The following is a 70,246-nucleotide window of genomic DNA, read 5'->3' as shown; positions in this document are numbered from 1 at the left end:
CCGGGCGTCGCGCCTGCAGTCAATGCACCTTAGCGACTTACACCTTCGGAGATGCAAGGATTGTCAGTGTAGCTTCAGGAGCTATTAGAGAAGGAAGTTAACAGACCAAGTTTCTCGTTTTGGGAAACTCCAGTTTTGCTCGTCAAGAAGAAGGACGATAGCTCTCGTACGTGCAACAACTACCAGGAGCGTAGGTTGGAACTCGTTAAAGGATATCGCTTAGGAAACCACGTCTATTAACCCAGGAAAACCCTATCACTGCGTCGTGTAAGTTGTTTTAGTTAACCAAACGGGTAAAGTACTCGAATTTCTTTCATTAAAATGCCCACTTTTGCTTCTAGCGAGTAGATTCTTGCGTCTCTACTCCTCTTAATGGTAGTTGCATCCCGACAATTTTCTTCATTAAAGCAAACACTCCTTTATCTTGATACATAATCATTGCCTCATTTTAGCGAATACTTATTGTTTCATTCCTTGGAAATTCATATGTTACGCATGCACCATCTGTTATGCATGTGGTTTCGTTTCGAATGAGCGTCTCATCCAAGTTCAAATGTTATTTTGATAAAAGCTAATTGTTGATTTATAATTCGAATGGCCTACATTATTGAAATTGTTGGCTCCTTTGCTTTCAAGTCAACACACTTTCTTGAAACTTCTTTTCTTTCAAGTTATATACATGGTTTATCCTTGTAACCATGCCGAAATTCCCTTGTCGATACATGTATTTATTGTCAAATTTTGCTAAACCCAAGTTCAATTGCTTGAACTTGTCCATTTCGCGTCTTCCATTCAAGATATCATATAATGTATTGAGGGCATCATATTCAAGTTCATTTTTGCAAGTGCTTCTTTTTGTTTCGAATCGTAGTAGACTTGTTTGGTCTACGGCTCCATTAAATCGTTTGATGTTTTCGACACCTTGCAGTGATGTTTTCGCTAGATTGAAGCTTGCGCTAATCCCGTTTACACATCTCATACTCGGATTTAATTGATTATTTATTGATTTGCTCTGAGTCCGTTCTGTTTCATCATGATTAAAGTAGTCTTAACACAGTTGTGTGTCAAGACAATAGTACATAAGATTCATTTTATATTCCAGTGTACCTCCTAACGATTCTTTCATTAGCGATCGGATGCTTGTAGTGTTTATCACTTTTTCATCTTCAATCAAAGCCGGTAGTCCTTTGATGTTCCGTATTCAATTGAAAACTCTATGACATTGTGTAAATCAAATCTTCAGATTGCTTCATTATACTTTCATTTGATTTCAAACACGGTGAACTTGTTCGGTCACCGCTATTATTGAATTATGTTGATTACGACACCTTGTGGTATCGTTAAAAACTTGTAGCTTGTGCTAGTCATGATCAACCGTTTCACACGCATCTACCCATATTTTTACTCAACTTGTCTTTTAAACATTCTTAGTGCAACTATGAATTAAGACATTGATACGTCAGATTCAATTATATTCCATTTCGACGTCTTTCCGCAATTCAATAATGTCAACATCCTAATTTCATTCGTTTATTTGTTCGAAAGTTGACAGATCATTTTCATGTTACTATCATTTTCGAGTTATTGATTTTGAGTTCATCTAGTGGATGGTATTGTTTCTAAAATTCGTTTGCATATTGTAAACAATCTGTTGAAATTCTATTGGTCAGAACCCCTCTTTTATTGGATCCCTGTGTTGTAAGTGACGCCAGATGTTACATCTATACAGCTCGTATCCCTTGATGTCCATTTCTAAGATACATACCTTTTAACCATTGGATTCTTAGGTAGCGTTTGGTATGAAGGAATGGAAGGTGGAATGGAATGGATCATTCTGATGGAATAAAAAGAAGCATGTTTGGTTATCATGTGGTAATGGAATGGAGCATTCCAAAGGAATGTAACTCCTTCCAAATATAATAATTTCCATTCCTTGGTATGTAGGGGTCTGTTTGGTATGGGGTAATGGAATGGACGAAGGAATGGAATGAACGAGGTAATGGAATGGACGAGGGAATGCAAAGGTTCATTACCATTCCATATCTTGTTTGGTTACCATGTGAATGGAATGAATTATTATTGTGTATTGTTCGGTAGGCAAAAAAAACGGAGTAATAAAATTAGCGGTGAGTGGTGGTGGTGGTCGGTGGTAGTGATTGTGGGTGGTTATAGGTGGCGGTAGTGGGTGCCGGTGGCGGCAATGGGTGGTGGTGGTGGCGGCGAGTGGCGGTGTGGCGGTGACGACGAGTGGTGGTGGCGACAAGGTGGCCATTGGTGGTGGGTGGCAGCAAAGGTGGCGGTTGGTGGCAGCGGCGGTTGGTGGTGGCGTCAACGATGGGGGTGGGTGGCGACAGCGAGTGGCGTTGGCGGTTAGTCGCAGCTGTGGGTGATAACGGTGGCGGGTGGGTGGCGGCGGCAGTGGTTGTCGAGGTGAGGTGGTGGCGGGTGGCGGCGATGGCATCGGTGGTGGGTGGTGGTGGGTTGTGGCGAAGGTTGTGGGTTGTGGTGTTGTTGATGAATGGTGTAAGAGGGGATGGAATGGGAAAAAAACATGGGGGGTGGAAGGAATGATTTTGAGGGAATGGAATGCCTTTTGGAATGGGTGATTCCATTCCATTGACCAACCAAACACTCTTTTCTTCATTCCCTTGTAATCACTTATTCCATTCCACCTCTCATTCCTGCGTACCAAACACTACCTAGGTGTTTTTTTCTATTCCTTCAAGGAATGGAAAGAAATATGTTATTATTATTATTATTATTATTATTAGTAGAGTTAATTGCTCGGATGGTCCCTGTGGTTTCACGTTTTTTCACGTTTAGTCCCCATCTTTTGAAAATAGCATGTATGCTCCCTATGGTTTGTCATTTTGTTACTCGGATAGTCCCCCAACATTTACTCTGGGGACTATCCGAGTAACAAAATGACAAACCATAGGGAGCATAGCTGCTATTTTCAAACTAACTGACATCTACTCAGGGACCATCCGAGTAACAAAATGACAAACCATAGGGAGCATACCTGCTATTTTTAAAAAGTGGGGACTAAACGTGAAAAAACTTGAAACCACAGGGACCATCCGAGCAATTAACTCTTATTAGTATTATTATTATTGTACTTATACTTATACTTTTATTTGTATTTATATTTATATTTATATTTATTAATATTCATACTAATATTAATATATATCAAAAATCTATTATTAATTTTTTATCATTAATATATTATTATTATTATTATTATTATTATTATTATTATTATTATTATTATTATTATTATTATTATTATTGAGGCAATTATATTTTTGCCGTTTTTAATACAGTTGTGTTTCCTTACTTCATCTTTTTTTGTTTATCAAATTGTACAAAGTAATGATTCATTCTATTCACATATGATTAACCAAACATCACAATGGAATGGAATGATCCATTTCATTCCGTTGTCCATTCCATTACCTCGTCCATTCCATTCTCTCATCTATTCCATTACCTCATACCAAACAGACCCTTAGTATAGAAAGATGTCCTTAGATTCACCTGATTCAATAGGTCTTGATTCGGTATTGTGGTTATTTACTGTGGTGTTATCCATATCTATACATGCATGACGTAACTCTAAGGAGTTAAGGTATTATAAATTTCGAGAACGAAATTTTCTTAACAGGGGGAGAATGTGACAACTGTCAAAAATTCAGGTATCCGTACAATTAATTAATCATGATTAGTGCGTAATGACTGTGCTGAATTTCAATTTAACTGCTTTCTGATTATTGCCATATGCATGCATGTGTATCATACATTGTTTAATGTCATATCATTACTGCATGAAAGCTATATTGCCTTAAATGATGCATTAAGTACGGTTAGCATAGTTATCTGGTAAATCAGGAAAATGCTGACAGAACCCAGCACATAGACAGACAATGCATTTAGACACAGGATGAGCTAGAAATTAAGTATTACACTAGTATAGTGTGTAGGAAAGTAAGGATCATAAAACTGCCTTGATAGTGATAAGTTTAAGTGACGGAACGTGCCTAAAACTCACCCAAAGTGTTGAATTCAACAAAAATCAGCATTTTAACATACTAATATAATGCAGAAAAATGATTAAATGGTCCTGAATGCTTTCCTAAATGTCGGGAATCAATAGTGTCACAAAAGGTAACATAAAGCACCATAAACTGTGTAGTTTAGCACCTTGATGAACCAGTAACCAACCGAACAACCGGACACTACCCGAAACATCAAATTTACACTAGAAGCACTGTTTTAACATTTCCAAGCTAGTTATGGTTCCCGAAACATCATAACACCTCCTAAAAATATCTAGTAACTAAAACACGTAATTAGAAAATTGGATTCCAACCATGATCTAACCATAACATTACAACCTAGCCTAAGACCCCCCCCCACCTAGTTCACGGCCCAAGTGGCCCCCACCATCTTGATTTGTTTTAATTATATATTAGATCTTGTTTATACTTTTTGTGACATAAAAACCAAGGGTTAGAATGATGAGATGGATTATAAAAGAACATGAAGGGTTCTAGTTTCATTTCTCACACACACTAAACACACACAACTCTCTTCCTCTCCCTCCCTTGGCTTCGGCCGTGAACAACAACCCGAACACCAACACCAACACCAACACCAACACCACCACCATCCAACCTTCTTCCACCCATTCTATTACTACTCAAAGGTGCTAGAAGACGTATGATGAAGCTAGGAGCTTTCGGAAGTTGAAGAACCTCTCTTGTTTGCTTTTATCCACTTTTTTCTACTCTTGAATCATCCCTAGCCTTGTGCTAGTGGTAAGAGTCTTGATCTATCTATTTTACTTCCATTTTTAGTGGTTAAAGAAGAATCATAATAAAAAACATGAAGAACACTAAAGAACATAAGAAGTAAACATGATCATAAGCTTGTTTAATGAAGTAATCTTGATGAATATGAGTTGTTATGCTTATTGATCATTGATTGTTTGTAGGAATGATGTTGATCATCATGAGATCTTGCTAGATCATGATTAAAAACATAATCTAGCAAGATGAGAAAGTAGAAATGTTGTAGGATGATAGATCATCCACACATGAATCATGAACTTGAAAGAATACTTTGATTTCTTGGAAAATAATGATCAAAGTAAGTTATTAATCACATAGATCTAAAGATTTATGAATGGTTTTCCAAAGAAACCAAGTTAAAAATATAAGTTTTGTTAAAACTTGGTTCTTACATAAACAAACTCTATTTTTAGTGGTTAAACAAGTGTAGAAACACTTGTGTAACAAGAAGAATACATAAAGAAATATTTTTGGAAAATATGATTTGAAGTTGTAAACATCTAACTTCTTTAAAAATGAAGTTTTTAAAGAACTAATCACACTTTAAAGGATAACTACGCTTACTAATAACATTGGTAAGTTACTACAAATTTTTACAAATATTCAAGTTCATGAAGTAGTAGAAAATGCATGATTTGGCAAAATTGGTAAGTAAAGGTTGTTAGTTGATGATTGTGATGATTTTTACAAAAGAAAATGATATGCTTGAAAGCATGGAAACCTCCATTTTTAGGAGAAACTATGGCAAAATTTTCTAAAAATCCAAATACTTAGAAAAATATTTTTAAACAAATATTTACAAGAGTAGTTTAAACCATGAGTTTCCTACAAAAACTTTGCCATAACTTTTGTTACAAAAATATAAATATTGGAGGTTGGTTTTCATAAATAAAAGTGACTAAATATGTATTTAGGAAAGTATATATTTAGAAGTCACATGTGTGTGATTATTTGTATATTTTGTGTATTAGTTATATTATTTTAGGACTTGAAATAATATAACTCATCAAAATGCCAAGAATTACCATCCAAAATATTACCAAAATTCCAACAAATGAATATACACATTTACACAAAATATTGGTGGAACTGAACTATGGAATAAGACTTACAAAAATATTCCGAAAATTTTTTCACAAAGTATATTTTGGACACCAAGGAAAAAAAAATGATTTTTACAATTACTACAAAATATATCATTTTTTTACAAGGAAAAATATATATTTTTTTGACAAGTATGACATATATATTTTTCTTGAAATTTCAGAAGAGATATTATTTTATATATTTTCTTACACAAAAATACAATATTTTTGGAAGAAGAATATATTTTCTCAAATAAATATGAAACATATCATTTTTGGAAGAAAAATGAGTTTATATATATTCTCTAAATCGGACTTGAAAATATATTAAATTTTGAAACTTATGAGGGATTACAAATATTTTTGCCCAAGGAAAAATTATAAATAACTATTCTAAGTAATATTCTTTAGAATATATATTTTGGAAATATATATTGGATCTTTATTAAAGATAATATTCCGGAATAATTAATATGAAATTAAGTATAAAGAATACTTAATGAATACCATTAAAATACGTATTCTCGTACGTATAAATACACACCGGAATACGACCCCGATATAAGGCAAAAATATACAAGTGAAAGATACCCCCATCCTTGGGAAGGATATACATGTGTAAATACCCGAAGAATATCAAGCCAAAAATATATTATCATTCCAAAAATTTAATAAATATAATTTAAGTTAAAATATTAATTATTTTAACAAATAATTATAAAACTCGGAATAATATCGAAGACACCAAAAGAATCGTAACTCAAAGATATTAATACTAAGTCAAGGCACGGCCCGTTGGTCTAATAGACATTAGTACATTGTAGGTAGTCGTGTGTATCCGAAGAGCTTGAGTTACGGTGATTGAAGACGCAAACTTGTGAGTTCATGACCCCCTTTTCCTTTTAACTATTTTTGGTTTTATAACTTCGGGGGTGAAATACATGTTACAACTGTTTACAAACATTTTTATTTGGTATAGTTAGCTAAGGAAGGGTACTGCTTGATCATGTGAGTGGTGGGTATAACACTTAAGGCCATTAATCCTCGTTGTAGGACCGAGGGACATGAGTGATAGATCTATTTGGGTGTAGCGAGCCCACACCCATGCGGTCCAGGGTGGCCTATGTGGTGACTATGTCTTATTCCCGGAGACAAATCTGCTAGGTTTGAGTTTTCCCGCATCACTTCACACATATCAATGGCCTTGCAAACCATTGGTGATCTGTTTTCCTTGTTGCTTTCATACCAGGAGTTTACAAACATACACTCATATTTTCAATGATTATAAAGGTTTATTTGTGCACACAAACACACACATGAACTCGCTCAACTTTTGTTGATGTTTTTCAAACTGTATGTATTTCAGGAAATTAAGTATGGATCTGGCGGGCGTTTGAATGTTTCAAGTAAAGTTGAGAATAAAAGGTGTCGTCCTATGTCTGAGGATTTGGATTTTGTGTCTTATTCTAAATAAGACACAACCTTCAAAGCCTAGTTTTAATTAATGTCTTTTGTCGAGTCTTTGTGAACTTTAAAAACAAGTTGCATGGTTTGTATTCAAATTTGATGTCTGTGTTTTAAACAATGTTGTCATGTACTAAACTAAGTTAATGGATGAACACCTTCGGTTTTATCATATAGTTGTGTTATGATTGAATACAATGATATTAAGCAAGTCACACCATAATCACGCTTCCGCAAAAGTCAGGGTGTGACAACATGTTTGCAAAGTACATAATAGGCTGGAAGCTGCCCGACAATTGCTTAGTGGAATTTGCAACTCCATGCAAGAAGCCTAGTAGTCTCTTATTATTTGTTACTCGAATTGCCTGTGGATCTTTTAGTACACTTTCGTTTGTATATTATTTTGAACTTTCGGACATTGTACTTTGTAAAAATTATTTTATACTCCCAATACTTTCGTTGTGTTAATGTGAATATCTATATCAATTTGTCACACATAAACCCCAAGTTCGGGCCCACCGGGAAATCAGGGTGTGACAGTACGTTTCTCGTTAATGATATTTTTGCAAGAGTTCTGTTTGACTCTGGAGCCGACAAAAGTTTCGTAGATCATAAGTTCTATAAAGTGTTAAACATACCCTTAAGAGCCTTAGATCGTACATACGAGGTTGAAATGGCTGACAGGAACATAGAAATAGTTTCTAAGATCCTAGAAGGATGTGTCATATCCATTAAGAATCACTGTATCCCGATCAATCTCCTACCCGTGACATTTTTCGAATTCGATATAGTTTTAGGCATGGACTGGTTATCCCATAACCAGGCCTATATTGTTTGTAATAACAAACTTGTCGAAATTAAATTCCCATTTGGTGATATGCTCACCATCTAAGGAGATCGTCACTATGGATTGCCAGAAAAAATTCCATGCTTAAGGCATCCAAGTGCTTGCAAAGAGGATGTATCATCTACATGGCATAAGTAACCATAGACTATGCAAAACCATAGATTGAAGACATCCCAGTCATATATGGGTTTCCTGACGTATTTCTAGAAGATTTACCTGGTTTACCCCCGGACAGACAGGTCGAGTTTTAGATCGACATTCTGCATGGGTCGGCACCCATAGCTAAGTCTCCATATCGCTTAATTCCTACAGAGATGAAGGAGTTGAAGACGCAGTTAGAAGAGCTATTGGAAAAAAAGGATTCATTCAGCCGAGTTCCTCACCTTTGGGAGCTCCTATCCTCTTTGTAAAGAAGAAGGATGGGTCAATGCAGATGTGCATTGACTACCGAGAGCTAAATAAGATAACCATTAATAGAGATTAAGTAATGCACCTGTTTTGTCCTAGGACTAACCGGCTATCACCGAAGAATCTTTCGAAATTCTAAAATAGAGATTAAGTAATGCACCTGTTTTGTCCTTACCTTAAGGAGTAGAAGATTTTGTAGTATACTGTGATGCCTCGCACACATGCCTAGGTTGCATTTTGATGTAAATAGGTAAAGTAATCGCCTACGCATCACACCAAGTAAAGGTTCATGAAAAGAATTACACAACTCACGATTTGGAGTAAGGTGCGGTCGGGTTTGCCCTAAAGCTTTGGATGCACTATCTTTATGGCGCAAAGTGTATCATATACACTGACCACAAAAGCCTGCAACATATACTTAATCAAAAGGAATTGTATATGCGGAAACGCCGATGGATGGAGACTCTTAATGATTATGAGTGTGAAATCCGTTATCATCCCGACAAGGCTAACATCATAGCTGACGCTCTTATCCGAAAGGAAAAAGTTAAACCAGCTAGGGTTCACACTAAAAGACTCGAGCTATGGAATAACTTGACTGATCAAGTTTTAAAAGCTCAAGAGAAAGCTTTAATGGAGGAGAAAGCTCTAACCGAAGGTTTATGTGGTACTGTGGATCAGTTAGCACCTGGAAAAGATGGAATTTTAAGATTAAATGATAAAATTTGGATCCTGTTTTCTGAGGACTCAGAGATCTGATTCTTGAGGAATCCCATATTTCTAAGTATTCTATGCATCCTGGTGGTGATAAGATGTATCAAGATTAGAAAAAGAATTATTGGTGGATACTGAATTGGTATGAAGAAATCAATAGCCACCTACGTGGCAAAGTGTCTGACGTGTTTGTAAGTTAAAGTTGCTACAACAATTAGAAATACCCAAATGGGAATGAAATTTTGTAACAATGGACCTTATCACTAAGCTACCTAAGACCAGTTGTAGCAATGATACCATTCGGGTCATAGTCGATAGATAGACTAAGAAGGCTCCCTTTTTGCCAATGAGGGAAACTTTTAATTCAGATAAACTGGCTAAGTTCTATGTTGATAACATTGTATTTATTCATGGAGTACCATCTTCAATAATATCGAACAGAGATAGCCAATGCCCATCCCATTTCTAGAAAATCTTTCGGCAAGCTTTAGGCACACACTTAAATTTTAGTACGCTTTACCATCCTCAGACTGATGGTCAAAGTGAACGTACAATCCAAACATTGGAAGACATGCTTAGAGCATGCGTCATTGATTTAGGTGGTAGTTAGGATGACCATCTACGATTAATTGAATTCTCCTATAACAATAGCTACCACACTAGAATAAAAGCGCTCCATTTGTGGCTTTTATACGGGAGAAAGTGGACTCCCATATGTTGGGCAGAAGTAGGAGAAAATCAATTGTCTGGGCCTGAGATTGTTCTAGAGACCAATGATAAGATTATTCAAATTCGTGACAGACTCAAAGCTGCCTGAGATAGACAAAAGAGCTATGCTTATAAGATGAGGAAACCTTTTAAAAATGCATCACTTTTAACTATGAGTTTAGTTAAAATAATGATTCGGTTTAGAGTTTACATTATAATATCATTTTTCATTGTTTAGAATATAATTTTTCTATGAATTTGATAGTGAAAAATCACTAAAGATATTGCTTAGATATATTGTTGAGCCAACAAATATGGTAAGTTATTTATTTTATAGTGTGAAAAACGGGCTTGAAGGAAACCGTTTATGCATAGGTTGTCGATCTCTCTTTGGTTCAACCATAGATACCCAGACATGTTGTATGTTTTGTATTTTTATTCTTTCTTTTACCTTTTCAGCCATTTCCCTTCGCACAATTGCTCCTTTTTGAATGGCATTCACACAATTTAGAATGGCATTCACATCTAGAAGCTACCAAAGCACCACATGTGCCCGTGCCATGCGTACGTGTGTGAGACGGTGTTTTTAAGGCTTCCCACTTGTTAAGACCATATGTAGTGGTTAAACAAAATAATACCCCTATCATGGAGCATTATTCGACACGTGGCAGTCCAGTCAGCATGGGGCATTATTGAAAAAGACCGTAGTGCGAATAATGCCCAATAACGCCCCTTCCAATCATTAAAAAGGATTAAAAAAAAAATGAAACTTACACTTGGAATGCCCCCATTGGCTAGTCAAACATGTCATACTCATGCAAGTTGTATGTTGAGCGTTTTATTAAAAACGGCGGTTACCTTTTTTTTCAAAAAATTTGCCAAATAACGCCGGGGGTGTGAGAGACGTTTTTGGGCGTTATTTTTCAATTTTTTTAAAAATACCGCCTCACTACGGGTGATCTAATTTGACTAAGGGAATTAGAGAACCCCCACTTGTATATCACTCCATGATTTCACCTATTTCACCATTCCAATAACTTCCTTCCAATTTAATAATTTTTAACGTTTTAAATAAAAACCTTTCAATATTGATATCTTATTCATGTGAGTTCTATTTTGTATACGATTTTTTCATCGTAAAGCTCTTACATAATAAACAATCAACTTAGACTCAATTGATATCATATTATCATCTACTTACAACTAATATAAAAAAAAATTCTACAAAATTTTTTATACAATTTAGGGTATGTTTAACATAGAGCTTTTAGGAGCTTCTAGCTTTAAACTTTTAAGAAAAAGCTCCTATTTAATAAAATGATTTTTTTTTTATTGAAGGAGCTTGAAGCTTTTATGTTAGGAGCTTGAAACTTTTGGTTGAACGCTCCTACTAGTAACGTTTAGAAGGAGCTACAAGCTTTTAGGGAAAAAATAACTATTTTAACCTCTAAAAATATTGAACTTTTTAATGAACAAACTTTTTAAATTTTTAGTTATGTCCAATTTAGGGTATGTTTGATCATTTTATACATTTATTTAAAAGCTCCAGCTACTCTGACAAACACTAAATATATCTAAAAAGCTACAGCTACTAACTACCAGCTTCTAATCAATAATCATCAGCTACCAGCTTACGGCCAGCCAGTGAGCAAGCCAAAACTATTTTTGTCGAACATACCTTACTTTGATTCAAGTAAAGTAGATAGAAACATCTATTTACGAGTGACGGAGTAGCAAGACACGTAGATATAAACGGATGCAAACCTATTTATATTCCCCCCCTTTATTCCCTTTTCTGTTCCCAATCTGCACTCACTCCACCTTCATCTCCAAACCCTAAAACCTTCTATTTCTCAATCTCTAAATCAGGCTTTCCATATGTCTACCTCCACCACCAGCACCGTCTATATCAACGTCATCGAAGACGTCATCAACAAAGTCCGCGAAGAATTCATCAACAATGGAGGTCCCGGTGAAGGCGTTCTCAACGAACTTCAAGGAGTCAGTTTCTTTTGCCCTAATTTTCACCTGATTTCTCTCTATTTATCTCTAATTGCTGTTTTGATTGTATCCGGTGATGTGTTGTTTAGTGTAGATCTGGTTTTGTTAGGTTTTGGTAGCGTTGTTTGTTTTCGTTGACGTGAATTTTAACGAACTTCAAGGAGTCAGTTTCTTTTGACTTAATTTTTCACCTGATTTGTCTCTATTTATCTCTGATTTATCCCTAATTTCAGTTTTGATTATATCCGGTGATGTGTGGTTTAGTGCAGATCTGGTTTTCTTAGGTTTTGATAGCCTTGTGCGATTTAGTTGAGGTGAATTTTCCCGAACTTTAAGGAGTCAGCTTATTTTGACCTAGTTTTTCACAAATTTTTCATCAATTATTCGCTAATTTCAGTTTTGATTGTATCCGGTGATGCGTTGTTTAGTGTAGATCTAGCTTTATTAGGTTTTGGTAGCGTTGTTTGTTTTCGTTGCCGTGAATTTCAACTAACTTCAAGGAGTCAGTTTGTTATGACCTAATTTTTCTGTAATTATTCTCTAGTTTCAGTTTTGATAGTTTTGATTGTATCCGGTGATGTGTTGCTTAGTGTAGATCTGGTTTTGTTAGATTTTGCTATCGTTGTTTGATTTCATTGATGTCAATTTCAGCGAACTTCAAGGAGCCAGTCTGTTATGACCTGTTTTTTCTCTAATTTTTCATTAATTATTCTCCAATTTCGGTTTTGATTGTATTTGGTGATGTGTTGTCTAGTGTAGATCTGGTTTTGTTAGGTTTGGTAGCGTTGTTTGATTTCGTTGACGTGAATTTCAACAAACTTCAAGGAGTCAGTTTGTTTTGACTTAATTTTTCTCTAGTTTTGTCTCAATTATAATTTTTTATAGTTTTGAATCTTTTGATTCTATCTGGTCATGTGTTGTTTAGTGTAGATCTAGTTTCGTTAGGTTTTGGTAGCGTTGTTTGATTTCGTTGACGTGAATTTTGTGGAGTTTTGTTTGGATATGTGAGTGTGAAATTGATAAATCAGTGTTGATTGGTTGCTGTTTTTGGTGGTTTGGTTAGTTGTGGGAGTTGAAGATGATGCAAGCTGGTGCTATAGTTGGTCCGATCGATAGATCTGCTGTTGCGAAATCGATGGCGCCTGGTGCTGTTGCGAACACTGTTCATGATCTGAATGTGCCGTATGAAGGTCCAGACGAGTACGAGACTCCTACGGCTGATTTGCTTTTTCCTCCAGTGAGTAATCTGTTGTTGTAAACACTCTTGTGGTTATGTGAAATATTGTTTGTTTGTAAACTAGTTCAATTGGAATTTGGAATATTCGATGCTTAAGTTTTTCAACTTTGCAACTGAACCCGAATGTCCCTGCGATTGTTATCTGCAGACTCCGTTGCAGACTCCAATGCAAACACCCTTGCCTGGTCAAACACCATTACCGGGAACAGCTCCAACGCCTTTACCAGGGACCATGGAGAATTCATACAATATACCTACTGGAGGCACTCCCATCACCCCAAGTGATTATTCTTCTATAAATGAGAATGGAGCTTCAGACAGAGTTGGAAGACCTAGCGCGTACATGGCAAGTGGTTTTTCTTTTATCCTTTTTATTGGTTTTGCAATATGTATTTTTAGCCAAAGTTATTCCATCCGTTATGTATATTTGTTATTACATTGGTTCCATAGTTATTAACTATAGCAGCAAGCTACCTATACGCCACGTAGCGATAGCGATCAAATAGCGGGCACTATCTTATGTTTAGCGACACACTAGGAAAAAATTTTAGAAATATTAAAAAATGTATATTATATCCAAATAAGCTTTTTTTTGTATGCTTAACAAAAAACCTAGAATCCTGCTATTTTATACCTATAAAATCCCGCTATTTATATCAAAGCAGAAAACAAAAACAAAAAAAACCCTAAAATCCCGCTATTACCAGCTATGGAGGCGCCAAAATCAAATAGCGACACACGAGTGCTACGCTATGCTATTCGCTATAGTGCTTGCTATGAACGCTATTAATAACTATGATTGGTTCTTTTGTCTGTCGATGATTGTAAGGGACTAAGGGTACTCTAAATATCCAATTATAAGAAAAATCTGTTTGATCTAGTTTGTTTTGTGATTGAAGTTTAGACTTTATAAAAATTCATTTTTCTGTACAGCAAGCACCATCTCCTTGGATGAACCAAAGGCCCCCTCTAGACGTGAATGTTGGTAAGATATCTCTGAATGGTGGTATTAAACATGCAGATACATTTAAATATATGTAATTATGTATGCATCATATATATTTATGCTATTTTATGATTTTATTATATGTATATTGTTTCAGCTTACGTGGAAGGCCGTGAAGACGTGGACAGAGGAGCAGCCAATCAACCACAAACTCAGGTTACCATAGCAATTTTATTATCATTATTATGGAATAATGAGCTCTATTTTTATAGTTTTATGTTTAGAGGTAAAGATAAATTGTGCTGACGTACTTTTCTCCTTATCTTAATTATGACATTATTGTAATGTGATTGTAATATATAACCTCGATCGCTATAGCGCTATGTAGCGTATAGGTATAGTGTCGCTATTAGGCTTGTAGCGATGAATAGCGAGAATAGCGACACTCTATTTTTTTTAATATAAATAGCAATTAAATATAGCTACAAAATAGCTGGAATTTAGGTTTTTGTTAAATATACATGTAAAATAGCATATATACCAGAGTATTTTGAGATGATATACATATAAAATTAATTTTTTTCCCAGTGTAACGCTATTTATAAAATAGCGGCCCGCTATTTATCGCTATTCGCTATGTAGCATATAGGTACCTTATTGCTATTTGCCGCTATTCGCCATTAACAACTATGAGGTAAAGACAAATTGTGCTGACGTACGTTTCTCCTTATCTCAGTTATGACATTATTGTAATGTGATTGTAATTTATAACCTCAACCACAAGTTTACTTTTAATTGAAAGCCACATCATTTACTTAAACGTGTTTGTATCAGGAAAGGCAAAAAGGTCAAACAACTTGTACATAAATTCATTTATCTTCATTAAAGTTGTCATTATAAAGAATACCATTTCTCCAATTTATAAAGAATACCATTTCTTTATAAAGGTCAAACAACATGTTTCTTTGTTTTTAACCATATATAAAGAATACCATTTCTCTAATTTAGCTTAGTTGTTGGCTACAGGAAAAAAACTGTTAGTTGTGTTATTTCTTTGTTAGCTAATCTATTAATTTGTTACAAAAGAAAGTTATAAGCTCATAAGCCATGTTCATATTCTTTTTTTATGTTCTATGTTTAATGCTTCATACCGTGCATTTAAAAGTTTATTTTTAGCTTGCAAAACCATAAGCTTGAGAGTAACCGTGTGCTACTCCTGGACTGTTGATATTGTATGGTATAAGTTGGTTCTTATACCACCCTTTGGAAGGCTGGGTTAGTTTGTTTACATTTGTATTAATTTATAAAATTATTTTGTTTGCATTTATACTAATTTTTAGGGCCACTTTCTTTCTAATGTGAATAAAAAATACCTCCCGTGGGCATCTTGTATAAAGGTTGATATTTTATAGGAGTGTTTGTTATTGATTATAATCTTTTAATTGTAGGATTTCTTTCATTTAACCGCTGGAAAACGTAAGCGGGATGAGTTACCTCCTCAATATCGTCCAGGTGGATATATTCCTCAGCAAGATGGAGCTGCAGATGTGTTAACTGATAAACTTGAGGTAAACACTACTTTTTGGTGACTAAGTATATATTATAAGTTTTAGACAAAATTGCACAAAACAACCTTTATGTATTATCAAAACTGCACATTAAAATTCGCCAAAAACAACCTTTAACTTCATATTTTGACATAGGGATCAACCTTTCACACAAACGATGTTTGTTTTTCTCGTTAACACCCCTCACATGCAATGCATGTTAGGGTATTAATGTCATTTCACCCCTCATTGCTGCACATATGATCTTCACATTTCACAACCTAGTAAATCAAACAAACCCATCTTCTCTTCCACCCCACGGCCACACACCTGCACCTCCTTCACCTGAAAATTCCCCCGGTTAATAATTGTCAACGGATAGATATAGAGAGAGATTTAGAGAGAAAGTCGGAAGGAAGAAGGATGAGAGAGAGAGTGATGTCAGAGATAGAGTGGAGATCAGTGTTGCGGAGGTGGTTACCGGTGACAGTGATGACCGGTGGTGTTGTTGGGGGTTTCCGGTGTTAAGCGATGGTTTTGATTTTGAAATCACCTTGTATCGATTAATAAACTTATATGGAACCATTCTTTCAGATTTTGAAGTACGTATTTAATAAAAAAATGTTACCATATTTGTGTGGTGCCTACTGTATGGAGGGTTTTTCGATGTTTCTTTGTGTAATCTTTTTCTCATTGTTTCTGTTACATTATTCAAAGTTGAAGGTTTATGTTACATGCTTTAACAAATCACAATTTAGTTGGGAAGTGTTTTGCTGAACAAACAAGTGAACCAAGATTCAGTTCTGTTGACAAACAACTCCACCACCAACCACCGCTGTTCACCGTCATCCACCACCGTAAACAACCAACCTGTTCGCTGCACCACTCTAACACCACCTTCCACGCGTTAAATCCACCACCTCCGACTTCACCAATATACCATCTGCAAACCACCCAAACAACCACCCACGACCAAACCAACCATAACCACCCAACACCGCCGCACCATTGTTGTTGCTATTGTGTATATATAAGAAAGCAGTAGCTGGTGTGGCTGCTGTTGTTTTCTCAACAAGATAAGTTAGAGAGAGGGAATAGAAAGAGCGGTTGTGTTATTTCGAATAGATAGGGCTTGTGTTGAGTTGCAGAGAGAGAGGTTTTTAACAAAAAGAATAAATAAAGGGTTTTAAAATGACTAAAATATTCTCACATGCAAATCATGTGAGGTGACTTAACCAAGAAATTTAATGGTGTTAGTCTAAAAGGTCGACCCTTGTATCAAAATATGAAGTTAAAGATTGTTTTTGGCGAAATTTAAACTGAAAGGTATAATGTGCAGTTTTGATAATACATAAAGGTTGTTTTATTTATACAATTTTGTCTAATTTTTAATTAATTAAAAACATGTTTTGAAGACGTGGTGAACATTGAAATGAATTACTGACATAAGTTTTAAGGGACATGAATGATGTGATTTCTTTCTTATCTATTTCATCCTCTGTAGGTTGTTATTTTTATATGACCTGTCTTTTGGTTTCAGGTTGGTCAAGGAAGCAATCCTCAACCTGGTCATGGACTTAAGTTGACTTCTATGATTCCTCAAGTAGATGGGCCAATTCCCGATGTCTATGATGATGCACTTTCTACACCGAATGTAAGCATGCCCTTTTCAATGTTATTTTTACTATTTAGTTCTCTTCCATAATCTATATATGTTCTAGGGTTGCTTATTCTGAAGCTGTGCTTGGGTGGTTCTGCTCTTAATATCAGCATTAATGCATGAATTTAGTTTTAAAATAACAAAGTTCCAAAATTTAGCATGGGACTTCGAAGTATTAGAGTATGAATTTGAAATATCATAGTTAGAACATTTAATTATGATTCGTAATCTCGAATAAATAAGCAAACCTCTGTGAGTGTTAGCGTTCATGACTGTTAACTGATTGATTGCTTTCTTGTGACTGAAGATTTACAACTATCAAGGAGTAGTAAATGAAGACTACAATGTAGCAAACACACCTGCTCCACCAGGTAAATACATTTTATTTTTTACTGTGTTCTTATTGGGTCTGAATCTGGTATTTTGTGTTGTTTAAATCCGTTCAGAGCTACAAGCACCGACTCCTGCTTTGATCAATCAAAATGATGCTTTAGATGATGATGAAGACGAGCCTTTGAATGAAAATGACGATGATGATGATCTTGATGACGTGGACCAAGGCGAGGAACTAAATACTCAGCATTTGGTTCTTGCTCAGTTCGACAAGGTATGTTATCTGTGGCCACGTGCGCACACACTTATGTCTGTATACAGCATACGTATCCTTCATATGTTTGTGTGTGGTGCTTAAATGTGTGTTTTTGGAACTCAGATTGAAGGGAATTGATGAATGGTAATTTATTAGATCTAGGGTTTTAAACTAAGGAATATATTCGTTAGAACGTTATAATTTTTATTTTGTTTGATTTTAGGATATAATCTCAACAATGATTTTGATGTTAATTTGTATTTTTTAGAACATTTAAGTTTATGTTATTGAGTTTATGAATTTGGGTTAAAAATAAATACAAATTCATGAGGAAATTCATAGGTGAAGGAGATTAGGGTTAATTTTGTCATTTCACAGAACACTGTGACCAAAGTTGTTATGGAACAAGGAAATTAAGGACATCTGCTACTCTACTTTGTGCAACATTATCTTATTATTTTCATGCATGCATTTTCTTTTATTATTTTCAGCAATTAAAAAGATATATATTTCAATTGAGCAGGTGACCAGAGCCAAGAGCAGGTGGAGGTGCACTCTCAAGGATGGCATCATGCATATAAACAACAAAGATGTTTTGTTCAATAAGGTTTGTTTTCTTTTTATTTCACAACATAATTTTTCTCTGATATTAGTTTTCTGTGTAAAAGTTAAATACTCACCATCTGCTCTGTCTCAGGCAACGGGAGAATTCGACTTCTGATTATGCACAATAAAATTGAATATTGCAACTTAGGGTGGGCCAGGCTAAAAAACAAGTAGAGAAGTGAAGGTCTCTTTTTAAGTGAAAAAACGAAGTCGGTTGAGGTAATTGATGTTTATGAGATGGAAGGGTTGGTTACCTGATGTATATAAAGTTGGAGAGCTTTTGGTTTGGTCCTAGTATTATTAATGGGCTTTATGTTTTTAGTCCCATGAAAAAAACCACGTGTCTTTCATGGGACAAGTAATTACGGTTATACCCTTTGGATTTTGCCACTTTTATATTAAACTGCATTATTTATTTAAAATGTTACATGCTTTAAATGTGATTAGAATACACATTTAGTAGCCCAGGCATAGGGAAACATGTTTAGTCGGGGTAAACAGTTTTGTTTTTGTTTTCTGGGTTGAATTGGGCATTAACTTAATTGAACGAGTTGAAACGGGCATCCCAAAGATTTTGAATTCACAATGCGTCCAAACGGATCAGTAGTCGATGAGAAAATAGTCCAAATTTTTTTTATTACCTTTCAAACAGACCACCTCCCACTGACCACTGCTGCCATCATGTACCACTATCATCTAAAGCATACCGGCCAGCACCACCATAATGCAAACACGGTCAGCCATTGTCAATGTTGTCAACATTGGAGCTGATGAGACGCATACCTTCTAATCAGGGCCACTGCCAGCCATTGTCATCGCCTCTACCAAAATATAAATAGAAAACCTGAGGGTAATGCATAACGCGAGAAAACGACCAAACAATAGATTTGTGATGGAGCTTGCAACAGTTAACTGCATAAAAGAAGGAAGTTTAGAATCGACGGTGGTACATAGAGTAGTGATGCATCTGTCCGATGGTAAATAGGGTGGTGATGCATTTGTCTCTTATGTAACTAAGAAGAGGGGCAACATATGGAGGCTTTATAGTCTACATTCTAAAGTTGTATCAAAAGAAACTGATGGTGAATACGTGAAGGAACGTGGCATTTGATGCTTACTAGTTTTGTTATATCATGGGTTCATTAGAGTGACATTCACTTTAGACCAGTGGGGTATGAGACACGCCAGAAGAACTTCTGGCACAGATCTTTAGTTAACTGTAGACGCCAGAGGATGTAATAAGGAACTCACACATTAAAGTACATTTTTTAAGATATACGATCTTTAAAACATTTGATCCATCGCATTCTCCTATGAACAAAATATGATGATGCTCTGCAATGACATCAACTATTGGCTTTACAATCGCTTCATGGAGTCATGACTAAAGGGATTCTCATGATTTATACCTAGCTTGTGTACACGTGGACACTTTTGACTTGACATCCGACCGCGATCCTGGATTGGTCTCCTACTTTTTTTGGTGATCCTTGGTTTCAGTATAAAGCGACCAGTCATCCCCTTAGTGGTGGACTCAGGAATTTTTCCATGGGGAGGCGGAACATTTTTTAAAATTTTAGGCCCCTATGTATATAAGTAAAAAAATCGGTTCGTATCGGGTTGGGTTGGGTCGGGTCAGGTCATGTAAAACAAACGAACATCAAACTAAATTTATATAATCATTAAACCTTGTTACAAACATAATTAAAACGTCGACGCCTTATGGGTTTTCATTTTTTGAAATCTATTCAAAACCTCATCTAAAATTAATTTCTTAAGCAATTCTTTCTCTATATAACATAAGTTCATCGCTCCATAACATAATGTTTCAATTTTAATTTAATTTTCAACTATTCAAGCCCTAGAAATCATAACGTAAGTTGTAATCACTCTAAAAATATATAAACAACATAATCACCCTAAAAATCATCTAAACAACCATAAACAACGTCAAACCACTCAAAATTTCAAACCTATTTAACAACTTTATTACCCTTTTTTCTTCTATAATATCAACCAAAATCATCAAAATAACAAAGAAACTTACCCGTGTTCGGATTCCGGTTAGATTTTATGTCAAACGACGGTGGTATGGTGGCTGATTACTGTGGTCGCCGGCTGCTAGACAGTTGTCGCTGGGTGATGTTCGTTGGCAGTGCAGGGACGCAAGAGAGAGAGAGAGAGAGAGAGAGAGAGAGAGAGAGAGAGAGCGGGAGAGAATTTCTAAAGGTTTTGGGCTTTAATTATTTTATTATAGTTTGAAATATTGTTGGGTTTGGTTAATGAGCTAAGACTTAATGGGCTAGCTAGTTATAAATTATAACTGGGTAAAGGTATGGGTATTTGTGTTTAGTTAGTTAGGTATTAAAAGTTATATCATTTAGGTAGTATTTAAAAAAAAAAGAGTTTAGTAAAAAAATTTAAAATATAAATTGATAACACTTTTTACCTAAGGGGTGCGGACGAAAAATTTCAAGGGTGCGGTCGAAAAATTCCAATGGGTGCGGACGAAAAATTCCAAGGGGTGCGGACGGGATTTTCGACGGAACTTAGCATTAAATTTTTTTTTCCCCGGGGGTGCGCCCGCCCACCTTGAGCTAGGCTTGGGTCCGCCCATGCATCCCCTAGACTAGTTCTGTCAAAAAGCTATGGACCATTGAAACTCCCTTCGACTGTCAAAGCTCCCTTAAACGAACCGAACGTTCAACGGAAGTTCGTTTGCGTTCGTTTGTTTAGTTAATGAACGGACATGAACACGAAATTCCGTTTGATTAGTTAAATGAACGAACATGAACAAATGTCTCGTTCGTTCAATTGCGTTCGTGAACGTTCGGTAATGTATTCGTGAACAGTTGTTCATGTTCGTTTCGTGAAATGTAATGAAATTGAAATTTGATTTGGATCGTGGAATGTAATGTAGTAGAAATTGAAATTTGATTTGGAATTTAGGGAGCGTTTGGTTCGCAGGAATTCAATGAAATTTAAGAGAATTATTGGAATCTCAATTTCATCTTTTAAGATGTTTGGTTCACAAAATTTGTTGGAATTGGAATCTCAATTCCAATCTTCATATGTTTGTTTGACAAAGGAATTGAAATTGGGGATGGGTTCCTTCAAATTCCTTTGGCTAAAGGAATTCAAAATCATTCCTACATGTTAAGGAACTAAAGTAAATTCATTGGAATTTTCGACGGTTTTGACCCGGACCATTTCAACCCTTACCGTTTTGACTCGAACTGTTTGGTACCGAACTGCTTTGACTCGAACCGTTTAACCCGAACAATTTTAACGTGAACCGTTTGGAACCAAATCTTTTCGACCCAAACCATTTCAACACAAACCATTTTCAATTCCAAATCCAATTCTTTCAAATTCTAACTTCTTTACAAAGTTTAATTCCAATTCCTTTTATAACGAATAATCTAAATTTCAATTCCAAATCCAATTCTTTCAAATTCTATCTCCTTTACAAAGTTTAATTCCAATTCCTTTTTTAACGAACAATATAATATAGTATCTAACTATATTATAAAAAGATGGGTAAATTACTTTTTGAGTCCCTGTGTTTTATGTGGTTTAACTACTTGAGTCCAAAAGCAAAAAGTTTAACGACCTGAGTCCCCATAAGCATTTTCTTTAACCATTTGAGTCAAAATTTCTAACTCTGTTAGAATTTTTTGGTTAAGTGTTGTTAAATGACTAAAATACCCTTATAATTAAAAAATAAAAAAATATTTCTCTGTCTCTTTTATATCCCCCTGTCGTCTTCATCTTCAATCCCCAAACCTAATTTCATCCCCTATTCATCACCGACAACACCCCAACTTCAATCTCTGTTGCAGATTGAAAATCAACCAACATGGTCAAAAAATCATCCATAAAACAAAGAGAATCAAAAAGTAATTTACCCTAAAGTTTACCTGCATCTACCATGCCTTCTTTACGTAGCACAATAGTTCGCTTTCTCTCGTGGTCAATTACAGCAATCTTAGGTGTGCTCAAGTACACTCGATCAATCTAAAATTAGAAAATGCAAACTGTTTGACTCGTGAAAGATTTAACATAAGTCAAACCGACCCATTTGTACAAATGCCAAAGATCTTACCTCACCGTCAAAGGTAATGGCATCTGCTTGCTCTGTGTACCTTTCTCTTTTTAACAAATTGTCAAAATAGTCAAGTGTCTCCAAGCCCTCAACACTTACTTCACTGCAAATTAAATTGCGTTAAGAAACCTATTTGAAAAGAATAACAAGATAAAACATCTTCTAGCATAGCTATTAAGTTGAATTAGTCAAACCTGACATCTGATACAGACAAATAATTACGCAGTGCAATAGTAAATGAAAACGCCTTGTTGTCAACGTTTCTCACACGAGGGATCATCGTGAGCTTGTCGGCACCAACAAAAACACGAAGCCGCAACTCAAATCTAAAAGAAATCCATGTGCAAACAAGTATTAGCATCCCAATTATAATTAATTATTTCAAATAAATTATGTAACGTACCTATATGGCCATGTATGCAGATCTTCTTTGGTTTGGGGATTTTCAATGTTGGTTGATTTCTTGACCATGTTGTTTGATTTTCAATCTGCAACAGATATTGAAGTTGGGGGTGGTGTTGGTGATGAAAAGGGGGATGAAATTAGGTATGGGATTGAAGATGAAGAGTAAAGGGAATATAAGAGAGAGAAATATTTTATTTTTTTTAATTATAATGGTATTTTAGTCATTTAACAACACTTAACCAAAAAATTCTAACAAAGTTAGAAATTTGGACTCAAATGGTTAAAGAAAATGCTTATGGGGACTCAGGTCGTTAAACTTTTTGCTTTTGGACTCAAGTAGTTAAACCACATAAAACACAGGGACTCAAAAAGTAATTTACCCTAAAAAGATTGATTTAACGTTCTTCATTTCTCCGGAATCCGGATTGTTCCCATTTACAGTAGCAGAATCGAGTTCGATGAAAAGTTAACAATAATTATAACACAAAAATTAATAAAATATTCTGTCGTTTTAAATCCACCACAAGAGATGATGATCATCACACCCATCTTTACACACACCAACACCAGAAAATGGCGCTCACTACTTCTTCAACTCCACCTCTGCTCAACGACTTGAAGCTCTCTTCACATTCACCCCACCGACTTCTTCGATCTCACAACACCCACTTATCTAACCCCACCCATCTCCTCAGTTTCCCCCAAATTAGCACCTCACTTTCACAATTCAACACACGCCCTTTGTTCAATAACATGCCCTTGATTTCATCCAGAAAGAAGGTGATTCAACTCTAACCCACATTCCCTTTTCAATTTTGTTAATTTGGATAACTAACTATGGGTGCTTCTTGTTTGTTTGATGTTAAAATAGGTTAGGGCATCTTCAGCAGCTGGTGAAGAAGCATATCAAGATGAGTTCTCTTGGTCTTCAGTTATTTTGCCGTATGTTTGTTACCTTCGTTCAAATTTGGCTTCAGATTAAGTTATTGTGGCAATAATTTTTATTTATTTTTGTAGCATGTTCAGTCTGCTGTCTGTTGTGTGTGATCATGGTTGTATTTTTGTTAAATTCCATTTTTTTATTCCCAATATTGTAGAATGTTAGATGTGTTATATCCCAATTGCTATATCAACTTGAATTAAAAGGGGTGGTTTGAATAAGAAATTCTAAAAAATCTCAAAAAAGACTATTGTTGTAGATAAGCAGTTTTAACAAGCAATCCCAGATACTCAGTAGTAAGTGGCTGAATTTGCCTCAATTCGAATACCGATTCCACTGGTTTTCTGCCCCTTATAATTTGAATTAAAATTTCAGATTTTTATTCCCAGCATTGGGCGGTTTATTATTTGGGTATGATATTGGTGCAACCTCTGGTGCTACCCTCTCATTACAGGTACATACATAGTCAATCTTGCATACAACGTTTTATTTTTTAAGCGTGAAAATTTGAATAATCTGTATACTTCAAGTCATGTCAAAGTGCCATCTGTTGAATTTGGTACTTACTTCAGTTGTTGTTTAGTCACCAGAGCTTAGTGGCACAACATGGTTTAATCTTTCGGCTGTTCAACTTGGTCTCGTGGTAAGTTATCTTTCGGGTTGTTTTATTTTTTATGATATGATATCCCTGGTGCATCCATTTTCACATTTTTTTGGGTTATTAGAGGGGAGAATTCAGTACCTTAATGCGGAAAAGTTGGCTGTATTTTGTCGATAAAGTCAAGATAGGGTCAAAGTTGTCTCTGCCATAGTCTAGTGTACATAAATTTCTTAACAGGTTTATTCACAGAAAATGTATTAGTATTATAGTGAAGTTTTATTCGTATTTAACATATTACTTACTTAAAAGAACTATAATGAAGTCTTGGTGGATCAACTCAACCTTGCTAGCTTGACCCATTGTTTGACCCATTACTCTACCCTCTCATTTTGTGATATGTACTAGTTACATTATGAGTTTTTTGATTAAATCCAGGTCTCTGGCTCTCTGTATGGAGCTCTTTTTGGTTCTATACTGGTTTACCCAATTGCAGATTTTCTCGGTACGTTTCTCATCCACTATAGGTGGCAATTTTGACCCATGGCCGCCTCCCACCATGTGCATTAGAACAGGACCCACAATTGGGTGGGGCCCACAAACAATTTAAATAATTTATATATATATGTGTGTGTGTGTGCATACTAAAAAAATATTAACTTTATTAGATTACAACCTAAGTAAAGGAGAGCCGAGAAGTAAAAAATACGCATTATTTTTTTAGGCCCATTTAGAATTTATAAAATACTAAAACCCAAGTATGTTTAGGCCCTTAATTCGTCGATTAGGCCAACCATTCATTCAACCTATTAAGAAAAAAAAAACCTAGGGGCCCATACATGATAATTTTTTTTTTTTTTTTTTTTTTTTTTTTTTTTTTTTTACAAAGCAATGGCAGGTAGTCGGGCAACAAGTTGCGCCGCCACCCCCTTTTTTTGATAATTTTATTTTAAAGAAATAGATTATTTTGCTACGATAGTATAGGTTTGTTTATTGTTATCACATTCACAATTATTGTTCTATTACTGTTTATTATATATAAGTTTAATTTTTTAGGGGCCCATTTTTATAAATCGAACAGGTCCTCCATATTAAACTATGGGCCCATGAGCTTAGTTAGGTTTCTAGGGTTACTCGTAATCCCTGTATATATTGTAACCTACTCATTCAATAATAATCAATTAGTCTTTCACTATCCTACACTCTGAGGGCCTTCGAGTTCTCGGAGACGGCCCTGTTTTGACCCATTTACATATGAATGGGTCGATTGAGGTTTATGTTTTATCTCCAGCTAGCTAAACAAGTAAAATAAAATCAAATTAGCTAAACGGATAACGCATCAAGCAGGTCGAAAATCACCCAAAGTGTACTTTTATTTTTTTTTGTGCGTACAACCTCTCAATATTTTATTCCAAAATTATGTAATTTTTGTTATCATATTTAACACACTAATTGTGTACAAAATGACCTCGATTTTGTTTATGTGTTCTTTTTTTCTTTTTTTTGAAATTTTGGCTATTTATTTGTGAAGGTAGGAAGCGTGAACTTCTTGTAGCGGCTCTACTATATTTTCTTGGTGGTTCTATCACGTCCTATGCTCCCGATCTTAACATTCTCTTAATAGGCCGAGTTCTTTACGGTTTAGGTATCGGTTTGGTAAGATATCATGAATCATAATCCTTTATAAATAAAACCTCAAGTCTTAAACTAAATGAGACATTATTTAACTGGTTTTTCAGGCTATGCATGGTGCGCCCCTTTATATTGCCGAGACTTGCCCGTCTCAAATCCGCGGGACTTTAGTTTCTTTAAAAGAACTTTTTATAGTTCTTGGAATCTTGGTAATAATTTCTATTTTGAGTAAAATGCCATTTTTGTCCTGAGGTTTGGCCAGTTTTGCGACTTTTGTCCAAAGGTTTGTTTTTCCGCATCTGGATCCAAAAGGTTTAAAATCTCGCCATTTTCATTCGGCTCGTTAACTCCATCCATTTTTCTCCGTTAAGTCAGGAGAATTTCCGTCTTTTTGTTAACTTAAAGGGCCATTCGGCCTTTTTCATGGGTATTCGGTCTTTTTACATAAAGTGAAAAAGACCGAATTGCCCTTTAAGTTAGGAAAAAAAATGGAAATACCCCCGACTTAATGGAGAAAGATGGATGGAGTTAACGAGCCAGATGAAAATGGCAAGATTTCAAATCTTTTAGATCCGGATGTGGAAAAACAAACCTTTGGATGAAAGTCACAAAACTGGCCAAACCTTAGGGACGAAAAGTCGAAAATGACATTTTACTCTCTAGATAAAATTGTCATGAATAAAACTAACACACACATATAACGAGTATTTTGTACTTTCCACAGCTTGGTTACTTTGTAGGCAGTTTTCAGATCAATGCTGTTGGTGGTTGGCGTTATATGTTCGGTTTTAGTGCCCCCGTTGCTCTTTTAATGGGGTTAGGTGTGTGGGGCCTACCTCCATCTCCAAGATGGCTACTTTTAAGAGCCGTTCAAGGTAAAGCATCTTTGCAAGAGTACAAAGAAAAAGCCATGGTTGCCTTAAGTAAGCTTAGGGGCCGTCCAGCTGGCGATAAGGTTTCTGAAAAACAAATCGAGGACACTCTTGTATCGTTAAAATCGGCTTATGGCAGTGATCAAGAAGAAGGGAGTGTTTTCGAGGTTTTTCAAGGCCCGAGCTTGAAAGCGTTTGTGATCGGTGGAGGTTTGGTCCTTTTTCAGCAAGTACTAATTCAAACTTATCTCGTTTCATGTTTATATATAATGGGGGTGTTTGGGTGTGCGTTTTGATAGTGATTATGTGATGTTGAGTGACCCCCTCCCCCCCACACATATATACAGTTTTAAAACCTAAATCCAAACACTGCCTATATATATATATATATATCTTATCTGTGACACCATAATTTTACTATTTATGTATTTTGGGACTTAATATTTTAGGATTACAGCATCTAATATGGGAATGAGGGAGTATTTTATAGCACAATATTTTTTTTGGAAGTGAATCTTATTTTTCTTGATCTAAGTTAATTTAATATTATCTCAATATTACAGATAACCGGACAACCTAGTGTTTTATACTATGCTGGTCAAATCCTTCAGGTATGTGATACCGAAATTCTCTCTCTCTCTCTCTCTCTCTCTCTACACACACAAACACACACCAATTTGTAATTATGTATGATATATATATGCATAGGGGATGGATCATGAAAAAACTAGTTTAAATGAGAAAACCAAAAAACTAACTAAAAAAAAGCCTAAAAAGCATACCAATTTTTTTTGAATTTTTTTTTTTATTAAAAGTCGCTATATTTAATATATAAAAAAAAATTCATAAAAAAAAAGTTGAACTGCACATGTGCAATAATACGGAAAAACCTAAACCACCTAACCCACCCCCCACCGACACCCCCTAAAAACCTAAACCCCCCCCAAATAAAAAACCTAAACCCCCCACCCGTACCCCTCAAGAAACCTAACCCTCCCACCCGCACTCCTCAAAAACCTAAACCCCCCTCCCCCCACACACAAAAACCTAATCCTAATCCTCCAAAAAACCTAACCCTAAAAGCTAAACTAAACTCAAAAGCTAATTTTAAGCATATAATGCACATGTGCAGTACAAGTTGCTGTTTTTTTTTTTTTTTTTGAAATTTTTTTTTATACATTAAAAGTAGCGAATTTTTATAAAAAAAAAATTGCCATGTTTTTAGGCTTTTTTAGTTAGTTTTTAGCTTTCTCATTTATATGTAGTTTTCTCATGATCCTCTCCCTGTATGCATATACACACATATATGTAATTATGCGAGTGTGTGTGTGTGTGTATGTATGTACGTATGCTAATTTGTGAATTATGAACTCAAGACTGCTGGATTCTCTGCGGCTGCTGATGCAACACGAGTTTCAGTGGTTATTGGTGTCTTCAAGGTACGTTGCAATAAAAAATGCGAAGGGAAAGTTACTTTTTGCCAGACTGAGTGCTTTTATACCAAAAAGCATGGTTGTAAAAATCCCAACTAGCATCCGATTTGTCGCCGATTAATAACTAGTCCTCGGTTCATCGAGTAATTTTCCTCGAATCGGCCAATTAATCGCTAGACGGTCAACGGCGGCCCTAGGTAGCTCTAATCGGCAAAAAATCGGCGCAACCGGACAAAGTCCGGCCATTTTCCATCGAACCTTGTAAATTTCGGTGATTAATCTTGTCTACTTAAAAAAATGAGCCAACGAGGGATTAAAACTTGCCTTGCTAGAAAAATTACACATAAAAATGTGTGCGTGCGTATATTTATAGAACTGAAGATTACGTATAAAAATCCCAATCTGATTAATCCCGATTAATCGCTAGTCCGTACAAACCGGCCGACTAGCGCCTAGCGATTCTTACAACACTGCCAAAAAGTGTTGATTTTCTTTTTTTTTTCTTATGTTTTTTGCTTATATAACTCATTCTTGGCTATTATATGGTTCTTATTAAATCGTTCACATGAAAATTGTATTGGTTTGAAAAAAAAGAGTCGGGTATATTGGCTCAAAAGGCGAACATTAATTTTCTTTCCTTGTTATGACTAATATATTACGCATGCTCTTGCAGCTGCTAATGACAAGTGTAGCCATTCTGAAGGTTGATGATCTTGGGAGAAAACCTTTGCTTATTGGAGGAATTAGTGGAATTGTATGCTTCTACTTCTTTCAATTTATAGATTAAAATAACGTTGCGATTAGGGAATTGGCTTCTTATGAGAATTCTATTTGCTTATTTACTCTGTTACAGACCGTCTCGTTACTACTCCTTTCGGCCTATTACAAATTTCTTGGAGGGTTTCCATTGGTTGCCGTTGGTGCTCTACTTCTTTATGTTGGATGCTACCAAGTAAGTTTCCCTTTCTTAAATATTTACACGTCAACACTTGCTTTGTATGCGTTTATTTATATAATTTAGTATAAGAAAAGATGTTAATTTATATTGAAGAGTAAAATGCCATTTTCGTCCCTGCGGTTTGGCCAGTTTTGCGACTTTCGTCCAAAGGTTTGTTTTTCCGCATCTGGATCCAAAAGGTTTGAAATCTTGCCATTTTTTATCATAACTCCATCCATTTTTCTCTGTTAAGTCAAGGGTATTTCCGTCTTTTTTGTTAACTTAAAGGGCAATTTAGTCGTTTTCACTTTATGTAAAAAGACCGAATACCCTTAAAAAAAGACCGAATTGCCCTTTAAGTTAACAAAAAAAGGACGGAAATACCCTTGACTTAACGGAGAAAAATGGATGGAGTTAACGATCCGGATGAACATGGCAAGATTTCAAACCTTTTGGATCCAGATGCGGAAAGACAAACCTTTGAACGAAAGTCGCAAAACTGGCCAAACCTCAGGGACAAAAATGGCATTTTGCTCTATATACACACACAAACACACATGTAAATTCCTTGAGTATAATTTTGCAAATTTAAACTATTTGACTCGAGTGATCCCCTTCCCTTTTAGCCAGGGACGGAGCTTAGTGGAAATCCGGGGGTGCCCCCCCCCCCCCCCCCCCCCCCCCCGAATGTTTCGGTTAGAAGTGTAAAATTTTCGATTTTTCTTCCGAAAATTTTACAATTATAAAGGATCGACCCCCCAATTATTTTGCCTAAATATTTATACAATATATAAATTGGGTCCCATGACCCCCCCCCCCCCCCCCCGGCGGAACTTTTAGGCAAGCTCCGCCACTGCTTTTAGCTAAATTTTATATTTCTCTGTTTCACCCTTTATGAACAATATGCAACCTAAATTGATCCATTTTCATATAGACTTGTTTATTAATCTTTTTCTTTCATTGACAATAATCCTAACAGAATAATTCGTTGTATTCTAATGAAAATTTGGCCTTTTCAGATATCTTTTGGACCGATAAGTTGGCTTATGGTATCCGAAATATTCCCTCTTCGCACAAGAGGAAAAGGAATTAGTCTTGCGGTTTTAACAAACTTCGGTTCAAATGCATTAGTAACCTTTGCTTTCTCTCCATTAAAGGTTAGCATTCCTTTCTCACAATAAAAAAAAAGTCAACATATCAAAAGTCAACAGGAAATATAATTATCTTTTTATGCAGGAGCTACTCGGTGCCGAAAATCTTTTTCTCCTTTTCGGAGCAATTGCTTTGCTATCGCTTGCGTTCGTGCTACTGTATGTTCCCGAAACAAAAGGGCTGAGCTTGGAAGATATTGAAAACAAAATCTTGAAATGAGATGTTGGTTGACTTTTGGACTTTAGAAAAGTCAAACTATTCTTGTTGTGTTTTATGTTTTTAAAATGGTGTTCATTTCAATTTGCGGATTTGGTTTTGGTTCTCAGGTTTTGCTTTTCGTTTCTTTGTTCGTGTAATTTCTTAACACACAAAAGTAAACGGAAAACAAACCAGAGGCACAAAACTATAATCCCTTTTGAGTGAACACCAAATATGTTATGAGTTTTTTTTTTATATGTATGTATGTATGTATATGTACATGTTTTTGCACATTGTACATTACTCATGTGTAATGCATTGAATGGAAGGTCACACAATTGTGATGCTAAATCATAAGTGAGGTGTTTAAATAAGTAAGTTAATAGGTTAAATTGTATTTTGATTAGAGTAGGATATAAGTATAGCTTAAAACCTTGTATCCATTACATGTCCTTGCAATGTTTGTCATAACAAGATAGATATTCATGGGTTAGGGTTACAGTTTCAAGTTTTAACTTAAACTCAGCCATCCTGTTTAACTATCGTGTCAACGTATATAAATGAGTCATGTAGAACTTATTCCACAAAACTAGGGTTCAACGAAAACCAAACCATAACCGAAAAATGAACTCTTAAATGAAATTAACATTAATCAACAAAGCCAATCGGTTATGGTTGAGTGGATATGATTAACCGACCATTCGCTTATGGTTACGATTAATGTGTCTTTGTTAACCGACTTTAGCCGAACCTAAAACCAAACATGGTATGTTTGTGACTTTCTAGCTTTTACGTCTCATTTTCTAGCTTTTATACCTCCAATTCTAGCTTCGAACATTTGAATTCATGCTACAACCGTCCATAACCCATCTTCAAATCTGCTTGGAACTTGCATAATCGAGCTTGGTATACCATAACTAAACGATTTTCAGTTGGAATAAAGCAAAATAAATAATATATTGAACAATTAACCAAACGTAATAAAAACCGACCATTGGTATGGCTAAGCAATGCCCCATAACCAGCTCAGTGATTAAGAGGGTGTTTGGTAGCCTCTTAATGATTCCATTAATAGACTACATTTGAAGCGGCCAGATGTAGACTGTGTTTGGTTCACTTAAAAGACATCTCTTAATGGTTTATGGAGCCTGTAAATTTTAGAAACATGTTGAAACGGTTCAACAAAGTTTAGCCAAATAGCCCCTAAGCCTCTATAACTAAACCGAACCGACTTTGCACACCTCTAGATAAAACAAATAACACTATGATCAATGGTAATTTATAGTCAAAACTTATCTTAGACGAGAGTATGGGGGCCAAACCTAAACATCCTTATTTTCCAATTTGTATGTCCAAATCAATTGTAAATCTCGCCCGGTTCAAACTTCAAAGAGCAGTGCAATCATAAACCCTCTTATCTACAATGGCGTCAATCGCCACCGGCTCCGGCCAATTCCTCACCCTCCGTCACCGTCGCACCCGCTCTAACCTCCCACCTCCACCCTCCTCCGCCTCCATCACTACCTCCACCATCAAATCCCAAAAAATCTCATCTCAAAACCCTAACAAACCCCAACGCTCAAACCCTAGCTTATTCTCCGTCAAAAACCTCGCCATTTCGGCTGCAGCCGGTGTTCTGTTCCACGTAGCGTATAAAAATCCGTCCAGAATCGGCCTCTCCGGTGGTAACGGCAACGGAGGAGCTTCCGGAGGTGGTAGCGGCGGCGGCGGTGGTGGTGGTGGTGGCGGAGGCGGTGGCGGGTGGTGGAGGAGGTTGTTGTCACCTGAAGCTAATGCAGATGAGAATCAGTCATCAGAATGGGATTCACATGGATTACCAGCTGATATTGTTGTTCAATTGAACAAACTTAGTGGATTTAAAAAGTATAAGGTATCTGATTTAGTGTTTCTAGATAAACTTAAGTCTGTTACTGTAGGTTCAGATGATTCGTTTTTCGAAATGGTTTCGATTAAAGCGGGTGGTGTGTACACCAAAGCTCAGTTACAGAAAGAGCTAGAAACCCTAGCTACTTGTGGTATGTTTGAGAAAGTCGATTTAGAAGCGAAAACTAACGCAGATGGAACGGTAGGTTTGACGGTGTCGTTTAACGAGAGTACGTGGGAAGAGGCTGATCATTTTAGGTGTATTAATGTGGGATTGATGCAACAGTCGAAAACCGTTGATATGGATGATAATATGACTGAGAAGGAAAAGATGGATTATATGAGGAGTCAGGAGCGGGATTATCGGAGACGGATGGATCGCGCGAGACCGTGTATGTTGCCGAGATCGGTTCACGGTGAGATTTTGCAGATATTGGGGCAGGGGAATGTGAGTGCTAGAATGTTGCAGAATATTAGGGATAGGGTTCAGAAATGGTATCATGATGAAGGGTATGCGTGTGCTCAGGTTGTGAATTTCGGGAATTTGAATACGAATGAAGTTGTTTGTGAGGTGGTGGAAGGTGATATTACTCGGGTTGTGATTCAGTTTCAAGATAAACTTGGGAATGTGTGTGAAGGGAACACTCAAATTGGGGTAGTGAAACGAGAATTGCCTAAACAGGTATGTCTTACTAGCTGACTATCGTCTTTTGTTTATTGTATGTTTGTAACTATGGTTATGTAAATTTTCCAGTTGTTTGGTGTTAGGTGTACTATTAGTATTTTTGCAAGTTTTAGACGCGAGTTATAGTAGTAATAATGGAAAGGCTAACTATTTTGAATATAGTTTTAGAACGTATGCTATGTTTATGAGTTGTGTGTTTTCTCTTTGGAATCATAATGTTTCTCTGATACAAGCAGTTAATGCGGTAAAAAAAAATTGGATATCAGTCAAGGACCGATATTTGAGATATCGGTAATCACGGTGGGATATCGGTAATTTTTATATCATGTTGAATTTATATATATAGCAATTTAACACTAACCATTCAGTATACTCTCCTACCATTAACAAATTAACCTTTTGCAACTTGCAATACACTAACATTTGTAGCAAGTAGGAACCGACTAAGACTTAAAACACTGACATTTAACACTAACAAATAAGAATTAAGACTTAAAACACTAATAGCAGCAATAAGAAGAAAGATGAATGGTAGAAGTTTAGAAACAAGAAGAAAGGTACTTATACCGGGAATATTGGTGATATATCAATCAATATCGCCGATAATATCGGTACCGATATCTTACTAGGGGACCGATAACCGATATATCGGTGGTATATTGGCGATATTAACTGCATAGGTATTGGGCTTTACGTGCTTCCATTGTTGCGTATATCATGATAGACATTCTTTCTAATCATATAATATGATAATTTGGCTTGCAGCTTCAAAAGGGGAATGTTTTCAACATTGAAGCCGGAAAGCAGGCATTGCGTAACATTAATTCGCTATCTTTATTTTCAAATATTGAAGTTAATCCACGCCCAGATGAGAAAAACGAGGGTGGAATTATCGTTGAAATTAAGCTTAAAGAACTCGAGCAAAAATCAGCTGAAGTCAGTACTGAATGGAGTATCATTCCTGGACGTGGGGGCCGTCCTACTTTGGTATATTACCTTATATATATTATTGTTGAATGCTTTTATATTATTCAGTGATATTATTGATTGTATTCTTTGTTATGCAATGTTTAGGCTTCAATCCAGCCTGGTGGAACTGTATCTTTTGAGCATCGGAACATCAAAGGGCTTAATAGATCTCTTCTTGGTTCCGTGACCACTAGTAACTTTCTTAATCCTCAGGTGATCTTTTAGATCTATGATACTTCATTAACGTTTAGAAGAGTTGGTCGGGTGGTTTTATAACAGCTTTTTGCAGGATGATCTTGCCTTTAAGCTCGAATACGTGCATCCTTACTTAGATGGTGTAACTAATTCCCGCAATCGCACTTTGCGTACAAGTGTTTTCAACAGCAGAAAACTCAGCCCAGTTTTCACAGGTGGGCCCGGAGTGGATGAAGTTCCTCCTATATGGGTTGATAGAGCTGGCGTCAAAACCAATATTACTGAGGTAAATAACTAACTAACTACCTACCCTTATTTCCTTGAATTGTGGCATTATGTTAAACGTTTACAATATCCAGAATTTTACTCGTCAAAGCAAGTTTACATATGGAATTGTAATGGAAGAGATAACAACACGTGATGAAAGTAGTCATGTTTCTGCAAATGGTCAAAGGGTTTTGCCAAGTGGCGGTATTAGTGCAGATGGCCCGCCAACAACACTAAGCGGGACCGGTGTAGACCGAATGGTATTTGCACAAGCAAATATTACTAGAGATAACACCAAGTTTGTCAATGGTGCAATCGTTGGTGAGAGAAACGTGTTTCAGGTCAGTCTTTTACACTAATCTTGATTTCACCCGTTTTGGAACTTCAAATACACCCTAACATGGATCGAAGTTTTACTAAAATTGCAGCTTGATCAAGGGTTGGGCATTGGCAGCAAGTTCCCGATTTTCAACCGTCACCAACTAACAATGACGAAGTTTATTCAACTGAAGGAAGTAGAAGAAGGCGCCGGCAAACCACCGCCTCCTGTGCTTGTTCTTCATGGTCATTACGGTGGTTGTGTGGGTGACCTTCCTAGTTATGACGCATTTACCCTCGGTGGACCCTACTCTGTTAGGGGTTACAACATGGGCGAGATTGGTGCTGCTAGAAATATCCTTGAGGTACATACAAATTGTTTTCCTAGTTCAAAGTAGTGTTAAGCTTTATTATTCGGTAACATGGTATTAACCACACCATTTTCTGCAGCTTGCGGCTGAAATACGTATACCAGTGAGGAATACACACGTATATGCATTTGCAGAACACGGGAATGATCTGGGGAGTTCGAAAGATGTGAAAGGAAACCCAACTGAGGTTTACAGGCGAATGGGTCAGGGTTCATCGTATGGTGTTGGGGCTAAACTGGGGTTGGTGCGTGCGGAATATGCTATTGATCACAATTCAGGGACTGGTGCGTTGTTTTTCAGGTTTGGTGAGAGATTTTAATAATTTTTGTTAGTTATTCGGTTTTTTTGCGACTTGGATAAAAAGGTTCTTGTGTGAGAGATTTAAACCCAAGTGTCGTGTAGAAGATTTAAACCCAAGTTTGGTGTAGAATATTAATGATTTTACTTGAATCAAGTTGAGATGACTTGTTGACAAAGGCCTAATGTTTTGAATTGTGTATGTTAGTGTTTTAGAAACCTAGGTGTTTCTAAATGCTTTGTTTTTGTCAACGAGTCCCCAATCCCATTGGTTTTTAAGCAAAGATTTGAGTCTAGCTTTTGTAATATTGATGCATACATTAAAGATCTAAAATACCCTCCGATAAATGAGTTACTTTTTCTTTCTAAACTTTTCACCAACTCTTCACTCTTCTGCCAACACGGAACCTGCCAACCCTAACTCGACCCATATAGATTCGGGTCAACCTGAACTCGACCCATATAACCCATATTTTTAAACGAGTCATGCAAGTTGATTATAAGAGAAAATTTTATGGGTCGAATTAAGGCTGAAATCTTAAATCTTTGACCTGAATAATAATAATATGGGTCAGGTTCGGGTTCAACATTTCAACCCACCAACCCGACACGATTGACAACCCGATTTCTATATAATGTGTCAAATAAATAATATAATGTGTCAAAACGAACATTATTATAACCAATCATGTAAAATAGAAACGGAAAGAACAAAAATATAAAAAAAAATCTAAATAGTTAAATGGGTCAACCCAAACCCGAGGTTTTTTTTTTTTTGGGGGGGGGGGGGGGGTGTTTAGGTTTTTGGTTGGGGTTGGGGGTGAGGGTGAGTGTTTAGGTTTTTGAGTGGTGATAGGGTGGGTTTATTTTGTTGTGCTCACATTGGTTATCGCAATAAGAGTGTTTATCGCATGAACTCTACCGTATATTTTAAAAGGTTAGGCTTTATGAATAGTGACACACCTTTTAATATTGACTTATACACCCCTTGCACTTTACGTAATCTGTTTGTTTTCTTTTACTAATTTACATTCTTACACCTTAAACTTTAGAAATCTTATCACACGACTTCTAAATTTTAATAAGTTTTCTTTTAACTGTACTTTTTGGGTTTTCTCCTTCAGTTGTTATACTTAGTGTCGGTATCGTATCGACGTCGATTGAATTCCTGCCGCAATGTGCAGATAATTTTACTAGTTTAAGTTAAAAATCGTTGTGTGAACAGTAAGAACATCTAAATACATGTAAGAATAACTGAACAAATAAACACCGATGATCTCTTTGTTTATAATGTATCACTATATACTTTGTATTTTATTTTTATTTATTTCATATTTTTAAATATTTCCTAATGAATTTTTCATATATATTTTTAACGCCGTACACCATAAGAAAGAATTGAAGACCTGACCTTCTACTACCCTAAACTAGGGGTGTGCATGGTTCGGTTCGGTTCGGTTTTTGGGTAAAATCAAAACCGAAACCGAAATGTCGGTTTTCGGGTTTTAAAAACCATTCGGTTTCGGTTTTTTTCGGTTTCGGTTTTTACGTCGGTTCGGTTCGGTTTTTCGGTTATTTCGGTTTTTGGAACAAAATTATGTAAGATTCAAAAAATTAAAAGTATAATTTATATCATAACAATCTTTTTATATGTGTACATTTAAATTATTATAGTTAACCTCTTTAATTAATATTCTTTACATAAACCTAACCATCTAATCTTTTTTTTATGTTTCTTCAAAGTTTTTATTAAATTTTGTTATATCTTATAGGTAATAATAAATCATTTCAGTTATAATGTTTTTATTATAAATATTTAACATTCAAGACTAAACTTAACATTTTCTACTAGCCTTGGGTTAAACACTTAAACAAATTAAACTTAAACATAAAAATATATGGATTGTAACATATCGGTTCGGTTTTTTTCGGTTATTGAAAAAGTTTATCCGAAAACCGAACCGAAATTTTCGGTTATTAAAAATCCGAAAACCGAACCGTCGGTTTTTGTTTCGGTTCGGTTTTTTCGGTTCGGTTATTTCGGTTATTCGGTTACGGTTCGGTTATTTCGGTTTTCTTGCTCACCCCTACCCTAAACCTTATGTTTTGACTAGTAATTTTACATGTCGCGCGTCGTGGCAGCGTCGAAATGTACAATAACTTAATCTTTTATCGTCAAATGAAAACATATTACATTTGACCCTACTTGTTTTCAAACAAAAATTACGTCAAAACGTAGACCAACTGAAAACACACATAAAAATAAGTATGAAATCGTATTATATTTGACTTGCCACATTTCCAATTAAACTATGTAAAAACGTAGACTAAATGAAAACATAGTATTGTATTTGACCCGACTCGTGTTTGAAAAAAAAATGCGTTGAAATGTAAACCAACTTAAATTTATGTCGACGCGTAAATACAAATAAGCACACAAGAAAATAATGTTTTTTAAGGACCAACTGAAAACGTATATAGAAATAAGTATGAGCACATATTATATTTGACGAGTCTCGTTTCTCATTTTCGGAAAAAAATTACGTTGAAACGTAAACTAACTGGAGTTTATACCGACTTTGTTTTTTAGTTTTATTTTAAGACTCACATGTTGTGGGGCTTGTCAAACCGGACAAAAAATAGACGCAAAAACGTTAGATGATGCATGTGTGTTGCGGGATGTTAACTCATCAAGTTTAGACCGAAACGTATAACATTATCGTTGAGAAAAAATAACGAAGTCGAAATGATAACAAAATCAACTAAAAATAGATTTCAACGACGATAAGAATAAGCAATTTTTAACACATTTAAATAAGCAAGTTGTACGTTAAGTAAAGACCTATTAGATTTAATTAAAGTTTAGGTGTCGTACGCTAACTTTACTAAAGTTCAATGGCGGAACTAACCCAACAATTTCGGGGTATCCCAAAAATATTTTTTGGGATCAGGTGTATCTTTTGTATAACGAAGACGGGATTGAGCCGTATTTTTACACTATGAAGACGGGATTGAGCCGTAGCCCGTGGTATCCCTACTAACACATTAGCTATGCCCCTGCTAAAGTCATAGGTATAAACGTAAATCGGTTAAAAGAAAAAAAAAAAAAAAAACTAATCAACATAGTGGTTTTAAGTGTAAACTTTACACTAAAAGACACAAAAACAATGGAAACTGATCTCGTAAAAAAAGGGTTTGGGTTCAACCGACTCGACGGTTTGGTACAGGCTTGGGAATTTTGTGTTGAGAATCTGTTCCAATCCAAACTGGTTTTAATCCATCTAAAAAACTGATTAAAAACCAATTTGAACCTGATCCAAATCAGTTTGGGTGGTCGAGGTTTCCAACCTAAAACCAGTTTTTAACTCGAACTGGTTTGAGACCAAACTGAAAAAAACGAGTTACTTTATGGCCAGGGGCGCAGCTTAGAAGACTTCCGAGGGGGCGCCCGACCCCTCGAACTTTTCGATGCGTAGTGTTATGAATAGTACTTTCGTATAGAAAATTTTTAGGTATATACGTTCCCCCCCCCCCACCCCGGTTTCGGAAAAATGAGGGGGGGGGGGAGGCGAAGCTTCGCCACTGTTTATGGCCCCTAAAGCGGGTTTTGTACACCTCTAGACTAGCCTTTAGAGTAGAGGTGCACATATCGGGTATCTTCAATAACCGGTTTCAGGTATTTAATTAAAGGGGAAATCGTACCCTTTTCCGGTTATTGGCTTAAAAACCATACCCTATGTACCGGTTCCGGTTAGAACCGGTTCTTCCGGTTCCCGGGTATTATAATACCCTATTTTCGGGTATGAAAAAAAACTTGTCTAGTATGCAAAAAACACCAATTTTGAGGCTGCAACTTTTTTTTTTTGTTACAAATATATATATATATATATATATATATATATATATATATTGCCTAAAATCATAAAAACCAACATAGTAATTAGAAATTTCAAATATCACAAAGATATAAAACTTAAAAACATAAAAATACAATTTTTAAATATTTTTTTAATTGAAGGAACTAGAAAAAAACATATATATTTTTGGGTATTTGGAAAACCCAGTTCGGGTATTGGGAAAACCCGGTTCCGAGTATTGAATTGGAACCGATTATCGGATATAATTGGGTACAAATCGGTTTCGGTTTCGGTTTTTGGTCCTAAAATGTATGCCCTATGCGGCTATGCGTACCATATAGGTAGGGTCGGTTCCTAAATACCCGGTTATAAAAATACCCGGTTCCTGGTTTTTTCCCCGGTTCCGGTTTTTTTTGCACCTCTACTTTACAGTACCCGGAATTGAACAAGGCCCATACACACACATACCAACTAACTAAGCCCACATGAATTCCAAACCCGGCCCATACACAACCAGTTGCTAGAAACGACATCATCACCCCTTGTGTGGTGCAGAAGAAAGCACATGAAACAACAATGGTGGTTTCAATCACCACTGCAACATCTCTTCCACCATTCCCATTTTTCAATCACCAACCCATCAAACCTCCAAATCAAGCATCTCTACTCATTCTTTCACCACCACCAACAACTCTTTACATCCGCTGTCCTTCCCTAAACCGCCCAATCTCCGCCACACCAAACGGTGTGTTTCTCCTATCAGAAGCCAACCCACCTGAGCAGATTGTCCCCGCCGTTAACGATAACGGCGATGGAGTGTCTGTGGTTATCTCGGTTCTTCTGTCGATTGCTTTCGTTGGCTTATCGGTTCTCACACTTGGGGTAAGCTAGTTAGTTAGATCATCTGCTAAATTATTATTATTATTTTTTTAAATTCCGACTTCTATCTGGATTGTCAACTTTTAATAATGTTGGATGATTTTCGATCCAGGATATATTATCCAAAACACAAATAACTAGGCCGTAAACGAACCGAACATTCATGAACTGTTCGTGAACTTGTTCTGCGGGAAGTTCGTTTATTGAACGAACACGAACAAAAATTTGTGTTCGTTTAATTAAATGAACGAACATAAACACACCTTGTGTTGGTTCGTTTATGTTCGTGAACATTCGTTTATGTACGCTTAAATTTTAGTAAATACATAAATAGTTATATTTATATAAATATTAGGTTTTCTAACTAATTATATAAATATAACTAACTAATTGAGTTTTCTAGTAATAAAAAAAAGTAATTTTAAAAATTTTCGTATAGCGTAACTAATCACTTAATATATATATAAAAACTACTTATCTATGAACCCTAATTTAGATGTGTTTTCGGATGAACTGTAATATAGTAGACTTGTTTGTTTGTGTTCACTAATGTTAAATTATGTTTGTTTATATTTGTTCAATTACGTTCATTTGTGTTTGTTTATGTTTGTTCAATCATGTTAATTTATGTTTGTTTATGTTTATTCAAATATGTTCAGTTAAATTTTTTTGTTTATGTTCGTGAACTATTCATTTAGGCTTTAAACGAACGAACATGCCTGATTTCTTAATGAACGAACACGAACAAAAAAATGCGTTCAATTATATGTTCGTGTTCTTGTTCATGTTCGGTTAAAGTTAAATGAACGAACACGAACATGCCTATGTTCGTGTTCGTTCGGTTCGTTTACAGGCCTACAAATAATTATCACAATGCTTAGAAGACTTTGAAGTCAAACTAACTTTGACTTTCAACATAGGAAATATTAAATAGTTAGTGATTAAGATTTAGGAATTATAAACCAACATTTTGAGATAAGATATGTTTGCAAAGCTGAGAGATAGAATACGAATGGCGATATAAGATAAGCTGGAAAAAAATATAGAACTGTGACACGTGACGCAAAATTTATTTGTTAGGTATAGACATAGAAATAGTAACCCTTGACCTATTCGTTACCGTAGAGGAAATATTAAATATTTTTTTTTTGAATGGCTCAGCGGTACACCCCTCTACGGAACTCACCCACGTCCCGAGTTCGATCCCGGGCACCCCCTAAGGTCCAGCCCCCCAGGCTTTTACCCCTGAGTGGATTCGAACCCGCACCCCTCCAGAAGAAACCCCCAAGGGGAAAAACTCCTGACCTCCTCTCAACCACTTGGGCTGGGACTCATTGGCAAATATTAAATATTTAGTCACAAAGATTTAGGAATTATAAAATGATATTTTGAGAAAATATTTATTCACAAAAACAAGAGATAGCGGAAAAAAGAATATTTGGCTCACGTATATGACATGTGACGTGGCTAGTTACTTATTCATTAGGTATAGATGTAGATCATATAAGGAGGAGACAAATGGCAGCCACAGTTAGAAGCATGGAAACTCACATTGTGGAGAGGAGGAGTAGAGGCAGGCCGAAACGAACGTTGGAGGAGCGGATTAGGCTGGATTTATTGCACCTCTCTGAGGACATTGTCCAGTATAGGAGTTCATGGAGACATAGGAATAAGGTTAAGGACTTTTAGGAGGATAGTATGGTTTAGCATTAAACTCGTTCTTTAGGAGCTTACGGTGTTGGTCGTTCCTAAGGAGCTTAGCGTGTCGATGTGTTTCGGTGGCCTTTGCATGTTATTGCTTGTCTTTGTGTTTTTATGATGTGTTATCTGTCCCTATTATTCGCTTTCACCAATTGCTTGTTTGGTAGCTTACTAAGAATATCTTTAGTGCACTATGTTTTATGTTGTTTTTTGAGTAGCTATGTGCCCATGTATGTTTTTATGCGACTTTGATGTCTGGATATAGCTTTGGAGTTGTGGGTTTCATTGGAAACAGTCTCTTTATCTCTGGAATAGAGGACTTGCCTACATCTCACCCTCCCTAGACCCTACTAGTAGCTTTTTTGCTATGTGTGGGATTTACTTGGTACAGTTGTTGTTGTAGATGTTAGATTATGTAACCGTTGACCTATCCGTGACCATAATATTTATCACAATATATGTGGTCTATCAGGAAATTGTAGATGATCTCTGTGAACAATACGCTATGAGTTTCCGGAATGGCTTGACTTTAGAAGTCAACACCTGCAATTTTCTGTTAGTTTGAATGTTGGTTTGTGTTTGTTGGTCAGGTCATCTACATCGGTGTGACGGATTTCTTACAAAAAAGGGAGAAAGAGAAGTTTGAAAAAGAAGAAGCGGAGAAAGCAAAGAGAAGTGGCAAGAAGAAGAGAGTAAGACCACGAGTCGGTCCCAAAGGTTTTGGACAGAAGATTGACAACGACGATGATTTGTAGATCGTAGAAATTTTCCACATTAAAATGTACAAGTGCTGATTACAATTGTAAACATTAATTTACAGATTTGAATGTCCAACCGAGACGCTTTGAGGCATTAAAGAGCTAAAAAGATAGTTGTTTTCATGGTTTTTTTTTTTTTTTTTGTAAGTTTTGGTTCATGTAAAACGTACTTAAGGTATTTTGGGACACAGGGAAACTTAAGGATTGTATTGCGTTTTAACGCAAGTTTTGATGCATTAACTTGTACCCATGCTTTGGGACATAAAACAGCAAAAGATTATAACACGTAACCGTCGTGAGTTGGTTGGTATATAGGATCATCTTCAACACCGTCAAATGTCGAATAAATCCAAAGGTGGAAAACCAACCAATCATGTTCAAATTGGTTGTGAATGTCGGAAGTCTGACTCATGTGTCGAAGTCATAAGTTTGGCTTTATAATCTAGTGGCATCTTGGAGGTAGGATAACGCTTTGGGACAAATGGGTCGAATTCGTAAGTTTGACCTTAAAATATTAAAATGACTAAATATACTAAACATTATGAAATATACTTCTAGTATATAGAACAAATATAGATATGTATAGAGAGGCTTGAGTTCTCCAATGAAGACCCACATTCAATCCTCACTTGTGTCACTTTGGTGGATTAGGCAATGATAGATAGAACCTAGCCTCCTTGCAGAGGTGTCAGGGGGGTTTTCGTCCCACCGTGTGTTACGCCAGAGAGTTCTGCACTTGTGGTGGCACGACTGTCAAGTGGCAGCCGACGGTATAGTTCCCCGGGAGAACACCCAAGCCAAACTCTAAAGCCAGCGTGGTCCCGGTTAAGACAACATAGTCTGGCCGGAGTAGGGCAACGGAGCTCTCCAATTTGGGGAGTGTGGTAGCCTAATACAAGAAAAGTCGTCATTCAAGCCACTCATTAGCCATTCAGCATCGACTCCTTAAAGCTCAAACTAAGCGAGATCTTAAACAAGCTTGAATGACCAGACCTCTTAGTCTAAACAAGTCATAAAATATTTAATAATTATCATCATCATACTCAATAAATCCCACCAACAGCAAAGCTAAAGTAAGGTCTAAGAAGGGTAAAATGTAGACAATCTTACCTCTACCCGTAAGAATAGGGAGACTACTTCCAGTGAGACCCGGTAGGAATATTTAATAATTAATAATAACTCTTATTCAATATAATAAGTAGAAATTACATATTACTACAACACATATTATGCGTTATATATAGTTTCAAAAATAAAGAAATATAATCATTTCTATATAAATAAAACAATTAATCAAGTAATCAACTAGTTAGTTTTAAAAATTCATCACAAGTTAAAGTCGAACTCTAAACAAATGCCTCGAAACAAGTCGAGCTCGAGCTTGAGGTCTATAAAGTCGGGACGAGTCAAACTTTAGCTTAATTTCAAATGTACAAAATTTATGAAACAGAGAAATATAGAGCCAAATTTTCTACTTAATAAAATCAAACTGTTTAAATAAGATTACATATCAAGAACAACATTCTACTCCCATTGTAGGCAACATATTTGTACAGTCACTTGGTAATAACAAAACTAGTTATTAAATTTCTTCACTCATTTTTACACAAACATGAGCCTTCACTATGTGTAGTAGTAAACAATAAACCTTAAAAACTAGTGCATTTACACTTCTTCCTTCTAGTACATGTAATGTAATAATACTTCATTTGGCATGTCACACTGACCGTTTTTCATACCTCAAACTAGCCTCGGTTAGCTGTACAACTCTCCCTACGCTCCCTCTTTAACCACCATGTGACAGTTGTGCCGCCATCCTCCTTTCTGCGATTTATAAATAAATAAACGCCATTAAATCATACAACATAAAAGCTTCAAAAATAAGACGATTATTAAAAGGTCGTAGATGTGTAGTTAGTTATGTACCCCCGGCAGCAACAAGTTTCTCGACGCGAGCGACAATATGTTTTCCATACGTGTATTTTTTCAGTGCGTTAAGATGAATTTTAATTCGTGTCAGTATATGTTCACGTTCTTGATCAGTACAAGTTTCCAATACTTTTTGCACAACGTAATTCGCAAATTGATCTTTCATCATCGCCTAAACAAATTATATAATAAACGTTAAAAAGATAAATATTTATCTTAAAAAAAGAGTAAAAACTAAAAACACGTTTCGTGAATTATATTATACCTGAAGAGGCTCGTTCTCATCAGTGGTACCAAGCATCTCATTCACGAGAAGTTGGCGCTCGCTCACGTCACCGAAAGTCAAGCACTTTTCGACAACGTTTGATGCAAATTTTTGTTGACTCATTTGAACAATCTTTCCCGCCAATTCATGGATTATTATAGAACGTTCGTTCGGTTTTCCATGTTCCAATACATGCTGTTTCGAAATACAAACAAAAGTAACTCAAATTTACATTCGAGAAAAAAAAAATCGAATTGAGAAATTATTATTGTAGAATTCACACCTGAACGACGTAATTCCCATATTGATCTTGTGCAAGCATGCTTACACATGCAAGAATCTCGCTCATCACTTTGTTTTGTGTTTCTTGATCTTCACAGTGCTCGAGTACTCTCTGCAAAAAAAAAAAAAAAAAATTAATTACTGTTTTTAAAACTATAATTTTTTAAACTGAAAAGGATATATTATATATATATTAACCTGGATGACTCGACACCCGTATGGATGGGTGGAAAGTGTGACAACTTGATCATAGAAAGTCGTAATAATAAATTGAATATGCTGTTCAGGAACACATTCAATGCACTTTTGAATAACATGATTCCCATTTTGATCGCGTACACAACGCATGATGTGACCGTCTAGCTCTTCCACCATTTTGATCTTTTGGTCCAAGTCAACAACTTCAATCGCCTGCAAAACCAACATTTAGAAGACGACTTGAAGAATATAACTAACTAAAAAAACAAAAATATTATTATATATTTTTTTACCTTTTGGATTACACGACAACCGTACATTTGAAGACTGAGGGTCAATACATGACCTAAAAGCTTTCCCGCCAGTTCTCTTCGTTGTGCAGGCATTCCATGCTCAAAAAACTGAAATAAAATGGTCAAATCAGAAAAGGCGTAAGTCAACTTTGTTTTGTGGGTCACTGTTTCAAAACAAAAAGAAAGAGCAGAAAAAAAAGAAAACGACAATACCTTCTGAATTACATAATTTCCGAAGACATCGGTCATTAGAGTAAGAGCCTGAGGAAATATCTCTTTAAAAACCATGTTTTTTTCTTCAGTGGTAGCCGTTTCTAATTTCTGTTGAATAAAACGACTTCCGTATTGATCCGCACTGATCTCGTAAACAAAATCATATTTAGTATGCATGTATGAATATATATACACACAGAAATTTCAACAAAGTGGTCAAGGGGGTACCTAAACTCAACGACATGACCGGCGATTTCAAAAAGCTCGAAAGACTTGGTTTTATTGCTCTTAAACTCATCAAGCAAAGTGGAACCGAAGCTACCGTCACCGCCATCCAGATGCCACGGCCCCATAATACCGCCGCCGCCACCCAAGTTTCGAAGTTGCGGGGAGAATCGCGTGTTCAGTTCACCAAGCCTAATTGGGCTTCCCGGGCCACGAGGAGAGTTCGGAAGCGGGCTCAATAACGGGCTTCCAGGATACGATAAGCCAAGCCCAAGACCAGGATTACCGTAATAACCATGGTGGTTCGGGCTAGCTGTCTTCCCACCGTACGGACCACCGTATTGTGATTTCTGTGGTGAAGATATATTCGCAAGATACGCTTTTTGAAGCAAATCGAGATATGAATTCCCGACTGTAGGATCGTTAAGTGCAGCTATTTGAGCAGCTGCAGCGTATTCGGTGGTTCGTAAGTACTGAAGGTACACCGGGTCGATATAAGACGTGTTTCCCGCCATTTGGGCCGCAATTCTGCTAGGGCTTTGTGATTCCATTCCGAACCTTGATTCCACCCCCGGAAAAGCCATCGCGTTGGCCGTTGCAGCAGCGTTTTCGAAAAGTGGCGGCAGATTTAAACTCGGGCCTTGACTGGACATCATTTGTGGCGAATTGGCCGAGTAACCAGTAGTACCGTAGTTTGAGTAAGACGGATCCCAACCACCGTAAAAGTTGTTAGACGATCCATCAACGTATAAGTTATTTGAACCACTCGAGTGATCAAATTGAGCTCGCTTCGTGCTTTCTCCCGTAACTGCGTTAGACAAACTCATTCCCGACAATGCTGCCGCTAAATCTTCGGATTCTTTAAACTGAGACGAACCGACATCAAAAGGAGTTTGAGGTTTGAGATTCGGATTGACCCGTTGACCTCCGATTGGAGTTGGGACCGGGCTCGGAACCCTGGATATGTGTTGCGGGTCAGGGGTTCCGCTTCTTGATAAAGAAGCGGCCAACGCTGCAGCGTAAGAGTATGATGCTGAGAGGCCTTTACTGTTTTGGGCCCCGGTAGCACCCATTGTTTCATCGCTGTTTTCAAATGCGTTACGACTAGCGGGTCTTGATGGGTGTCTAGAAGGTGGAGACGAACGCGTCAAATCGTCCTGCAAATTTGATATATTATAGCAAAGATGTATGAAACACGTAATATAGAAATCACAGTTTAAGTTTCATAAATCAAAATAAAAATTCACCTGAAAAATCTCAGCAAGGCTCTTCTGTTTGCTACCAAGCCCTAAACCAGGCAAACCAATCAACCCATCACCGCCCCATTCAGCGGAAACGTTAACTTTCTCCGCCTCCGACCTCTCAATTTCTTGTTTCTTCGAATTAAAACCAGGCGGCATCGAAAAGACCGACCCACTACTGCCGCCGCCACCACCATCAGCCCGGCCGGCCTTCCTCCTATCTCCAATTCCACCTAACCCCACCGCACCACCACCTTGAAATCGTTGGGTAAACCTACAATCCTCTTTCGACAACAGTGGTGGCGGTAACCTAGGGTTTAAATTAACATTCGAGTAATAGTACGATACGTAAGCAGGATCAGCCCTAAGTTCATCCTCAGACATAAATCCATTGCCACTAGCAAACTCAGAAGATGCTAAATTATTGTTACTAAGACTGTGATGATGATTGTTATTGTTATTACCGAATAAACTACCAACTGCACTCAAAGAACCCTCTACAGTAGGTGGAGCTGAGCCACTTCTATACATATTTAACTCCTTTTCGAAATCGGTATCTTCTCGCCTTTGTTCATGAAGCAATACTCCTAGTTCTTTCTCTAATTCATCCCCAAATGACCCATCACCTAGCATAGGTCTCCTACCCAATTCAGATAACATTTTCACTTATAAAACTAATATTAACTCACTAATATAAGTTATACAGCTATAAAGAAAAACACCCAGATGAAGAAAAAGATTTTAAACCCTAAATAATCAAACCCCAGATGAAAAAAATAAAGAAACTTACAAGTTCAGCTAATAAAAATCGAATCTTTGATCACTAACACAAGAAAAACAAACAAACCCTAAAAACCCTAAAACAAAAACAAGCTTTTGAGGTTGAATATGATCTAAACACCCCAGAATCAGTTCTTGAAACCTGTAAAGATCAAAGCTTTGATCAAGAAAATCCCAGAAACATGTTGAGCATAACCAGAAATCAAGGTGAAGATAAAAGAATCAAACTTTTGGCAAGTGTTTACGACTGTTTTCACATTAGATTGCAAGAAGAACAGCAAGTGTAAAGAAAAGAGTTGCCCAAGAAGAGAGATGGTGATGAGGGTTTGTTTGTTTGTTTGGTCGAGGTATATGTATAAAGAAAGGTAATAAGAGTGTGAGAGAATAAGGTTAATTAGGCGGCGATTTGGTTCTTACAAGAACCCTTTTTAGGGTTTTGTTTTTCTGTCAAAAAATAGTAACTTCATATTTCCACAAGTATACAACTACCCTTGATTTTTAGTTTTGAGTTTCAAACCTTTTTCTTAAGGATTTATAGTAACATTACCAACCTAGTGTTTTTTAGGGTATATAAATGTTATTCATGAGTTACTCGAGATTCTCTCGTTGGAAAATTAGAATCGAGTCAAGTTCAAACGAGTTTGAGATCGATTTCGACTACTATAGTCGTGAGTCTAAACAGATTAATTAACTATTAACTATATATATGTGTGTGTATATAATATTTTGTTATTGCATACAATAAATAATTATATAATTAGTTGAAGTCCCCCGTGTGCTGCGGCTGAAATTCGCTTAGTTCGGTTCATTACGATATCCATACGCTACGGTACTCAGTATAGCAAACCGAAAGAGAAACCCAAAAAATAATGTCGTGATATGCCCCAAAAGATATCGGCATGTGTTTTATATCAATCGGAAACTATAAAAACATATCGGTAATGGTGGTTTTAATAGCACTGATACCTCTACCGATGTTATTCAGTTAGAATCAACAGGTTACCGATATTGTTAAGACAATATCAATAATATACTAACTCTCTTTTCAACGATATTTATACCGTAAACCATAAAAAAATCAATTTTGTTTGACGCATTTGATTTTGAATAAACTTTGTATTGAAACGTAGATAAAAATTAGTACATCGCAACGGTATATTCAGATTTTTATAATGCATTACATTATATTATTAGACTAACGAAAAGGTAACAGGCGTTAAGAAACTAAATGTGAGATGGCTTTAATAACCCGTACATTACTACCCACAACTAGAACAAAACAAGAGAAAAACAAAATATGATCAATATTAATTACAATGATAAAATAATAAAAAAGTGAAGTTATAAAAATAAAAATAAAATTATTAAACTATTGTTTGTTGCCCAAGCAAAACAATATCATATATAATGTATACTAGTTTCTCGGATCTGTGCGTTAAGGCGAAACCATTAAACTGAACAAAACTTGTCAAAGTGTTGCTTAGTATAGGGTTTTGTCAATGAAAATATGATCATTCTTAATTTATTAAATATGTTCATGATATTGTTGTATTGGTATATATTGATGACATAGTACTAACCAAAAACAATAAGTTGAAATTGATAATGTCAAAACCTTACTTCAAAATTGAACAAAATTATGTGATCAGTAACTTGTATGATAAAAATGATTATGCTTTAACTAATATTGTTGAGTATCAAAAGTTAGAAGGCAAGTTAATATATTTGTCTCACACAAGGCTTGATATATCATATACAGTAGTTCACTTCTTTAGTTAATGTATGCATAAGCCCACCTTTGTACATTTACACTTAGCAATGAGGTTACTAAGGTATTTAAAAAAATGCACCGTGGTTTGGTTTAATGTTTAAAAGAGGTGCATATTTTCAATTTTGTGGTTATGTTGATTTTGATTGGGTAAAGTGTAATATGAGCAGAAGGTTAGTGACTAGGTTTTGTATTTTTGTATTTTTTTTAGGAAGTTCTCTTTCTTAGCCGATAATATTAAAGTATTATGTATATTTATTTAAAATAATTCTGTATCATCTCCTAAAATAGGTTTTAGGGTTTCTTTGTAATTGATCCCTATATAAAGGGCACATTGTATTATTGTTCATGATCAATAAAAATCGCAGAGCCTTTTTCCAAGCTTTTATGGTATCCTGATTACCCTTTTATTTCCCTTCCTTTTTTCCGGTCACCCCCCTGTTCACAGCCGATAATAACCCCTGTTCACAGCCGTCAACCCCTGTTCACCCTGCTTGTTTTTTTTCAGATAACCCCTGTTCACCCTATCTGTTCGTCTGCCAGTTCACCATGACAAAGAATACTTCAGAAAACAAAACCGACAATGATCAGCCCCCATCGCACAGTTCTGAAAACAAAACCCTCCACCCTGCATACTCAGTTACCAACATTCAAACGAAGATTCGTATTCTTGATGGAACCAAGGTCACCTATACGTCGTGGGTGAAGCTTTTCAAACTTCACACCATGGCATATAAGGTTCTTGACCACATCGATGACACACCAGCCCCTGACTCTGCAGATTCGCAATATCCGACTTGGAAAGAATTGGACGCGTTGGTTTGTCAATGGATTTACAGCACAATCTCGGACGACCTCCTCACGCGTGTTCTTGACACTGATGCTACGGCTCGCACCACATGGTTGAAGTTGGAAAAAATATTCCTCAGCAACAAGCAAGCTAAGGCCGCTGCCCTCGAATCACGGTTTGTTAATCTCACCCTTGAACAGTGCAGCTCCGTCGATGATTACTGTCAGCAGTTAAAAAGCTTAGCCGATCAACTTCAAGACGTTGATCAGCAGGTTACCGAGTCCCGACTCGTCCTTAAATTGGTCCGTGGCTTATCACCCGAATTTGACACTACAACAGCCTTGATTAATAATCAAAAGGCTGATTGGGATTTGGCTCGCTCCATGCTTCACGATGAAGTTATCCGTCAGGAAGCTCGTACTCAGAAGACGTCTTCAGTCTTGGCTGCACCTGCTGCTCCGGCCGCCACCTCTTCCGCAACGGCGACCCCTCCACCATCCGATACATCTCAACAACAGCCCTATCGCGGTCAATCTTATCGTGGCCGCGGTGGCCGAGGTAATGGCAGAGGCCGCGGTGGTCGCGGCCGCGGGAACCGACCGTCAGGACCCAACAGTAACCATTGGGCCTATCAACCGAATTCTTACCCGCAATGGGCCTGGTGGACCACACCACCATGTCCATACCCGACACAGTCACAATGGAGGCCAAATACTGCTGCACCACCACCGCCGCCTGCGGCCCACTTCGCTGGTTACAGTCAGCCGCAGTACCCAATGGGCTACGGTCCATTCGGCCCAATTCAGCACGGGTTTGATGCTCTCAACCCATCTGACTTAAGTGCTGCCTACAACACGTCCCAGCTTGCCTACACGGACCCATCATCTTACTTTGACACAGGAGCTGAGCGGACCGTCTCCAACAACAAAGGTATGATAACTCACCATGATTCTTTTCCTGTTTCCACAAAAATTTTGGTAGGTAATGGCAATGTTTTACCAATCGAGGGCTCGGGCACTGGCTTTCTCCCTATCCATAACCGCACCTATATCCTACCTAATATCCTGTTTAGCCCTCAAATTATTAAAAATTTAATATCTGTTCGACGTTTCACACGTGATAATCATGTTTCAATTGAATTTGACCCTTTTGGTTTTTCTTTGAAGGACCTCAAGACGGGCCGCCTCCTGTCGCGCCACAATAGCACGGGAGATCTCTATCCTATTACCCCACCAACACTACCACCTCAAGCTTGCTCACTTTCAACAGCATCTCTTCCTTGGCATGATAGACTTGGACATCCTGGATCTCAAGTCTTAGATATTCTTAGGCGTAATTCTGGTTTTTTATGTAATAAACATACTTCTAGTTTTTGCAATTCTTGTCATTTATCTAATAGTAAACGTCTTCCTTTTTATGAATCTAGTTCGTTTACTTTTTCACCTTTTGATATAATACACTGTGATTTGTGGACATCCCCAATAACTAGTAAAACCGGTTACAAATATTACATGGTCCTAATTGATAACTTCTCACACTTTATTTGGGTATACCCCCTTAAATACAAATCCGAAACCTTCCCAACTTTTGTCAAATTTCACAACCTTATCACTACCCAATTTCAACGCAAAATCAAAACCTTTCAGTGCGATCTGGGTGGTGAATTCGACAATAATGCGTTTAAAACCTTCGCTACCCAACATGGCCTCTTATTCCGTTTTTCTTGTCCACAAACTTCATCCCAAAATGGTCGTGCGGAACGAATGATTCGTCGCTTAAACGATATCATTCGGGCCTTACTTATCCATGCCCAACTTCCACCCACCTTTTGGGTTGAGGCTCTGCACACAGCCACCTACCTTCACAACATCCTTCCTACGAAACGCTTAAATTTCTTCACTCCCACCTATGCCCTCTACCTTCGCCACCCTACATACGAACACCTTCGTGTATTCGGATGTGCTTGCTATCCAAACCATTCCGCCACCCAACCTCATAAACTACACAGTCGGTCTGTCTGATGCATTTTTCTTGGATATCCACCAGATTTTCGCGGTTATCGGTGTTTCGATCCGACAACCGGGAAGGTTCACATTTCACGTCATGTTACATTTGATGAACATACCTTTCCATATACTATTCCCACCACACCTAATGCCTATACTTTTCTCGATGACACTACCCCCCCGGGGTTCTCTTTCACTCGTCCATATCAACCATTGACACTTCCCACACCCGTTGCCACTAATCCCACCACATCTCACCATTCGGTCACACCATTTCCCCTAACCTATTCCCGTCGCCCAAGACCACCACCTACAGCCCCTCCATCATCCGCCCATACCCAACACATTCCCACGGCCCCACCAGCCCACACACATCCCTCGGCTACGGCCCAACCCACAACTAACACCCACCCCATGACCACCCGATCAAAAGCCAAAATCTTACACACCTCTACTACCATCTCTCCGGTTCCTACTACCTATGCAAAAGCCTTTGCCGACCCTCATTGGTTACATGCCATGCAATCCGAATTTAGTGCGTTACAGGAAAACGAAACATGGGAACTCGTTCCCCGTCCTCATGATCGTCCAGTTATCAGGTGTATGTGGCTTTTCCGACATAAATTTAAATCGGATGGTTCTCTTGAACGCTACAAAGCACGGTTGGTCGTAAATGGTAAATCGCAGACGGTTGGTATAGATTGTGAAGATACTTTTAGCCCGGTTGTTAAACCGGCAACTATCAGGACGGTACTTTCCATTGCTGTCTCTCGTTCTTGGCCGATTCATCAGTTGGATGTCAAGAACGCCTTTTTACACGGCCATTTGAACGAGACAGTCTTTATGAATCAACCGCCCGGGTTTGTTGATAGGCGGTATCCTAACTATGTTTGCAGATTGAAGAAGTCTCTTTATGGACTTAAACAGGCACCGAGAGCATGGTATATGCGGTTTGCAAATTTTCTTCTTGCTCATGGGTTTCGTAGTAGCACATGCGATAATTCGCTATTCATTTACAAACACGGGGATCAAACATGCTACTTGCTTTTGTATGTGGACGACATTGTTCTTACGGCATCCTCCACTTCATTGCTCAACCATATTATTTCAACACTTTCCCGGGAATTTGCAATGACCGACCTGGGTCATCTCCATCATTTTCTGGGCATCAAGGTTACTCGGGATGCTAAAGGTTTATTTTTAGACCAGGCTCAGTACGCCAAGGATATTATCTCGCGAGCTCACATGACGGAGTGTAAACCATGCGCTACACCAGTTGATCTTTCGTCAAAACTAAGTGCGTCTGATGGTCCAATATTTCACGATCCTACGTTGTATCGTAGCCTTGCCGGTGCTCTTCAGTATCTCACTTTTACTCGCCCAGATATCTCATATGCGGTTCAACAAGTTTGTCTTTTTATGCACGAACCACGGGATCCCCATTATGCTTTCTTGAAACGCATCCTCCGATACTTACAGGGGACGGTTACTTATGGGATTCGACTAACCAAGTCTACATCGCATTCTTTGGTCGCCTATTCTGATGCAGATTGGGGCGGGTGTCCTGACTCACGACGTTCTACAAGTGGGTACTGTGTGTTCCTTGGTGATAATTTAATTTCTTGGTCGTCTAAACGGCAACCCACTATTTCACGTTCTAGTGCTGAGGCTGAGTACCGTGGCGTTGCAAATGCTGTGGCTGAAGCTACTTGGATTCGCAATTTACTTCTGGAGTTGCATCTTCCACTTCGGCATGCTTCGGTTGTTTACTGCGACAATGTGTCCGCTGTCTATCTTTCAGATAACCCCGTCCAACATCAACGAACGAAGCATATTGAGATCGACATACATTTTGTACGGGAAAAAGTGCGGGTTGGCCATATACGGGTTCTTCATGTCCCGTCTTCATTGCAATATGCTGATATTTTTACTAAAGGGATTTCACGGCAGCTGTTTCAATCTTTTCGGTCCAGTTTGAGCGTCTGTCCTACGCCCGCTCGAACTGCGGGGGAGTCTTAGCCGATAATATTAAAGTATTATGTATATTTATTTAAAATAATTCTGTATCATCTCCTAAAATAGGTTTTAGGGTTTCTTTGTAATTGATCCCTATATAAAGGGCACATTGTATTATTGTTCATGATCAATAAAAATCGCAGAGCCTTTTTCCAAGCTTTTACTCTTATATCTTGGAAGAGTAAAAAAACGAAGTGTGGTGTCTAGATCATCTGTAAAAGGAGAATACAAGTCTATGTATTCTACTTCTTATGAAATCCTATAGTTGATAAATGTTTAAAGAAAGTTAATAGTTGAGGTGAATTTACCAGTGCAGTTTTGTTGTGACAATAGTGCAACTATTTCTATAGTTGCAAATTCGGTATTCCATGATCATACCAAACATCTTGAGGTGGATCTATTTTTTATTTGTGAAAAAGTTGCTGTTGGTGTTATAAGTACCAAAGGTGTTCATTCTTCAAACCAATTAGTAGACATCTTTACTAAAGGGTTACATTCTTAGCAACATATTGAAATATAAAATTGAAAGGGGGTGTATTAAAAATATAAGTACATTAGCTTTAGCTTTATATTTGTTATTGTTAATTTATAAATGTTAATAAAAATAATAAGTGTTTTATGTTATAAACGAGGCTTTCGGCTTATTGCGTGGAAGTGTTATTGCTAGGCTTCATCTAGGTGTTGGGCTTGTTCTATTACGGTAGATGGGCTTTGGGAGATGTCTTCAGGAGTTGTCATGGGCCAAGGCTCTCATCGCATGGTTTCAAGTATATAAGCCAGAAATATCTAGCTTAATCATTCAAGAGTTGCAATCTCACGTCTTTCATGAGATTGTGCGGTTTGGAAAGCACCCACAATGTGGGCATTTAACTCGCGCGGCTCCTATGTGGCTTGGTCCGCGGACCACCTCCATTGTCTGATAATATTGTAGGCCTTGTCAGATCCTTGCCAAGTTTTGCAGTCCGGACCTCTAACGGACTTCTTGGGTGGGCCCCATCAATCCCAACGACTATATTAACCTTGATCTTTAATTAATTTTTTAAAATCAAACTCTTATATCTAACACCATTTACATAATCTCATTTCAACCAAATCTCCCCAATCCATTACACAAATTCTCTCCGGTCCTTTTGAGACAATGGATGGTAATATTTGTTTTCAAGATTTGCTAAACGATACCACAAACAAAACTAACCCGAATCAAGACGCGCTAAGGTCTTCTATTTACTTTCTGGGAGTGTTTTTAATTTTAGGCTAATTTTAATTTATCTTATGTGTTTTTTTTTTAATTTCAGGGGTGTTTTTTATGTATGTTTGTAATATTTCAAAATATAATGTTATATTTTTTTAATTAAGAAGTATTTTTATGTTTAATTTAATATTATTAACTAATTAATTTAATTACATATTATTATTTATTTTTTAAACAAAAAGTTAATATAAATTATGGAAATATATAATTAATAGTAAAAGTAGGTGAGATGCGGAGGTGACGTGTAGGTTTGTACATTGTGTGAAAATGGGAGATTTGTAAATCTAATGTGACGCTTTGTACATTGTGGGGGCTCTTAAGTTGATGAAACTCATGTATTATTCAAAAACTCTTGGTTTTAAATTTGATTTAGTATTAAATTTACATTTAAGATGCAAACATATTTCAAAATTCCATTTGCTAAACGATGTGTCATCAATTATCAGAAAAAATAAAAATAAATGATGGTACCAAGTCTAATAATACCGATATTGGTACCGATCTTGTTCTCGCACCTGTATAACCTACGATACCATAAAACTACTATATCCTGAAGAAAAAAAAGTACGTGATTCAGTTAAATTAAATCAATTGGTTTTTAGTTCTTTTAATTTGTAACATAAGTGCTTGATCTGCATCATCATGGAGCCAACCAATAATATTTGACATCTTTTGTATTAAACTTTCTTGGAATCACAGATAAAGAGTAAATACGTCACGACGACGGTATATTCAAGATTTTAAGAAATGTTTTATTATATTACTAAAGTAATGAAAAGAGTAAACGATGTTACTTCATAAAAAAAGTAAATGTTGAGGAAACTTTGAATACATGTACATTTATGCTTGAATCACCTGTAAATTACTATTTACAAACCTAGGATGGGGATCAAATAGGAAGATTATTTTGGCTAGGAAGGATAGGAAGCAATAGAATTAGGACATGTGGCAAAATTTAAAATAAAGAGGAAAGGTATTTTAGTCTATCTTATCCTTTTCTTCTTCATTCTTCTTCCCAGTAACATTAAAACCCACCATCTTCAACCATTTCTTCACTTTCTATCTCAATAATCACTACATTATAGTGCGATTTTCGTCACCAATCAATGATTCAAACACCCGATCAACGTGTTCTTCAGCTTTTTTTGAAGAAAACCCAGTTTAATTTCATACAAAATCTCGTTTTTTCGGGTGATTTTGAAGATAATCACTCAATCCGTTCGATTCGATCTCTGATAAGTGTTTCAATCATTCAGATTTCGTCAATCGTTGAAGAAACCGACTTCGATCCATGTAAGAAATTCTTTAATTTCATTTTTATTATCTGGGTTTTTGATTTAGTCATTGCGTTTTACGATCTTGGCGGGGGTCCGGGGACAGCGCCCCTGGTAGCAAGGTCCTAGAGGCGGCAGCCCCTGCCATGTCAGCTCGGAATTTTTTTTTTCAATTAAATTGTTTTAATAAAAATGCATCAGAAATTTTAATTTTCTGTAAATTGGCTCTTGAAAACTGCGTTGGTTCAGACAATTCATAGCACAGACAAAACTATTGTCCAGGTTCAATGCGTTTTAGAGAGAACACTTTCTTTGGTGTTTTTAGGCCATTGCGTTTTAGAAAAACACATTTTTGAAGTGTTTTTAGTCATTGCGTTTTAGGTGTTTTCAGTCAATTGCGTTTTACAGAGAACACTTTCTTTTGTTTTTTTAGGTAATTGCGTTTTAGAATGAGACATTTTTTAGTGTTTTCTGGCCATTGCGTTTTATAAATAAGACATTTCTTTGTGTTTTTGGTGCATTGCGTTTTAGGTAAAACACTTTTTTATGTGTTTTCAGTCCATTGCGTTTTAGGAAACAGACATTTTAAGTGTTTTGTGGCCATTGCGTTTTATGAATAAGAGATTTGTTTGTGTTTTTTGTGCATTGCGTTTTGGGTAAAACACATTTTTATGTGTTTTTAGTTCATTGCATTTTAGAGAGTATACTTTCTTTTGTGTTTTTAGGCTATTGCGTTTTAGAAATAAGACATTTCTTTGTGTTTTCTGGCCATTGCGTTTTACAAATAAGACATTTCTTTGTGTTTTCGGTGCATTGCGTTTTAGAAAAATGTCATTTTTTAGGGTTTTTTTTCCATTGCGTTTTACGCAACTGGGTTTTTTCCATTGCGTTTTACGCAACTAGGTTTTCAATTTTTTTTCGGAAAATATAGCAATAGTATACTCGTTTTAAAGATAAAAAAATGCTCGTTTTTTTTTGTGCAATTTTTTATAAAAAAATAATGTCGTATGAAAGAATTATTAACGTTTAAAAAACGGGGGGGGGGGGGAATTGGAGGAGAGAGAAACTATTGTCTTGGATTGACTAGAATGTCCCTAAACAAACCCACGCGCCTTTTTCTTTTTTTTTTTCAATTTCCCTCATTTAATCTTAGCCTTTGATTAACTAAATGGATGGTCAAGATTACTTCATAGCCTTCTTAGCTAAATAAACTTCCTATTATATCCTAACCCTACAAACCTATTATGAGAAAAAATTATATCTAGACGCAGAAAAAAATAAGCACAAACCTTATAATTTACACAAAAATATAAAAGATCACATTACCACTAGAAACAACTATAAAAATGCTACGTAATAACCTATGCAGTTAATCTCGGTTACCGATATCTTGGTAATCGGACCTCCACAATAATATCGGTAATAATCTCGGTCCCGATTATATCGCGATATATACCGATATCCCACCGCGATAACTGATATCTCAAATATCGGTCCTTGACCAATATCTGATATTTTTTCCGCATTAAGTGCATAGGTAACAACTATTTGTTGAAACTAGACCGGGTTAGGTTCCAACCAGATTCCTAACGATTATAAATAAAACCGATTACCTCCCTACAGGTCGGGTCATGTTCAAACCGGTTTATGTCAACCCGGTTTTAATACTGGTTTCTGGTCGGGTTAAAACCCGGTTTTGATGTGCACCTCCAAGAGCTTTTAAATTCCGAGCCATATCTTTCTGCTTTCAACCGATGGCCCAAGACCTTTTTGGTTCAATTCAGCCCACGAAGTCTTAATTAGCCCCATTTGACATTTAGTTCACTCGATTTTCATTCCAATGGCCCAACCCAAGATGAGTTAATAATTCAAACTATTTCAAGCTCAAATGCATTTTCTCTTCCCGTTTCCTTATTTTTTTTTTTTTTTCTAAAATGAATTTTAGTGAAATAGTCAATTAATTTATATCAAGACATAGTAGATAAACACCGTATCTCTTTTTTCGAAAATATTATATATGGAAAGTTAAAAAAACAAAAATAAAAATGAACTAATGTCACATAATATGGTGCAAATTGTAAAAAAGTTAAAGTGTATATAGTAGAACTATATATTTTAGTTGATTACCCAGATAGCCCCCCAACATTTATATTACAATCTTAGTACATAGGTGCCTTAAATGTCGTTATACTTGACAAAAAAATCTAATCATAAAGTTGATAGAAGTGATTGAATACAAAAGATTCGTTTTTCGACTAAAATGATACAAAAATAAAGTTCAATAGCAAATGTTAAAAGAGATTCCTTTTTGGGTTGAAAGGATATGTAAACCATTTGGGCCCCAACAACATTTATGGACATGATGAATAAGATATGTAAACCATATCTGAACAAATTTGTAATTGTCTTCATAGACGATACACTTATTTATTCCAAGAGCAAAGAAAAGCGTGCTAAGCAACTACATGTACTTTTAACACTATTGAGAAAATAGATGCTTTATGCTAAATTCTCTAAGTGTGAATTCTGGTTGGAAGAAGTGCAAATTTTAGGATATGTAAATATATATTCAATTCAAGGCACCATATGATGTATTGAGAACATCATATTCAAATCAATTTCAACAAGCACTTCATCTGTTCAGAACAATAGTAGACTTGTTTGGTATTCACTTTCCTTGAATCGTTTGTTTGGTTACAACACCTTGTGGTGGCGTTTTCATTAACTTGAAGCTTGAGCTAATCTCGTTTGCACACCCAATGTGCGGATTTTTTTTAAACCCACCTTGTTGGTTCATTATCTTAAAGCAATCTTAATACAATTGTGTGTTAAGATAAGGGTACACAAATTCATGTTATATTCTGGTGTACCTCTAACGGTTCTTTCATCATTGATCGAAAATTCTATGATATTCATTTGTTCTTTCATCATCAATTGAAAATCCTGTGAGATTTATTTGCAATGAATATTCAAATTTACTTCATTGAGCCTTTCATCTGATTTCGAACACGGTGAACTTGTTCGGTCATCGCAATTATTGAACTATTTTGATCATTATGACACCTTGCGGCGTCAGTATAAACTTGTAGCTTGGGCTAATCATGATAATACGGATCATGCAAAACTACGTATGCCTATCGTTGGGGGGGGGATATTCCACGGTCCTCCCAACCGCTGGAGTGATCACACTCCACAAGCTAGCTTAGCCCCATAGCTGCCTGGGGGTGACTACCCAACCGAGAGCGAAGAGCTTGGCCGTGGGATGCGGACACCAAGATTCGAACCCGGGACCTCTAAGGAGAGGGTGGGTGAGGCTGGCCAACTGGGCTACCCCAGAAGGTTACGTATGCCTATCGTTTGACTCATCATTGAAAGTAGTCTTAATGTAACTATGTATTAAGACAATGATACACTAATTTCTATTGTATCCTTGCCATTCAATAATGTCAACGCACTGATTTTTCCTCATGTTATGGTTCGATAATTGACAAATCATTTTCGTGCTCCTATTTCATTTGAGCTTGTTGATTCCAAGCCTCCCTTAATTGACGACCAAAGCAAGCTTTCCTTTGATAGTGAATTCTGTTGTTTCTAAAAGTCATTCGCAAATTGTAAACATTCGATTGGATATCTATTGGTCACAATCCCTCTTTTGGTTTGACCCATGTAAACTTAGTCACCCTGGTGATTATATCATTACACCTCGTTCGCTTGACACCGATTTCTGGAACTAATTCAGTCGAACCGTTGGGTTCTGATGTGTGTAAAATGCAACATATAAAACACATCAATTAAGGCATAAAACTAACCCTTTTTAAGTACTAATGTTGGAAAAAGAGTGTTTTTGTCTTCCTTTTGTATTTTCAGGATGAAATGAGCTCAAAATCACAAAAGAAGCAAAAAGACCACTAATTCTACCATAAATACAAGAAAAGGGACAAAAGTGAACTGCCCGGACCCTCAACGGCACCTCCCAAGACAAAGAGAAGAGAACAGAGCCTGAACACGCCCCGTGTCCAGTGAACACGGGGGCGTGCCCAGGAAGCAGCAGAAAAGACAAACCAGTAGAAGCTTCCATTGCTCACCACGGGGCCGTGCCCAGCGGACACGGGGGCGTGTTGAAAGTACAGCAGGCGCATTAATTGTAATTCGCAATTACAATTAATGAAGAGAGAGAATGTCAGACGGGCACGGGGCCGTGTTCAGCGAACACGGGGCCGTGTCCAGCGTTCTGTTCAGCCTATAAATAGAGGAGCTTGGCTTCATTCTCTCTCATCCCTTGGCACACCACCTCTCTCACACTTCATCCACCACCCACCACCACCATAACACCATCATCCACCACCATCATCCATTGTCCATCATAGAGTGTGTGAGTCGTCTCGGGATCCAAGATTGATCGTAAGAGTTCTTGACAATCAAGGCCATGTTTGCCTAAGTCTCTTACATCACTTGGTGAAGACAAGTGTTTAGTATAATACTTTTTATTTTTAATCTTTTGCACTTTTTATTTGGTTTTGTATTAATGACTTTAATAACTAGTTACTTATGTTGAAGGTGATCTTTCCTTATCGTTTGTCCGTGGTGTCTTGGCATTATTTTACTGTCTATATAAAATAAAAGATTTTCACCATTCATATCTCCACGGTCTATATGGAGGTATGTTGGCTACCTGGTCGGGGGTTAAGGGAACGGTTTGGTAAAGGTCTTGCCCTTGTTCAGCGTTTAGAGGTCCTGCTTGGGACCTGGGTCAAATTTAGTAGGATCTCCTTCAATGCCCATAGGTATTGGATGGCGGGGATCCAAACTCTTTGACCCCCTCATAAGCTAACTACTATTAATACTATAACCCGGCTATTTAGGACTGTATCCCTGCTGACTCAGACTACTTAGCCGAGGGTAACGTCACCGCCAAAAGCGGGGCCTACCATAATTTGCATTAATAACTTAATTCATTATCTTTCAATAATCCAACCCTTTAGGATTGTATCCTTGCTGACTCAAACTACTGGGTTGAGGGTAACGTCACCTCCGAAAAAGGGGCCTACTACAATAACTAAGATAATCTCTTAAACAAGTGCAAAAGTGCGAAAATAATCAAAGGTTATACTAATACACGTGTCGGATCCAAGTGATTCATCTTGTCTATCTGTTTTTATTTTATTTTATTTTTCAGCATTTAGTTAGTTTTTATTTTTCTTAGTTTAAAACATTTTTCTAACTTTTTGATTTGATTAGACGTTGAGGATAAACCGGTATTAAAAGCTCTTGTGTCCTTGGACGACCTCGGTATCTTACCAACACTATACTACGTCCACGATGGGTGCACTTGCCCATATGTGTGTTTAGTGTTAGTGAATATCGTGTTTTATAAATTTAAAACTTGGCTAAAAGTGTAAAAAGGGCTTAATTATATATCTAAAAACATATACACACTGACACGCATCAAGTTTTTGGCGCCGTTGCCGGGGACACAAGGATTTTAAGAAAGTTAGGAATCAACGGCCTAATCATCTTTTTATTTTTCTTTAATTTTTAGGATTTTTTTAGATTTTTCAGCTTCTGCAGAGCTCAGCACGGGGCCGTGCCTGGTCGGACACGGGCCGTGCTCAGCAACATTACTGGCAGTTTTTGTTTTTCAAGTTAACAGAAGGCTGACCACGGGGCCGTGTCGGTGCAACACGGGGCCGTGTCCAACTTCCAGTAACTGGGATCTGAAAAACAACCACTGTAACTCCGACCACGGGGCCGTGTTCGCTGGACACGGGGCCGTGGTGAACCTTCTGACCAACGTTCTTTTCTGTTTTTATTGCAGGACTTGGAACCCGAACCAACCTCACGTAGTGTATGAGCTCCAGTTCCAATAAAGACATAAAGGAACCATTAGAAGAACCCGAACGCTTTCTCAGAAAAAGGTTAAAAGCCAAAAATCAAGAGAAGGTTTCGGGTGACCCACCCCCAATGGCGGACCAACGTACCCTCATGGATTACTTACGGCCCACCGTAGGTAATCTCGGCGCCGCTATCAATGCCCCGAATGTCGAAGCTAATAACTTCGAACTTCGACCGCACTTGATACAAATGCTCCAAAACTCCGCAACCTTTCACGGGCTCGCGGACGAGGATCCCCATCTACATATAACTAATTTCTTAGAAATATGTGATACGTTTCGGATCAATGGAGCATCAAACGACGCCATCCGCCTTCGTATGTTTCCATTCTCACTAAAAGACCGAGCGAAAGCTTGGCTCAACACCCTCCCAGCTGGATCGGTAAACACCTGGGATGAACTAGCCCAAAAATTTCTATATAAGTATTTCCCTCCTTCTAAAACTGCTAAATTAATGGCTGAAATTAACACATACTCACAAGAGGACGGGGAATCCTTATATGAAACTTGGGAAAGGTTCAAGGAGCTACTACGCAAGTGTCCCCATCACGGTCTCGCGATATGGCAACAAGTATCCACTTTCTACAATGGATTGTTGCCGCATACTAGACAGACACTTGATTCTAGCTCCGGGGGACTTTTAGGTAATCGACGCCCACACGAAATATATAATCAGATTGAGGAAATTGCTCAAACCAATTTTCAGTGGCACACCCCCCGGGGAAATAAAACTATTGCCCCGGGCGCCCATAAGGTAGACGAAAACACCTCTTTACAAGCCCAAATCGAGGCCCTTTCTTCAAAAATAAAAAAATTAGAAATGACAAAAACAGTCTCGGTCATGGCTTGTGAGGGGTGTGGTGGGTCACATGAAAATTGGAGTTGCATGAAAGAAACGGACGATCAACAAGAAATGGTAAACTACATTGATAATAGACCTAGGCCGTCGGGTCCTCCAACGGGGACCTACAACCAAGGATGGCGAAACCACCCAAACCTTGGTTGGAGGGAGCCCGGCAATAGTAGTAACCAACAACCACAACGAACAAACTTTCAGCAATCAAGAAATGAGTCACAAAATTTCACTCAACAACAAAGTGGGAGAGAAAGGCTCGAAGATACTATATCTCGCCTCGTCTCTGACACTGACAAGAAAAATTCGAAAAGATTCCTACAATTAGAATCAAACTTTAGGAATCAACAAGCTAGCATTCAAAATATAGAAAAACAAATAAATCAACTAGCTCAAAATTTTTCCGAAAGACCACAAGGCGCGTTACCTAGCAATACCGAAACCAACCCGAAGGCACAAGTTCACCTCATCACGCTACGAAACCGAACCGTAGGGCCTGCAGAAGTACCTCCAACCGCGGAAGAATCAACGCCAACACATCTGCAGGAGAAGGACCCTCCCCCATCAACAGAGCCTACCAAGGCTCCTCGAGTTCCGTACCCCGGTAGGTTAATTCGTCAAAAAACCAACGAGCAATTCGCAAAGTTCGAAAGTTTGCTAAAACAATTGCATGTCAATATTCCTTTTATCGAAGTCCTAACCCAAATGCCCAAATACTCTAAATTTATGAGGGACTTCCTAACACATAAAAAGAAAATTGAGAATTTGCAATTAGTTAATTTAGGCGAAGAATGCTCTGCCCTCGTACTCAATAAACTACCCCAAAAGAAGATCGATCCCGGAAGCTTCACGATTCCGTGCTCAATAGGGGAATCTCCCGTTCGCAATGCCTTGGCCGACTTAGGGGCGAGCATTAACCTCATGCCCTCTTCAATGTTTAAAAGGCTTGGCTTGGGAACCACAAGCCCCACAAAAATAAGCATACAACTCGCGGATCGATCGGTCAAGTTCCCGCAAGGTGTCATCGAGAATGTCTTGGTAAGGGTAAGCAGATTTGTTTATCCTGTTGACTTCGTCATACTCGACATGGAGGAAGACAACGAGGTCCCCCTTATTCTAGGGAGGCCTTTCCTTGCCACCGCACAAGCAGTAGTGGACATGAATGAAGGGACACTAACGTTGAGGTATGGGGACGATGAGGTAAAATTCGGAGTTGGGAAAAGAATAGAGGATGACGACCCGGTCCAATACATGAAGGTTATCGACTCAAGCTTGGATGCCGCTCTCCGACGGTGTAACTTGGGAGGCAAGGCACCCCAATCAAATGACGTGTGACCGGGAATTGGGTCTAGCCAAGGACCCTTATAAACGTGGCGCACCACGGAGGCATTCCGCGGACCTATCCTTAGTTTAAGTTTAATCTTTTAGTTTTTGCAGAATAAAACACACTCATGGTGGTAATGGATGAAAAAGGGAACGAGAAAAAAATGGAACCATGCAGAAGAACAGAACAAACCGACAAAATTCTCCATAACAGAAGGCTCCACACGGGCCGTGCCCAACCAACACGGCCCCGTGCTGAGCCCCCTGCAGGAAATCACCCAGTTCAGGTAACTGGACACGGGCCGTGTTCAGCGAACACGCCCCCGTGTCCAGGCTTCTGTTTCAATTCTATAATTTTCGTTACTGGCACTTGACCACGGGGCCGTGCCCGGTCAACACGGGGCCGTGTCCAGAGCGCCAGTAACACAAATCTTTGTTTTCAAACACACTTTTACATATTCTAATCAACCAAAAACTTTATTTTTGGACACATTGAGGACAATGTGTAATTTAAGTGTGGGGGGGATGCTAAAACCTTGGAATTTTGCAAAATCCTAAAACAAGCCTTACACAAAACTCTATTGGAACCGCTAAACACCCCAAATTTTTTCAAAAACTTTTTCAATTTTTTATTTTATTTACTTGTCTTAGTTTAAGTTGGGAATAACAAGTTATAAAAGGGTTATATTTTTACAAACTTACAACCGATAGCGTCGTGATAAAAAGAACTAACATAAGAAAATTATGAAACGGTATAACAAGTCTAGCTAAAATTCGATTATATATGCTTGGTCACATTAAAAACCCATTCCCACAAAAAGTGAGTTTTGAGCCTATATTGAGCATAAAAATACACATACTTAGATTAAATGCTCATTTTTCGTTTCTTGTGTGAATAGCCGCTCGGTCTTTACAAATCTAGAACTTGCCACGACGATACATTCCCGGTCCTTACCAACTTAAACCCAAGTAAGTAAATGATGGAGGCATTAGGACTAACTATTTTTCTTTCAAAACCATTATTTTTCATTTTTTTTACCTACCCAAAATCCCCCTAGAAAACCCCTTTGAGCCTAAACCTTTCATTTCATTACCCCCAAAACAATTTTCTACCCACCAAAAACCTTTTTCATTTTTTCACCTTTATTTTAGTAACAAACTCGGTTTTTCATAAACATACCTTTACGTGATCAAAAAAAAAAAAAAAAAACAAATGTTGAAGTCAAAAACAAACATAAGCTACAAAAAGCTTGTTTGGAGAAATACTTCAAAAATAAATGTCACCAAAAATAAGGTATTCTACGAAAACCGACACTTGTTACGATTTTCACCCTTTTTACTAACCACTAACCAACCACCCACCTTTAAACCCAAGCCTTCACCCCAAAAAGACCTCTTGATATTTACAAAGGTAAAAGTTAAAAAGGAGGAGGATTGATCGCTTGGCAAGCATATGGAAAATGTAAATCCGTGCCGCTCTCGAGCGATTCACTTAAATATACACCTTCGGCCGAGTGATTGAGTGATCTCCCGTGAGGTATGTGAACTTGTATATAAATGGAATTTTAATAAGGCATGCTATGCCAAATTAAGTAGTTTATCTTATGTAAAGTTTAAAATAAACCATGACGAATAAGATTGTAAATAAAATAAAAATAGAACCCATACAAACCTTGGATTCCCGACACTCTAGGACAAGTTAAAAAACTTCTCTTCTACCTATTCCATTTGGGAGTGTAAGCCACATTAAAAGAGTTTTGCTTGAGGACAAGCAAAAGTTCAAGTGTGGGGGTATTTGATGTGTGTAAAATGCAACATATAAAACACATCAATTAAGGCATAAAACTAACCCTTTTTAAGTACTAATGTTGGAAAAAGAGTGTTTTTGTCTTCCTTTTGTATTTTCAGGATGAAATGAGCTCAAAATCACAAAAGAAGCAAAAAGACCACTAATTCTACCATAAATACAAGAAAAGGGACAAAAGTGAACTGCCCGGACCCTCAACGGCACCTCCCAAGACAAAGAGAAGAGAACAGAGCCTGAACACGCCCCGTGTCCAGTGAACACGGGGGCGTGCCCAGGAAGAAGCAGAAAAGACAAACCAGTAGAAGCTTCCATTGCTCACCACGGGGCCGTGCCCAGCGGACACGGGGGCGTGTTGAAAGTACAGCAGGCGCATTAATTGTAATTCGCAATTACAATTAATGAAGAGAGAGAATGTCAGACGGGCACGGGGCCGTGTTCAGCGAACACGGGGCCGTGTCCAGCGTTCTGTTCAGCCTATAAATAGAGGAGCTTGGCTTCATTCTCTCTCATCCCTTGGCACACCACCTCTCTCACACTTCATCCACCACCCACCACCACCATAACACCATCATCCACCACCATCATCCATTGTCCATCATAGAGTGTGTGAGTCGTCTCGGGATCCAAGATTGATCGTAAGAGTTCTTGACAATCAAGGCCATGTTTGCCTAAGTCTCTTACATCACTTGGTGAAGACAAGTGTTTAGTATAATACTTTTTATTTTTAATCTTTTGCACTTTTTATTTGGTTTTGTATTAATGACTTTAATAACTAGTTACTTATGTTGAAGGTGATCTTTCCTTATCGTTTGTCCGTGGTGTCTTGGCATTATTTTACTGTCTATATAAAATAAAAGATTTTCACCATTCATATCTCCACGGTCTATATGGAGGTATGTTGGCTACCTGGTCGGGGGTTAAGGGAACGGTTTGGTAAAGGTCTTGCCCTTGTTCAGCGTTTAGAGGTCCTGCTTGGGACCTGGGTCAAATTTAGTAGGATCTCCTTCAATGCCCATAGGTATTGGATGGCGGGGATCCAAACTCTTTGACCCCCTCATAAGCTAACTACTATTAATACTATAACCCGGCTATTTAGGACTGTATCCCTGCTGACTCAGACTACTTAGCCGAGGGTAACGTCACCGCCAAAAGCGGGGCCTACCATAATTTGCATTAATAACTTAATTCATTATCTTTCAATAATCCAACCCTTTAGGATTGTATCCTTGCTGACTCAAACTACTGGGTTGAGGGTAACGTCACCTCCGAAAAAGGGGCCTACTACAATAACTAAGATAATCTCTTAAACAAGTGCAAAAGTGCGAAAATAATCAAAGGTTATACTAATACACGTGTCGGATCCAAGTGATTCATCTTGTCTATCTGTTTTTATTTTATTTTATTTTTCAGCATTTAGTTAGTTTTTATTTTTCTTAGTTTAAAACATTTTTCTAACTTTTTGATTTGATTAGACGTTGAGGATAAACCGGTATTAAAAGCTCTTGTGTCCTTGGACGACCTCGGTATCTTACCAACACTATACTACGTCCACGATGGGTGCACTTGCCCATATGTGTGTTTAGTGTTAGTGAATATCGTGTTTTATAAATTTAAAACTTGGCTAAAAGTGTAAAAAGGGCTTAATTATATATCTAAAAACATATACACACTGACACGCATCAGGTTCTTACTGTTGTAAAATGTCCTCGTATTCACAAAATTTGAACATGTCTTGATTTAATTACAGTGTCATTTACCTCAATACTATTTGTATTGACCAACGCATGACATAACTCTAAGATGACATCATAGTCTAAATTTCGGGGACGAAATTTCTTTAACAGGGGAGAGAATGTGAAAACAGAAAATTTTGATCGATCCAAAAGTGCATAACAAACGTTACAATGACGATAATTAACATTGTAACAACTCCTAAAATACCCTAGAAAGAACCGTAATCGAAACCCCGGACATGCACGACGAAACCCAACGCGAAAAATGAAGAATCTGAATCCTGTCATCCCAGGCGCCACGCGGGGTATACCCCTATATCTCCTGCAACACGCGGGGGAAGTACTCGACCACATGGTACCGTTTCGCGACAAGTGGCAAAGCTATACAGATGACGAGGCTGACCTACCCCTACATCTCCTGCAACACGCGGGGGAGTACCAGACCACATGGCACCGTTTCGCGACAAGTGGCAAAGCTATACAGATGACGAGGCTGACCTAGCCCTAATAGGTAGCTGTCGAGCCACGTAGGGGAGTCCCTGATCCTCCCACGACGTGCGAGGGAAACCCAAATAGGCTATATAAGGGCAGGCGTGGGAGAATTCTTAGTGCACCTGTTCGATTTATATATCGACACTCCTTCTCTCTCGTTCTGATGTCCAAATAACCAAACCCCTAAACCTCGAAACTCTGCTCCGTAGAAAGCATGCTAACCCTAATCACTGGTACGATACACTGTCCGATCGATCTGAAACCAAATCAACGGATGTTAAAGTGCTGCCTGAATAAGGCTATACTTTGTCATCTACGTTGAGGTTTTGATCTCATGATTATCGTTAAAGTTTGAATTGGGTTAATAAACTAATGCATGTAGCATTGTGTGTTTAATTAGGAACCCAAGACTTCTATTACTGAAAACCTTAAATCTGCAAAGTGAGTCATTCTCTTTTATCAAATGTTTTCAAAACCCTGAATGTTTTCTAGTTGTT

General features: G+C 37.2%; 7 protein-coding genes and 1 long non-coding RNA gene across 9 annotated transcripts; 5 read left to right on the top strand and 3 right to left on the bottom strand.

Moving 5' to 3' along the window:
- The first annotated feature begins 11,821 nt into the window (after window positions 1-11,821).
- LOC110868101 (transcription initiation factor IIA large subunit) lies at window positions 11,822-19,089 on the top strand. The gene is made up of 11 exons (XM_022117188.2): window positions 11,822-12,080; window positions 13,144-13,317; window positions 13,466-13,663; window positions 14,251-14,302; window positions 14,421-14,479; window positions 15,712-15,831; window positions 17,351-17,464; window positions 17,778-17,841; window positions 17,917-18,077; window positions 18,583-18,666; window positions 18,757-19,089. Exons 1-11 carry the CDS (start codon window positions 11,958-11,960, stop codon window positions 18,778-18,780), a joined length of 1,173 nt encoding a protein of 390 aa, XP_021972880.1. The 5' UTR covers window positions 11,822-11,957; the 3' UTR covers window positions 18,781-19,089.
- Window positions 15,921-20,236, bottom strand: LOC118481761. Its single transcript, XR_004866073.1, has 3 exons — window positions 19,449-20,236; window positions 19,307-19,361; window positions 15,921-16,155 (listed from the first exon to the last, which is right to left on the bottom strand). It is a non-coding gene; the product is annotated as an uncharacterized LOC118481761 (long non-coding RNA).
- Window positions 20,237-22,176: 1,940 nt separating this feature from the next.
- Window positions 22,177-23,331, bottom strand: LOC110868117 (putative glucose-6-phosphate 1-epimerase). Its single transcript, XM_022117205.2, has 5 exons — window positions 23,174-23,331; window positions 22,965-23,096; window positions 22,771-22,873; window positions 22,586-22,682; window positions 22,177-22,498 (listed from the first exon to the last, which is right to left on the bottom strand). The coding sequence occupies exons 1-5, from the start codon at window positions 23,239-23,241 to the stop codon at window positions 22,458-22,460; spliced, it is 441 nt and encodes a 146-aa protein (XP_021972897.1). The 5' UTR covers window positions 23,242-23,331; the 3' UTR covers window positions 22,177-22,457.
- A 293-nt stretch (window positions 23,332-23,624) lies between these two features.
- Window positions 23,625-31,311, top strand: LOC110868124 (D-xylose-proton symporter-like 3, chloroplastic). The gene is made up of 14 exons (XM_022117216.2): window positions 23,625-23,955; window positions 24,047-24,117; window positions 24,491-24,569; window positions 24,699-24,758; window positions 25,152-25,218; window positions 26,245-26,369; window positions 26,453-26,554; window positions 27,070-27,447; window positions 27,781-27,828; window positions 28,594-28,656; window positions 29,324-29,404; window positions 29,504-29,602; window positions 30,607-30,744; window positions 30,824-31,311. The coding sequence occupies exons 1-14, from the start codon at window positions 23,749-23,751 to the stop codon at window positions 30,956-30,958; spliced, it is 1,653 nt and encodes a 550-aa protein (XP_021972908.1). The 5' UTR covers window positions 23,625-23,748; the 3' UTR covers window positions 30,959-31,311.
- Window positions 31,312-32,267: 956 nt separating this feature from the next.
- Window positions 32,268-36,120, top strand: LOC110868132 (protein TOC75-3, chloroplastic). Of its 2 annotated transcripts, XM_035976994.1 has the most exons (8): window positions 32,268-32,361; window positions 32,693-33,503; window positions 34,272-34,493; window positions 34,581-34,688; window positions 34,765-34,956; window positions 35,030-35,278; window positions 35,366-35,620; window positions 35,706-36,120. In XM_035976994.1, the coding sequence occupies exons 2-8, from the start codon at window positions 32,898-32,900 to the stop codon at window positions 35,943-35,945; spliced, it is 1,872 nt and encodes a 623-aa protein (XP_035832887.1). In that variant the 5' UTR covers window positions 32,268-32,361; window positions 32,693-32,897; the 3' UTR covers window positions 35,946-36,120. The 2 variants fall into 2 exon arrangements, with proteins under 2 accessions (XP_035832887.1, XP_021972919.1); XM_022117227.2 differs by having other exon boundaries at window positions 32,291-33,503.
- Window positions 36,121-40,325: 4,205 nt separating this feature from the next.
- LOC110868136 lies at window positions 40,326-43,241 on the top strand. Its single transcript, XM_022117229.2, has 2 exons — window positions 40,326-40,662; window positions 42,951-43,241. Exons 1-2 carry the CDS (start codon window positions 40,357-40,359, stop codon window positions 43,113-43,115), a joined length of 471 nt encoding a protein of 156 aa, XP_021972921.1. The 5' UTR covers window positions 40,326-40,356; the 3' UTR covers window positions 43,116-43,241.
- Window positions 43,242-44,575: 1,334 nt separating this feature from the next.
- LOC110868143 (pumilio homolog 2) lies at window positions 44,576-48,947 on the bottom strand. Its single transcript, XM_022117236.2, has 9 exons — window positions 47,771-48,947; window positions 46,527-47,680; window positions 46,299-46,440; window positions 46,086-46,193; window positions 45,793-46,005; window positions 45,596-45,706; window positions 45,313-45,507; window positions 45,045-45,219; window positions 44,576-44,942 (listed from the first exon to the last, which is right to left on the bottom strand). Exons 1-9 carry the CDS (start codon window positions 48,422-48,424, stop codon window positions 44,905-44,907), a joined length of 2,790 nt encoding a protein of 929 aa, XP_021972928.1. The 5' UTR covers window positions 48,425-48,947; the 3' UTR covers window positions 44,576-44,904.
- A 1,820-nt stretch (window positions 48,948-50,767) lies between these two features.
- Window positions 50,768-52,509, top strand: LOC110936763. Its single transcript, XM_022179173.2, has 2 exons — window positions 50,768-52,032; window positions 52,269-52,509. Exons 1-2 carry the CDS (start codon window positions 50,862-50,864, stop codon window positions 52,304-52,306), a joined length of 1,209 nt encoding a protein of 402 aa, XP_022034865.1. The 5' UTR covers window positions 50,768-50,861; the 3' UTR covers window positions 52,307-52,509.
- The last annotated feature ends 17,737 nt before the right edge of the window (window positions 52,510-70,246 follow it).

The sequence above is a fragment of the Helianthus annuus genome, chromosome 1 (genome assembly GCF_002127325.2).
Source record: "Helianthus annuus cultivar XRQ/B chromosome 1, HanXRQr2.0-SUNRISE, whole genome shotgun sequence".
NCBI classification, from domain to species: domain Eukaryota; kingdom Viridiplantae; phylum Streptophyta; class Magnoliopsida; order Asterales; family Asteraceae; genus Helianthus; species Helianthus annuus.
This window is presented reverse-complemented; position numbering and strand designations above follow the sequence as displayed.

What these genes read in the sequence shown, in the direction of transcription:
- LOC110868143 (XM_022117236.2), bottom strand. Translation starts at nt 48,424, where the DNA reads ATGTTATCTGAATTGGGTAGGAGACCTATGCTAGGTGATGGGTCATTT. An exon ending in ATGGGAATTACGTCGTTCAG is followed by an intron (nt 45,508 to 45,595) that starts GTGTGAATTCTA and finishes ATTTCGAAACAG; the next exon opens with CATGTATTGGAACATGGAAA. An exon ending in GAAACTTGTTGCTGCCGGGG is followed by an intron (nt 44,943 to 45,044) that starts GTACATAACTAA and finishes TATAAATCGCAG; the next exon opens with AAAGGAGGATGGCGGCACAA.
- LOC110868132 (XM_022117227.2), top strand. Translation starts at nt 32,361, where the DNA reads ATGGCGTCAATCGCCACCGGCTCCGGCCAATTCCTCACCCTCCGTCAC. An exon ending in AACGAGAATTGCCTAAACAG is followed by an intron (nt 33,504 to 34,271) that starts GTATGTCTTACT and finishes TTTGGCTTGCAG; the next exon opens with CTTCAAAAGGGGAATGTTTT. An exon ending in GTGAGAGAAACGTGTTTCAG is followed by an intron (nt 35,279 to 35,365) that starts GTCAGTCTTTTA and finishes CTAAAATTGCAG; the next exon opens with CTTGATCAAGGGTTGGGCAT.
- LOC110936763 (XM_022179173.2), top strand. Translation starts at nt 50,862, where the DNA reads ATGACAAAGAATACTTCAGAAAACAAAACCGACAATGATCAGCCCCCA. An exon ending in GACCGTCTCCAACAACAAAG is followed by an intron (nt 52,033 to 52,268) that starts GTATGATAACTC and finishes TTTTCTTTGAAG; the next exon opens with GACCTCAAGACGGGCCGCCT.
- LOC110868136 (XM_022117229.2), top strand. Translation starts at nt 40,357, where the DNA reads ATGGTGGTTTCAATCACCACTGCAACATCTCTTCCACCATTCCCATTT. An exon ending in TATCGGTTCTCACACTTGGG is followed by an intron (nt 40,663 to 42,950) that starts GTAAGCTAGTTA and finishes TTTGTTGGTCAG; the next exon opens with GTCATCTACATCGGTGTGAC.
- LOC110868101 (XM_022117188.2), top strand. Translation starts at nt 11,958, where the DNA reads ATGTCTACCTCCACCACCAGCACCGTCTATATCAACGTCATCGAAGAC. An exon ending in CTGATTTGCTTTTTCCTCCA is followed by an intron (nt 13,318 to 13,465) that starts GTGAGTAATCTG and finishes TGTTATCTGCAG; the next exon opens with ACTCCGTTGCAGACTCCAAT. An exon ending in GAAGACCTAGCGCGTACATG is followed by an intron (nt 13,664 to 14,250) that starts GCAAGTGGTTTT and finishes TTTTCTGTACAG; the next exon opens with CAAGCACCATCTCCTTGGAT.
- LOC110868124 (XM_022117216.2), top strand. Translation starts at nt 23,749, where the DNA reads ATGGCGCTCACTACTTCTTCAACTCCACCTCTGCTCAACGACTTGAAG. An exon ending in TGGTCTTCAGTTATTTTGCC is followed by an intron (nt 24,118 to 24,490) that starts GTATGTTTGTTA and finishes TTAAAATTTCAG; the next exon opens with ATTTTTATTCCCAGCATTGG. An exon ending in CTGTTCAACTTGGTCTCGTG is followed by an intron (nt 24,759 to 25,151) that starts GTAAGTTATCTT and finishes GATTAAATCCAG; the next exon opens with GTCTCTGGCTCTCTGTATGG.
- LOC110868117 (XM_022117205.2), bottom strand. Translation starts at nt 23,241, where the DNA reads ATGGTCAAGAAATCAACCAACATTGAAAATCCCCAAACCAAAGAAGAT. An exon ending in CTGCATACATGGCCATATAG is followed by an intron (nt 23,097 to 23,173) that starts GTACGTTACATA and finishes GATTTCTTTTAG; the next exon opens with ATTTGAGTTGCGGCTTCGTG. An exon ending in TTGTCTGTATCAGATGTCAG is followed by an intron (nt 22,874 to 22,964) that starts GTTTGACTAATT and finishes TTTAATTTGCAG; the next exon opens with TGAAGTAAGTGTTGAGGGCT.